At 44.6% G+C, this 72,089-nt stretch overlaps 1 protein-coding gene across 2 annotated transcripts; it reads right to left on the minus strand.

Annotated features, from left to right (window-relative positions):
• Positions 1-11,442: 11,442 nt before the first annotated feature.
• SLC38A1 (solute carrier family 38 member 1) lies at positions 11,443-53,478 on the minus strand. 2 transcript variants are annotated; one of them, XR_015706572.1, is made up of 17 exons: positions 53,286-53,478; positions 44,629-44,844; positions 36,828-36,903; positions 36,140-36,255; positions 31,049-31,122; positions 29,305-29,397; positions 28,907-28,988; positions 27,633-27,715; positions 26,671-26,729; positions 26,419-26,544; positions 24,177-24,256; positions 22,901-23,001; positions 19,634-19,752; positions 18,951-19,092; positions 18,745-18,842; positions 17,501-17,688; positions 11,443-14,311 (listed from the first exon to the last, which is right to left on the minus strand). XR_015706572.1 is itself a non-coding variant. In XM_087766424.1 (16 exons), exons 2-16 carry the CDS (start codon positions 44,745-44,747, stop codon positions 17,587-17,589), a joined length of 1,470 nt encoding a protein of 489 aa, XP_087622550.1. In that variant the 5' UTR covers positions 44,748-44,844; positions 53,286-53,478; the 3' UTR covers positions 11,443-17,586. The 2 variants fall into 2 exon arrangements, 1 of the variants encoding a protein (XP_087622550.1); XM_087766424.1 differs by having other exon boundaries at positions 11,443-17,688.
• Positions 53,479-72,089: the final 18,611 nt, after the last annotated feature.

Here is a 72,089-nt window from a genome sequence, read left to right on the forward strand (position 1 = left end):
GTCATTTAACAAAAATTAAAGGCACTTCGATCAAATCAGTGAAATTATTATTTGCATCAGTGTACTATCTGGTCCTGTATATTTAAAAATGCGTCTATACCTTTAAAGGTAGGATTGCTAAACAAATAATATTGTAGATTATATGAAGCAATAACGCTTTTTAAAATTCATTATTTGTAGGTATTTTGCTTGCTTATTTTATCACAGTGAACTAGTTTAGACAAAAAGTTATATTTGTCATTTTTATGTCAGTTTTACTTTCTGGAGCTCTTGCAGAAGCACAGAACTGGTGCACTGTATTTGTATCGAGCATTGCATTGGAACATTTAAGTTCTCCCATTAGGAGAAAGAGTTTGAACTATTATCACCCATAACAGCAAAATAATTATTAATGAAAGCAATTAGCAAAAAGCAATCTCTATTTTTTTAGCTGATTAGTCTATGCATTTGATAGCCGTCTGTGTATAAGTAGTCTCATGGTTTTATTGATATGGCCACTTACATCCAGATCTTCAGTGGCATTTCAGTTTGGAAACCTAGGGCAAGCCTGGTGCCCGTGTTTATTATTAGGAGCCTAAATAACTTTGTGGAGTCAGACATTAGTCTTGATAATGGAAACACAGTAATCTGTACCTAACTCTGTTACTGTGAACAGTCTGGTTGTCAAGCTGGAAAAGAAAAAACAAACAAACAAACAAAAATCCTTTCTTAACTTTTAAATAAGGAAAGCGGACAGAAAGCTTCCAGCAGTGGGGAAGATACCAGCTCAGTCCGTGGTGGGCAGCTCTTTGCAGAGCTCTTTGCAGAGCTCTTTGCCTCCCTGGTGGGCAACCTTTGCAGAGCGACCTGCCCGAGGTGCGGAAAAGGGCAGGACGGCCAGCACTGGGGACGGAGGCGGCGGGCAGCCCTCCTCGCCCTCTCAGCGAGAGAACCGTGCTGTAACCGCCTCACGAAGTGGCAAAACAGCAGCAATTCCAGGCAATGCCTCTTCCAGCTTTCGTAAGGCAAACAACTGGAGCATGCCAGAGGCCTGACATCTCTGAAGAAGAGATCTCTAGAACACTGCAAACCCCACCTGCCATCCCCGCAGTGGCTGCTGGAGAGCTTAGGGCTGGCCATGCTCGTCCCCGTGCTTGGTGGGCAAACCATCACCTTGCCCAAATCTGGACTTACTTAATCATCACTGAGTAGCCCAGGAGAAGACTTAAGAATTGGCTGGGACTGCATGTCTATATTATACTACTTTTCCTTCATCCTTGCATGAGAGAAACACATCAGCACATATTGCTGCATGTGGTACTGATGAAAATGCTGGATAACCGAAGCAAAAGATGCCGGCCAGCATCTAGCAGTGCGAACAGCCAAGCTGGAAAGGAGTAGAAGGGACAGTGCCTGAAAGCCACTTCTCAAATCATTGTACAGATCTCTGCAATTTTTCTCCTCAAGCTGAAGGGGAGAGGGCAGGGTTCAACACAACACTGGAATGAGTCTAAATTTCATTCGTGATTGATTTTGCTGTCTTGCTTACATAACCCACCTAATCCTGTCTCCCAGCTCAGTAAATCACCGCCCGCCGCCCTCTTCTTAGGCATCAACCTGAAGGATCGTGATGAAAAGCAAATCTCATTACCCATCAGCAGTGCAAGCGATAGAGAATGGAAAGTAAAGAGAATTATAACATTGCCGCCTAGATCGAATCAGTTTTATCTTCATTTTTATTCGGTATTAATTCTTAGACCCACAAAAACCGTCATGCTGGCGGGGTGGGGAATGAGGTAGGAATTGGACTACAGGATTTTCCATGACCAGAGGAGCCGGGATCTCATGCTGAAGGTGTGGGATTAGGGAGTCAGGGGCCATGTTTATTCCAGTGTCCCCAGTTAAGCCCACAAATGAGTAACTGGGATTTACAAAGAGATATTGAACTCCCCGGAAGAGCGCTCTCACTGATATATCCTGGCCAGTAATAGCAATGTGAGGCACTTCTTAAAAATCTGCTCTTATTTATTGACCTAAGCAGGAGCTGAGCTCTTCTGGCAATTTATCCCCAGCGGGGAGACTGAGCATCTGGGACATCTGGCCTTGCACACCCTCCCTTGGTATCAGGGAGGTGCAGTTTTGCCTTTGAATCTTTACGTGCAAAAATGAGGGCAGTGCTGAAAATACTCAGGAGGGGCAGAGGTGGCCCCTAATTCAGTCACTGCCACTTTGGAAAAGGTTAGGGTTTTACCTCAGTAATGTTGGTCTTGTTTCTTCTGACAGTTGTTTTTTTCTTAAGGTAAATTTGCTCTTCACTGAGATGAAAATAAGGTATGGTCAACAGGCACGCGGGGAGGAAGGGGAAGGGTGAGCAGAAGGAGGCACTAGTGTGGTGGTGGCTTGCAGGAGCCTTTACGCCTCAGAGTGTCTGAGGCAGTGGTGCTAGCTAGGTATCTGCTGTCCTCCAACCATTTGCTCCTGGAAAACTGCGCTCCTGGGGGAAGGGCCGAGCTAGGTGTTCAAACCAGCCTCTGCAGACTTCAAGGATGAAGTAAAGGAGGGTCTCCTGGTGAGACAGCACCATCTTTCCTAGGCCGTCCTTCACTGGGAGCTTAATCCAGGCCTGGGCGGAGCGGCAACACAGGGTCATTGCTCCAGCCTGCAAATGACCGATGGAGGCGATGCCGCCGGAGCGCGCACGGCCCCGTCTCTCTTCGACCAGCTGATTAGGAACCTTGTGTTTTGCAGCGGTAGCAGAACAAATGCAATCAGGAAGGCCACATGAAATCAATTTCTGTTTAATTATTCATTGCATATCTCTGTGCTGTACTGAGGAAATCATTCCAAACCCTGTAGTACCCAGCTACTTTCAGCTGCCTTCCTGAAGGTAAGCATGTGACTCTGGTTTCAGTTGCTACTGTAAATATACAATTATTTATAAACTACCTCACAGGGACCATATGGTCCCCTTTTGAATAAAAATGCACAGACGGAGCTGAAAAAAAATCTGTGAAAGAGAGGCATAGTAAATTGATACGTAGCGTACCATCTGCTTCCATGTGTGAGTGATGTTATAACAAACTGCAGGAGGCACAGCTAAGACAACTGTAGAGAGCCAACTCCTTCATGGTGTTTGCAGATCTTCTGCTGGTCTTCTGCCTAGTATCAATTTTGTGTTGTCATTTGCTGCGGCAATATACCAGGAAAGCCATATTGTTTAACTTCTACACACTTAGGACTAACGACCCTCTGTGGTTTCCCCTGCGTATGACTATCCAGTGAGCATCTCTTAATTTGATTTCAATTGCTTGGAGTTTTGCTAGCTTGATGAAACACATTGAGTATCACCAATCAACCAGGCTAAAGTTAAAATGCTTCTGACAAGGTTTATTCTGTAAAACAGCAAGAAAACTGATGTAGAAGTTCTCATTTATTGAAATATTTTCCATACAAGACCAAAACTTATTACAGACTTGCTTGGATGATGTTAGAGTAATGTTTGTGTTAGTTCTCAGTTATTACAAAGGAGCTGTGAAAGCTGCATAGAACTGTTTTTTTATTATTGTTATTGTAATATCAGGATGCCATAAGCACAGATGACAAGTGGAAGCATCGATGATGACACTCGGGTTATGGCGCAGCAGTGCGAACCCTTAAATGAGCTGCTGGCTCCGCAGGGAGAGGGGAGCTCAGTACCAGCAAAAGAGCAGCGTAGGCCGTTATGGGTGTGAGCACGTTGTCCCTGCGCTTCGCTCCGTTCAGCATTACAGGAGCCAGGCTGCTGGAGGTCCCTCGAAAACACAATGGCAATGACTGAAAAATGATGGGGTTATTATGGCAAGAAAAGAATGGGGTGGATGACGGGCAGGATGGCCAGCCCTAGCACCCACCCCGTGAGTCTGGGAACAGTTCGGCGAGCCTGTCTGGCACACGTGGCGAGTTGCTTTTTCTCTCATGTGGTTTGGGAACTCGGCTGGGGGCCCAGAAGCCAGCTCTGCCCTTCCTGCCCGGCCGCTAAGAGCAGGCAGGCAGAGAACGCGGGCCCCCGGGTCGCCCCGGTGCCTGGGGAAGGGGAGCCTCCGGTCTGAGCTGCCCCCGCGAAAATCCGGCTGCAGCTACACCACCTGGGCAAGGGGGAGAGGGGAGGCATGGGAAAATGCTCGAGGTATTTGTAAAAGCTCAAGAAAAAGATAATTTTCAATAAAAAGGCAGAGGGAATGCACATTTTAAGAACATAAACAATGCACATTCTCTGAATTATTATAATAATGTAACAATATTATGAATAATATTGTTACTAATATTATTAAAACGCATTCAAATTGCTCAGGTTTTGACACTGAAATTCCAACCACAGGGCGGCAGCTGAGTCAAACAGAAAAGGACAGAAGTGTTAAAAAGGGAGTAATAAATAGAGTTGCCTTGTTCTCCTCCCCTGTCCTCCTCAAGGCCCTCAAATGCAGGATGGCAGGCGAAGTGGCCTTCTGGCCAACGTCTCCTCACTTGGCCAGCTCTGAGGAGGTGTTGGGTCTCTTGTGGGCACTTTCTTCCTTTGCAGCTTGTTTTGTGCCTCTGCAGAATACATTGAACAGCGACTTCACCATCTTGACTGGCTGTGCATTGGGGGCAGTTTGAGACTCTCTCCTGAGAAACAGCAGTATAAAATGCTGAGATGAGAGTAGCACATTACTAAAAATGAAAGCATGGCTCATCAAGGGACCTATATTTTCACACAAAGCTTTCTGACCCTCTGTCAGTCTTTCTTTATTTCAACCAGTATTAAGGTTACATGTGCAACCTTTTCCTCTTTTCCCCTTCTAGGCTTCCCAGGTGACGTACAGCTTCCTGGAGCATCTCTTTACAGGGTCTACCAAACTCCTTTGGCTTTAAAGCAGCCGAGATGGAAGACAGTCCTTCTAAAAGCACCATCTGCTGACTTGAAACAGAAAAAGCAGCAGGCACCCAGTGTCTTGCAGGTTGGTTAAGGCCGTCACAAGAAATGTGAGCTGGGCTGCTAAATGACACATTCACATCAGTGTCGTGGTATGACTTTTTTTTCAGATGTTGAAGCAAAACAGGAGGTATCTGTCCTATCCCAGACCTAACCCTATGAAAAACGCCATGAGTACCAGGGAGGCTTGTGGTTGCCTCTCGTTTCCTTGCTGGAAGAGGTGGATTTGTTCCACAGGTCATTGGGAGCTTGTACACTGGAGTTAACACCTCAGTTTCTGCATGTTCAGATATAAAACAACAGTGCAGGAGGAAATACTTCTGGTGACCCAGTTTCACCAGAGTTGAGAGCAGATGTGTTTTCTGCTGCAAATCCTATTGCTTTAGTGCTAAACTGCTGGTGTCTGTGCTGATTTACCGCTTGATCTTGGATACAAATGATAAATTTGTGTCAGGGATTAGTCTGCATGTGTAGCCCACAAGGAGAAAATCATATAGCTAATGATATTTTTGCTCAACTGACTGTGGAGATGAGGAAAAAGAGCAGCAATAGATAAAGACACACTTAGAACTATGAGTGCATATGCAAAGTAATCTTGCCTCAAGAACAGAGAAGACTCAGGTGCCCAGTTGTGCAATTCGCAATAGCCATCACTAGCCACGTTGGCTACCTCATTGCAGCTTGGGCCTCATGCATTAAATGGGGTTTCACTGAGCTTTACAGCTGCACTGGCCTTTAATTTTTTTTTTTTTTTTTTTTTTTGCTTAGTTGAGATTTGCAATAATGTCACCCTAACAGACCAGGAGCTCCTACAACTCCATTGTGGTAGTTTTCATTCCTTAAAATATTTTCCTCAGCAGTGCAACGCTGGCATCCTTTGCTATTTATTTTCCTGTATTTTTGTTGATTCTCCACATCTTTTACGGAGTTGATTCAGATAATTTTTCATTTCTTACCAAGGTTGGAACGAATAAAATATGAATCCTATATCAGCAATAAAAGATACAAAGGCTTGAAGCCTACCTAGCATTTCCCTTGTCCCCTTCATCCCCCCAAAGCAATTCATGTATAACTTAGTATCTTAGTAAAGACCCATTAAGGCAGTTCTTCATTTTATCAGATTATGTAAATCTAAGGCTAATTCTATTGACCACAGTGCCTTCAACCATTCTGCAGCAGGCTGTGAACCTTGGAAAGTCTGTGGAAGTGATGCCTGGGAATAGCTCTGTGTATCTAATAGTAAATTATTCTGGTCCTTTTCAGTAGTATTCCTACCATTTAGTTGTGGCTGCTAGTGACCTTTCTGAAATAAGCTCTGTACCAACCCAAGATCTTTGTGGCTAAATTTCTTTGCTCATAAAACTCAGCACATCCTCGTTAGCAGTTAATTAGCTCTTAATTCTTCAAAAATGTACAGCATTTGTAGATGGGTGCTATATAGCTTATCTGGTCTATTGTAACTAGACTGTGGGTTTTCTGCCTTTGGCTCATCTGGATCTTCCTGGAAGGTCCCTGGGACCAAAAATTTGCTGGCAGACCTATGGCAAGGACACGTGAAATCTCTTTTGCAGCTTTTAGTCATAGGACATCCCAAAGTTAGTACTTCCCCAGCAAGGTAGCAGAGGTGTTACCAGTCATCTGCTGGTACAATCCTGCCTTTGGCAGAGCACTTACAGAGGTCCACTGAGACAGCACCTGTAAAGTAGTGGGGCTGGAAACACTGCATGTTCTTCTTGTGGGTAAATACCCTCATTATGTCTGTCCCCTTGTGAAAAGTACACCTCTCTGATGAATCCTGCTCTTTGTGGGTGTTGTTTTCGTTGCTCAGCTGTGCTAACCACAATGTTTTCTCAGAGGTAGGTGGGTAGGTAAAGAGTGTGTTGCAAGAGGTGTTTTCTAGCAATTAGTTTTGACCTATTTTGTTTACTGGCATTTGGACTGTTTGTAAATACCAAAATCAAAAAAATCTTTCCAATTTTAGACAACTGTACCAAGCCCTCAGAGTGGTGTTCAGATTCTCTCAGAGGAAGTATGGGTTATTTCTGCAGTAAACAGGACTAATGGTCTCTTGTGCTTGATAGAGGGTTGTAATGTCAATATAGACATGTTCTTACTTGAATGACCTGACTTATAATGGTCAACTCTTCTAGGATAGTGAGATTGTCCCCAGAGAAGTCAAGGTGTTGGTGATGTGTTTGCCTGGCGTGTTGTAGTGCCACCCCACCTGCTCAGTGCTTTAGTTGCCTGCCTGAGGTTTGCAAACTGCATGGGTTTCATCTTCTGCTTGGTGGGCTCATGCTCTGGTTGGCCACGAGGAGGAACTTCATCCTCACGACTGACCAGAGCATAAGTCCCACCAAGAGCTGAGTTCGGCCTGGTGTAATCTGGAGCAGGCAGGGACATGCCGGAGCACTGGATGGAGGAAGATAATTAGGTGGCACGCGTGTGTCTGAGCACGCTTCCCACTCCCTAGAGCGTACTCTGCATCTTGGTGGACACTGGCAGCCCCATACGAAAGGTTTCAGGCCATTCTTTGTTCCTTGGCCCAGAGCAGAGGTGAGAAGATCATCCCCATTCTGGCTTAGATTGGTCCTAAACAGTACAGTCTGTGATCACGTCTTACACTAGGAAATCAGCATCCCGTGTGAAGATGACACATCTGCTTTTGCAGTGATACTGAGTGTGTGTTGAAGCCATCAGCACAGCTAGGACTCAGTTATTCAGGCTTTTTTGTCAACTGAGTCTTATTGTTTTCACTACCAGAACTCTTTAAGAAAACAAACAATTTCTGCATCTCTTAGTACCCACAGTCCTGGGTTTTATTCCATTAACTGCGGAGACTGCGGATTCTGGTTAAAATAATCTGCCTCTGGAAAGCGGAGAAGTTGACCCTGTTTGTTCTGCCCGGAAAGATGCCAATTAGTGCTCTACTCGAGTCAAAATTTAACAAAGGCTTGAATGTTCCTGTGCCTGTTGCTCAACAAGATTGTTTATCAATTTACAGGGAGGCCACGCTGCCTTTTCAAAGTGCTGCTGGAGGCCTGCCAGCGGTAGTAACAGAGACTGCGCTCATTGTTTAAATGCCACTGGATGCAAGAATGGCAGACTGATGCCTGTTTTCCTTTCATTTTATGATGATCTAATTGCAAGAGATATATAATTCCTCGTTATTTCAGGGAAGTTGTTTCTCCAGCATCTGGTACTTCTCTGATTATCTACAAATGGTATCTGAAAATTAATAGGAGATCCAGCTCTCATGTAAGAAATACTAGTGGGAACCATTGCCTGCACAAAGCCCGAGGAGACTTCAGAGTCTGCAAGAACAGGCTTTGTCAGTGAACATATAATTTTCTTTTTTTTTTTCTTCTTTTTTAACATCCTAGTAAATTACAGGCTTTGGTTATGGTTTGAAGAAATGTGTTCTACAAATGTTGTAGCATCTGTATGCTGCTGTTTTTACTGCAGCTGTTGTACAGGTCATTAATCTGATCTCACATCGTAAAAATTTCTCCACCCTCTTCATGAGTTTCTTTGTTATCATAACACTTTCCAATACCTTGGCGCCTAACTCCACTATGCTCCCTTATAATTACCCAGGGTAGAACAACCGCTTTTTTATCCTCAACACGCTTGGCTCCTGTGGCGGCGTTGCCGAGCCCCACGCTCGCCGCATCCCTGTGGCAGACTGCACATCCAGGAACACTCAGGGAGCTCCGGAGGGCTGCTCCTGGTGGCTGGGGAGACATTTGGCCAACAGACCCTCTCCTCTCATCCTCATCGGCCGCTCACCAGCACGAGCTCATGGCACGAGCCCGGAGAAGGGAATTGGCAGCCACAGATACTCCTGCATCTGATACTTCATTTTCACCTCTCTAATCAGCATCAAACACCTCTAGAGGCACAAGGGTTGTTGCCAGTGCTGCGGAAGGGGAATGGTTGAGCAAAGCCCTCCTAAGCAAGGTGAGGGGAGCCGGCAGCTCTGCCTGGGCTGCGGGGCAGGTCTGTAACAGGCAGTAATGGGGATGGTCCAGCTGTTGCAAAGCTTACGTGAGGTGAGCACTGCTGGGAAAACAACTGTTTTTGGAAAGAGTCACTTTTGGGAACTTACCTGAGCATGGGTCCCCAAAGGCATCCAGGAAGGAAGAGCTCATGGGAGCATGGCATGGGCACGATCAGCACCTGGTACAAAGGGTGTAGTCTGAAGTAATGATCTCCACCAGAAACTAGGCAAATTTCACCAGCTTTTCATAACTGGGAAGAGGACAGTGCTTAAAGTTTGCTGACTACTGGGCAAATGGTCTCCCAAGGGGACGTAGCAGGCAGGAGGGGATCTGGTTACCTCTGGGGAAAGGAGCTGAGGCTTTAAGCCAGGTGGCATATTCCAAGGAGGGGATGTGGTTCTTGGCTCCGGGGAATGTTCTGGCTCCCGTTGATAATATGCTTCCCTCTGTTTTGCCAGGGCAGCAGCCTCCATGGGCCCATAGCACAGGGATCTCAAAGAGGGCAGCAGTCAGCCAGGCACCACCACCAGCCTCACAAGGCGGCTTTGCTCTGCAGATTGGCTCTCAGACAGGGCTGGGCTGTGCCACCCCAGCCCCTCAGTTTACTTTCCTAGCCCTATTGTCTAAGCCTTGGCCAAACTACACCTTTTTCTAAGAATCCCAATAACCTCATGTTTTTCAAGCAGTGAGCCATGGCAAGGTTGAGGCACGCTGAGCCAGCAGCACCGTCCCTTGCCAGCACCATGGCATTTAGCAGTGTAACACCAACAGCTTCAAAAGACTCCATTTTCTGTAACTGTAAGTTGAAAGAGAAATGCATGGCACTTAACATTCGCAAAATACAGATGCCGGGCTGCCTGAAAACTTCTGTCTAACTGCACTGGGGTCTGTGTTAAGAAGTCCGTATTTCAGCCAGATCACTAACACAGCTGACTGCAGAGCAAATGGTGCTGCTGTCCTGCGTGGGTCTGAGGAGAACACAGTGTAAGAAGTGAAGCCCATGTTCAGTTTCTCAGGGGTCTGTGATTAGAAAGGCTTAGAAATGGACTTACCACTCATCCCTGGTCCTACCATCTCTGCTTTCTCCACAGTTCTTAAAGTTGGCGTTGAGTACTTGCTACTCGCTCTAGGCACAGTGGGGAATGAGACATCTTAACAGTGGCCTGAATTTGGGCTTCAGCCTGATGCCTAACTGCAATTTCACAAAAACTTAAGTCAAACTAAGACCCCACTTGAACCAAATGGGGGGGCTCTTCCCTCAGGCAGAGCTTGCCCTAGGTAACTTTCCTTTTTTATCCACCCCCAAGTAGCGACTGGTCAGATGAACTCGGAGACCTGGCTGACCTTGGGGATACCTGAAGGCCAAGCCAAACCAAAGGTAGGAGTTCGTGGCTGGAAAGGAGGTTGACATTTCTTTCTTTGGCTGTGTGGTCTTAGGTGAGCTTCAGGTGAAGCTGTCAGACTGCCTTGCATAAGGCAAAAGATATTTGTTGTTGTCTCTGCAAGCAAGGAAGAAAAGAAATACAGCTTCTCCTCTTTTTCCTCTGCTCTGCAAGCCATGTTCCTATGTTTTAAGGTATGGCTCTGAGATAATTATTCTTGGCTGGGTAGAGAAGTGAGTATGCCCAAACAGGAGAGGCTATTAGACTAATTCAGTGAAGAAGCTTGTACCCCTGTGCTCCCAGGATTATGGCTTCAAGACATTTCCCTGGGCTTGGGGATCAGGCAAAGGCTTGCCAAAGAGCCTCTGATGCATAAATCCTCCCATCGCTTCTCCTGCAGAGGGGCCTGGGGAGCCGTGCCACAGAGATGTTGGCTGTACTCATCCTGTTCAGTCAAGTAAGCGATTCAGTCGTATGGTTAGGCCAAGAGGCCTTTTTGTAAGTGGTCACTACAACCTGAGCCCTAGTAAAATTAGTGGTCAAAAGCAAAAAGTTAGCATTTTCCAGGCCCTCTAAGGCTTTACCAGAGGCATTTTGGCAGACCTAGCCGGGAATGCTTACAACATTACTGTCCTTGGGTATCCTACTCATCCATCTGCTGACGGCTTCTGCTTCCCTAGCAGAGGGAAGGTCTGGCAGGGGTTTAGCCACTCCAAGCACCAGTCTGGCATCTGCACTCAAACCCAACTCTAACAGCAGCCCTTAAAGCTAAACCTGACTTGACTCTGAAACCGACTGGTGAGCACTCGGACAGCCTTCAGAGAACAGGCAGAAACACGCACCGGGCTTGAGAAATGCTGTCATCTGCAGCAACACCAGTCTGTGGTGACCATATGCCCTGGCTTCAGGTGTCTCTAAAACTGTATCAGAAACTTTACGTTAATGCTCCATAGCCATGTATTGATGTTTTACTCTATATTCTCCACGGAGTCTAATACAGTTGGCTTTGCAAGAGCTGCACACCCTGAGTTCAGTGAAAATACCTGCGTAAGAGCAGGGAGCACATGCTGGTTAAGGCATTATAATCATATATAGCCATCCCTTTGAAAGAATGAGTATGTCCTTGATATTAGTTTAGATCACAATTTTAATGTTTAAAAACTATAGAGGTAACAGAGAGATTATAGAACTCCATACATTTTTTTTATTTACACACACAAACTGAAAAACTGCATCGTTTATTTGGATATGGGCAGCACAAAGTATGGTGATGTTAGCAGGAGCAAAATATTACCAATGACTCACTTCAACAATCTATTAGGGACGAGGTCGTATCAAGCGTACATCATTCAAACAGTATTGTTTATACTGGATCTGGGTGAGCCTTAACATACCTTGGGACACTAAAAACAGGTTTCTATAAACAAGTTAAAGTTCAAGTCTTGTGGAAAAATACCTTTACAGTTTATATTTTGTTGGCTATAACACTGAGAACAAAACGTACACTTGTATTAATTTGAAAAGCTCTGTAGAAGTGACTGCATATAGGTTTTTTCCCTCAAATTTGTGCTCACGGTGAAAGCAAATGTTATTTCAAGTTTCATTTTCATCCAAGACCATAAAGTAAACATGGAAAAAAAATACAATTATTTTTAGATGCATTTCTCAACCTCTGTTTTTCAGCAATCCTGAAAAAACACATTTCTGTGCTTTACCACTGAGAAAGTCTACACAAGGCTCTTGACAGAGGCACTCTCAAGACATACACAACCCTCCCCTCCCATCATCCTCACCCCTGGACACACAGCTATCCCACGACCAAAATACCGGCCTCTGGCAGCTCATGGGGTGGGATGTGCAAGCAGTCCCTGGCTGGGGATGTTCTCGTCAGCCTCAGGTGCTAGTGTTTTGGTCGCATGATAGCAGCATGCCTGGGTCTGCGGCAGAGGTCTGCACCCCTGGCTTGTAGTACTTTTTTACTGAACTACAGGCATCTCTGGTAGCTGAAAATGGAAATGCAGAAGTCCTGCCCCGACTTCTGTTTGTACTAGTTGGGTAAATACATGCCTGGATACAACATGGCATAACGCTGGGTCAAACTGCTGGCTGCAGTTTGCTCTGGTTTCTGCATAAAGCCTTTTCAGCACTTTACTACCACCTGACCTCAGCTGAGGAGGTAAGAGGTACCTGGGTACCAAAGGGGCCCTTTGCAAGGGAGATACTTTACCCAGCAGGAAGACTGGCTAACTTGCTGTTGAGAAAACAGGGACTCATGCGCTGGAATTAATCCTAGCAATTTCGTTGGACCTTTTGTTTCTCTTTTTCTTGCTACATTAGCCATATAATTATAATTCCAAGTTTAGGATTTAACTTGTGAAGTCTTGGGAGAAAGGAAAGGATATACATTTTGCTAAGTCAGAAGCTAAAGTATTTGTATTTCTATTAAAATTATTCTTAATATGCAGAGCCTATCATCTCAACACTTCTATATCATAATGGATAAACAACTGCAAAAATATACAGCATCCTATTTATTTACAATATATATGTACATAAAAATGAGATTTCCTACAATACAACACAACTGCATAGATTTGTCTTCAGAAACATAGGCATGTGTACAATTTGTGATTTCTAGACCTCTCCAGCCCTGTATTTTTTATTAATTAATTATCTTTTTTTCACAGTTTGTTACAGAAATCCTTACATTAGATACAAATAAAACATTCTTTGCGTAAGTTATAGGAAACAAAAATTTTCCTGGCGCCAAGGGCTCTGGGGAATTGTTTAAGAAAGCAGCCTGGCGCCAGGCGATAAAGCCACCTCGTGGAGCTGCTGATGGAGCTGAGTACATTCTGCTGTGCCTTTCCGCTACAGGCACTGGGGTGGGACGGTAGGACTGGAGGTGGGACACCACCACATGGAAAGAGTTTTGTTTTGACCAAGATGCTCTTTAGCCTTAATGTAAGGTTCAAGCAAAGAAACGTATTCATTTAAAGATAAGCTAGATTAATTGTTACTGTTAATTTTTGCTGTTAATATTAGAGAGAGCTGTGGCGCTTATGCATTGTAAGGCAGATGTACAGACACAACCCATATATCATCCAATCTGCATTTGCACGTGTGAACTATTGCAAGTGGAGCACAAGCTATGGGTCAGTGTGTGGCTCAGCAAAGCAGCCCTCGGGAGCGGATGGGCATCCCCACCCCTGACCTCGTGGGGTGAGACCGGCCGTTCTGCCCTGGGCCTGCACACAAGCCGGGCACCACTCGGTCCGTGTCAGCCCTACAAAAGGTCTGTGCTGGTCCACGGATGTGTCATTGGCCCTTTGACCAGGAGCAAGCATCACCCAGGGAGGTTACTGCGCCCGAGATACTGTTCCCAAACAACAATTTACTGTGTTTTACTTACTAGCCATGTTTGCCATTGGACAGAGAAGGGCAGCTGTGTTCTGCAACCATAAGGGTGCTTTAAGCTCATGACTATTTTCTTTGCAATGTGCTGTGGACTAGGAGAGGCAGCAAGGCCATCTTTTAAGTATAGGATTAACTCCTACAATCTTATTAGGAGTCCCTGCTTCTAATTAGTCCTTCCTTGTCCCTCACCACTCAATTGTTGCTATTACGCAAACAATAATTTTAAATTATTTTGTTGTAGTTATTAGGAGCAATTTTGCATCCAGTCTATGACATTTGCAGTTCTTACAATAGTGATAAACTCTCTATGAAAAGAAAGCATGCTACCACCTACTAAGTAGATACGGTACTCTGGATCCTATTAATTTAACAATAGAGCAAACTCCTACAGCATTTCACTGTGCTCTTAAAATCCTAGCTAAAATGTGGGACTCGTACATTGTTGGCTACAGGTTCACTATTTCAAATGAACTGAATAACAGCAGTACATTTTACAGATAACCTTATACAAATATTGTCATCCATCACTGATGTTGACAGTTACAGCAGGGTCTATTGCATTCTGTTAAGAATGTATAAACCTGATGAAAAAACAAAAAGCACGTTATTTCACGTTCATTACCACAGACATCAATAAACACATGATTCCTTTCCATAAATATCTATAAATATGATGCCAGTAAATCAGTCTAAGCAAAATTCCTATTTTTTTTTTCAGAGACCCAGAAACAAAGTCTATTTAAAGACTCAATATTTTGGGTATCTATTTTTCAGTATCTAAGATATGCTTTGATGGTCCAGTACCTCGGGTAATTTCACTCCATGCACACACTCAGCTCATTCTTCTCCCTATTTATCCAGTAAAACTCCAGTATACAAACAAACTGGGAAAAAGAAGGCAGCAGAATAGCAAAGAGGAGACAGAGGGATAGTGATGGAGGAGATTTAGGAAGATGCGAAGAGCAGTCACCCAACAGTCCTTCAAGTCGAAGGAAGCTGGGTGCCAAAACTCAGCGGTTGGTATTTTAAACACGAGACTACAGACTATTTGCGGGGTGGTGGGAGGGAGATGTCACAGTTGTGACCTTGCTGGGACACTGTGCAGCAGATCAGACCTCTAGCTCCTACCTGGGTATTTAAAAGTCGCTCCCAGGATCACCTCTCTCACAACCCCCTGATGCAAAAAGCTGCACTGCTCATAAAGCAGTAGTAGAAGAAGGATAAAAGGGGGAGGAAAGCAGGAGAGCCCTGGAGCATTTTAAGCGTAACACTGCATTCTCAGGTCTGAGCTAGGTTTTTGGGATGAGATCCAGAGAGATTATAAGGCACCTCGAAACCTGAAATGCGACCCCAGCAAGCTGAGTCAGAAAACGGAGTGAGATGCTGGGCTCCTGCTGCAGTGACCAGGAAGGGTTGGGTGCCTGTGGATGGGGAGCCACAAACAAAACCCCAAGCTGGGAGGATGCCTGGAACAAGCTGCGAGGAGACAGGAACTGAGCATGGGTTCTTCTCTCCAGGGCTTGACTAACACCTGGGCTTGTAGGCTATGGTATGGACTTCTCTGTGAATCAGGGCAGGATCAGTCCCATAAGGAGATATTGCAGAGAAAACTAGTGACCTGCACCATCTCACGCAAGAGTCTGAGACCAGCTGCCAGAAAGCATGAGCTGCCTCAGCCCAGGGGTCCCAGGTAGCTCAGCGGTTCGTGTATTAAATGCTGGGCTGGGGGGTGCTTGGGAGGAAGGACGCTCCACCCGAGACCCTGCTGGGAGCCTGTGCCGCAAGGAGTGAAAGTCTGAAGGGCCAGGAGGTGGACAGGCTAAGGGAACCCTGCTCTGCAGTCTAGCAGGTCACTTTGTCTGGAGGAAGAGGCTTCCACTTTTGTTCTGGCTGCTGGGCTACTCCGAGGACTTGGGCAGCCTGCGGAGTCTACTCTGCCTTATTTCTGGATCACAGTGGAGTATCGGCAGAGCTGGGTACCTTACTGCCTAGGCTGAGGTACAGATCTAGAAGTCTGGGTTTAGTAGGCTTACTTTCTGCAGCACGAATGCTCTGCATCGCAATGCCCAATTTCCAAGGAAGGCCCCAAACTAACTTCTCTGGTTGTTACCCTCAGAAATCAGATTTCAAGGTCCTGAGAAGTGCTCTGTGATCTCAACTCTCGGTGACTTCTAGCCTTGTAGGACAAGGCAATGCCAACTGAGGCAATTCAATAGCTTATAGAAATCCCAAGATCCCAAATTCTCCATCCCTAACCTTAGAAAGAGCAAGCTGCAGTGACAGGTTCCCCACAGCTGATGACAGTCTCCTTCCACAGTTACAATGGGAGTCAGCAATGAACCAGCTACTGGGAACAAGAGGGTCACCGCATACTGACAGGTACGGCTCGAGCACACCGAGGGCATCACGCAGCCCTTGGGCGTGAAGCAGGGCTCCCCTTAGCCATCGATTCTTTCAGTGGCAGCTGGGTTCATATTTTGAGACCCTTTTTAGCTCACACGGTGAATGACACAAAGTGAACACGTTTATGCTGCTGGCAGTGCACTAATAAAAGATGTCTTCCCAGGGTGGTTAATGATCACCTGCTTAGCGTTTGAGTCTCTACAAGTAGTTCTCTACACCAGCTATAAGGCATTAGGCAAATGCTTATTTTGTGGACAACAGATGCAAGTTACAGTGTTTCTGCTAGTAGTAATTGAATGTCTTTTCTTTAATTGTTATGGAGAATTGATGATTTCCATTAGAAATCCAGTAGTTTGGCAGGGTGAGTCAAATCCTGCTCCCGCTGCTGTCAAAAACCCCGCTGACTTCAGTGGGAGGAGGGTAAGACACAAGAGAGGAGCCAGTCTTTACAAGGTATGTACAAATGAATCCCAGAACGGAAAAGGCATGAGGTATGATTAAATGCGTAGGTGTTGATAAAACTGGAGCTTGCCATTTTTTTTTTTGAGAGAAGTGGGGCACTAGTAAACAGTTTAATGCTGAAGAAAACGCAGACTTCCTGTGGAAATCTCCAACCGTCTGCTTCTCTTCAGGCTCAAGTACTCATGGCTTGGGGTCAAGTCTAGTTCTGGTCAGGCTCCAGCTGAAGTGTGCCCAGGGAATGGTGGCTGGTGGTGGTGGCGGCTGTCCTTCTCCTGCTCCCTGCGCCCCATCACAAAGCCACACAGGTCTGTTCCCCAAAGCCACAAAATGGCCAAGCCCTGGGGCTGGCTCCCCCACCAGAACATCAGAGAGAAGCAACAGATTTAGGACCTACACTTATACAACGCTCATTTACGCTCTCGGGGTGCCTTTTCTGCCCGTATCCAGAATGCTACGCTTAACCCAGCGAGGCAAATGGTGCACGAAACAGCAACAGAACAAACAAACAAACTGTATGCGTACAATTGGAGAGCAGAGTTTTGGCTAAAAGGTGGGGGGGGAAGGGTGTGAACTGACATCACTCCAGCTGGGACTGATAACAAGAGGTGCTGCTGCCCTAAAGGAGCAGAGCTTATGGTTCAAGGGCTAAGGATAATAACGGAACAATGCAATTCATGGGTGGAAGAGGTGAAACAAATTAATTATGATGAATTTCTATGAGCAACACTCTATATAGTCTCACAGACAATTAACACAGACTTTAGGCTGATCTGATAACTCAGTATCGGGGGACAGAGTGATATGCCTGTTGGAAAAATGGGTCTGTTTTCTGCAAGGAAATACACCCATAACAATATTTTCAGTACTCGATAATCATTATTTGGATTTGATTTGAGTAAACTCACAAAAGATGGAATAGATAACAGAACGGATGGTTGCGATTTTGGTGTGTAGCAAACAGGGGTGTCTTCTTTTCAGAAGGAGGTGAACTTCAGTGGCCTTCGGCACTGCCTCCTGATTGTACCCAGTCATAGATGACCAAGGGAATGCTCACTAGGGAAAACATTATCCCCAGTGCCAAGAAAAGAGAAGCCTGGAACAAAAAGAAGAGAAAATTAATGAATAAAAAGAAAAGACAATTAATTCAAGTGTGTTAACTTCTCCTCTTAAGGAGATTTACAAGGTGATGTATGAAAGTTATCAGCTAAAATGGGATAGCACTTCTAGTAAAGGCAAGACTCATAGATAATTAAACAGATTAGTGTCATTAATAATTACTCGCCAAACACCAAAACCAGTTTTTTAATTCTTTCCATTCACTTCTTAAACACCGATCATCCCTAAAGAGGATTAAGCGAGTCTGTTTTTAGGACCAATCGGCTCTGCTCTTTTCAAAGCCTCACGGAAATAAGTATTCTCTTCCCATCAGATACATGTCCATCGAAGTTCAGCCCTTTCGTCTTGGGGTCTGTGGATGGAGCCACAAGTGAAACGCAGGTTTCCTGCCTGTCTGCTCAGAGCAGGAAGGTCTGATCTTACGATACTTCCAGTGCACACCCCATTAGACTGGGAATACACAGGAGTGTTGAGTCTTTTCAGCCGCAGCTCTTTCTGGGGCTCACAGGAAATCTTTCCAAGGCCCATTCCCATCTGCTCATACGTGCCAAAGGGCTAACATTTCAGCTGGCTGCTTCTGGTGGAAGCACCCTAAGTCTGAATCGGGTCCATTAAAACCACAAGGAATACTGCAAACAGAGAGCGTTGCATGCTTTCTGGACCAACACACCGAAAAGGAGAAAACTTGCTGGGCTGAAAGGGCTGCCAAAGGGGGCTGGAGGGGTACCCGCACCCTGCCGACAGCTACGGCTGCTGCAGAGCTGCCGCTCACCAGCCAGGGGAAGAGCCCCTCGCCCCACAGAGAAGGCCCCCCCAGAATACAATGTGCCCTGCGTGGTACGGCCCCTCCACCAGGAGTCTCCCAGGGTAGGCAAAGGAGAAAGGCAAGCATGGCTGCCAGCTGACTGAAGCAAGGATGGAAAGCAACGTAAAGAAGCTCACATGTATGTTCAGATTAGGTACGCTTTGCATCTAGCACATTATAAGGAATGACAAGACAAAAGCGTTGCATTGACGGGAAAGGAATGCATACCCAAATCCTCTGAGTCAACTTTGATCCATCCTGCTGTGTAATTTTTAAATACAACGATGAAGGAAGAATGAAAATCAGCATATTGGCAGAGGTGACCCCTGCAAAATTCAAATAAATGAGTTTTCTTAGTTGTCAGTGACAGCTAATTATTGTGTTGCTGATTAGCAACAGTCTTTTATTAGTAGTACAAAACCAGGATACTGTACCTACAACTCCGAAAATATCCTTCATCGTCGGGATAAAAATAACTAACAGGTTGATGATAACCAAAAGAAGAAAAGTAACCAAAACGTGACGGCATAAGTCAAATTTTGTTTTCCTAGCCATTTCAAATAACGATGAACGCACCTGCAGAAAAAGAGAGAGTTCTCTGTCAGGAACAGTGTGTAAGCCAATTGAAAGCTTCCCATGTTTATTTTAACCAGTTCTTCAAGCGACAACAAGCGCTGCATAGATCTGTCAGAAACCTTGGGGTCTCTGATGTAATGCCTTTTGAAACAATCCTTAAAATTAATTTGATATTTCAAAACTGTAGGTATACATGCATCTGCAGTAGGATATTCCTCCCTTTCTGACATGCCTTTCTGGGTCCTTCTGCACTTAAAAATGAACTTCACCCCTGAGCCTGCTCCAGTGAAGTCATGTGAAGTAAGAGAGGGCCCTTGTGGATTCAATTTAAAACAGATTTAAGACCAAAAGTGATTATTTCCTGCAGGGATAACTTCTCCAGAAGTAAGTGGGAATCTGGTGTGGGAAAAGACTTATCCAAGCTCAAGCTCTTTTTGTAGTTGCAACATCACTGCCACGGCAACTGCTGGACTGTGGTTTGAAGAAACACGCCGTGTACAGCCATTACCGACTTCCAAACCTTGTGGAGCTTTTTACTTACAGTGAAAAACAGCACTGGCACCGTGAGTATCACGGCAACGATCACAGCCAAACGCACGGTCAGGATGAGGATGTCATCTTTGCTTTGGTACTTGTGAAGCAGATCTGACTGCACATCGTCTACGGAAAAGACAATAAGATAAGTGTTCTGGCAAACAGGCAATCCATTCACAAAAATCATTGCTTAACAACAGCCTTCTTGAACAACAAGTGATTTATCTGCAAACAAAAGAGTACGGAATGAAACATTCTTGAGTTAAAACAGCACTTTGAACCAAATCCTAATGATCCCATTATTCCAGATTAATCCTTTGGAGGCCTGATTTAGAAATGCATCCTAATGCAAGACAGCACATGCCTAAGTCTAAGGTAATTTTCACTGTAGGAAAGACAACAGTGAGACATACACGAAAGCTTACGTATATACATATATAAAAAAATAAGTGAAGTGAAATAAGCTATTTCTAATTGGTTCCGTGGGCTTTTTTTTTTTTTAAAGTTTCCAATAGATATAAAAAACCCACACGCACTGCAACGGCTGAACTTAATATAAACTACAAGGTTTTGAGCTAAATTAGTCTAAACAGCAAATAAACTTCCAGCAAAAAGCAGTGCCTCTGTTCTCAACCAAGAACAAAGCCTATCTTGGGTCAACTCCCAGTGGGACGCTCTGACATTTGCACTCAAATCCCTCGGCAGCTCCTCTGAGAGCTGCCCTGATGGTTTTTTCTCTTGAACATGTCCCCCCACCCCAGCAGTGCCTGCAGCTCGGCCCTGTGCCGGCTGGTGGCCCCAGCAGCCAAGACAAATCGTGGGGGGTGCCTAATGGGGAGGCGCTGGCGATATTTTAATAGAACCTCCTGCAAAAATGTTGCCTTGAAGCGGGGATGAATAGTGCAGAGTGGGTCTGCGTGTGCTAACCAACAGGAAAACCAAGTTGCTGAGGGACCTACGTGTTTTCTTTGTAACTTTTAAATATCTACGAGCAATAACCTAAGGGCGTGTTTTGTTTCTGCCTGCTAATCTTAGAAAGCTGGTGGTAAAACCTAACAGCTCTTAAACCAAAGTCCTTAAAGGGAACTCGGCAGCCACGTCTAGTTTAAAATCTTTGGCACTTGGTAAAACCTCATGTATTCCTGGAGGCAGAGGGATCTGTCCTGCGGCAAAATGCCTGCGCTCCCCCCAGGACGCCCTTCTGAGGGGAGACCACGGGTCAACACCACCTACGCAGTGCTTGAATCCCCACCAGGAGAAAGATAAACGCTCTCCCACCTCCCTGCAGATTAGGAGTGGGGTTTTCAAGCCGGGCACATGCACAGCTTCTGCAACACAGAGCTTACTCTGCTCCTGCAAGCACAGACTGCAACTTCTGTACCGCTCACGGACTGCAGCCAGGTAGGAAGTGAAGGGCAAGGCTTACAGTTGAAGGTCTGTTTTCCTTTCAGCTAGATACACCACAGAGCCCAACCACAGTGTGACCTTTTAGGGGAAGAAAAACACCTCTTTTCTGTAATTCTGCAATGTAAATATAGTCATCACTGCAACACTTTCGAGAATACAGCAAACAGACAAGTACTATTGGGGTAAAGAAGAAACGGCCACAATAAAAATGCTGTTCTTATCCAGGTAAGGGTAGAGAAGAGGGTTAGAAAACTGCAAGCGAACATATGAAAGGTAAGGCCTTGTCAGTCTCAAGGGGAAGAAGGATCAAAGTGGAGGAATTTTTATATTCCCTCGGTGTCTTTTTTGCTGCCTGTCATGGCACTGACCCTTGCAGAAGCCCCAGCAGAGCCGCACAGCTTCCACCCGCGGGCTCTCGGCGCTGGGGAGCAGGGATGCCTGACGTGGGGAGAGGCACACGAGACACCCCAGGGATTCCTCCGCCATTCCCCCTCGGGAGGGCCAGAAGGACGCAGCCCCTACCTCCTCCATGGACTCCAGACCCTCGTCCTTGAGGGGCGTGGGAGATTCCCAGAGAGGAGCGCCACGGATCTGCCTCCTCAGATCCCTGGGGCAATCACATCAGAATCTCCTCCCTGCCAAAGCGAAGGGGTCCGTGCTGATTTACACCCACTTGCTCCCTGGGGCTGCTAATTTGATGCATTTCTACAAAAATGTGTTAGACGGGAGCAGTTGGATGAGAACGGCTGTTGCTGATGTCACTTGCAGCATATTTGCGGTTTTATTGGGAAAATTAGAACAGATAACCTCAAGTTACTTCAATGCATGCAGACTCAAGGCCTCATAATCAGAGAGCCTGAGAAAACAAACATGAGATAGGTACACCTTTGAAAAAAAAAATGCCACATTTCATATTTACTTATTTTCTTTCTCTTGCAATACGTGGCTCACAAGGAATGGTACCACGAATGAGGAGATTGTAACAACAATGTCACTTGGAATAGGGTGGAGAAGACTGATGACCTTTTGGAGACTCTGAGGTAAAAGGCAAACGTCAGTTTTGTCATTTGTCTTTTTACCCCTTAAAGGTCCACGGAAAAAGACACTACTTTTCAACATTCCCATTATACTGAAACATGGGAGTAGCTTCCTGGGCAACATTCATATTTTATCCTACTTTACTTAATAATTGTGCCTTTAGGGCATACATGTTGTATCCTTTAGCAATACAACATCATTTGTTTGTTTCTTTAAGTGAATTGATGTGCATGAAAAGAGACAGGGTGCAAGTCTCAAACACTGAAATAACCATCCTTTGGCAGCTGAGCTGGGACAACACTCGAAGCTTCCCCACCTTCACTGCCAATTCGTTTAACCATGACCTGACGGGGTCAGCTCTAGGGACACAGGGAAAACATTTGGTCCTTTGCCTCTATGATGAAAGCGTCAAGAAGAAAATGAAAAAGCTGTGATGGCTGATTTGATACCCATTTCCTAGGACCTGCTCTCAAATCTGTCTCATTTTATACAGATGTGCACGCTTCAGTCATTACCAACGTACACAACATTCAGGTGAGAACCTTGGAACGAAAATCTTAGTGGGCCCCAGTTAACCCCCAATTCTGTTAAACAAATCTCTCCCTCATATTTTGAATACACCTTTCGTAAATACTACTTTCACTTGTGCTTTTCATCCACGGGGGAAAGGAGGAAAGGATGTGTACCTTCAATATGAAAATGTTAAGGAAAATGATTTGAAAAAGTATTCTAATATAAGTGGATGGGACTTTCCTTTCCAGCTGGGATACGCTATTGATTTCACATGTATTCCCTTTCCACTTTGATCAGTAAAGAACTGCATACTTACCATAGAAAGTCAAATAGCCAAATATGGCAGTCATAAAGTACATCACAAACATGGCAAAAAATGAGATATTTGAAACCAACTGCATTTTTTTCTGTGAACGGCTGGAGAAAGAAGAAAAGAACACATAAAAATGGTTGGGCTGGATTTTTCAATAGCTGTTTAAAAATATATTAAGTCTTTGCATAAACATAGTAATTCTGGGGAGAATCATAAATGTATTTTCATTTAAAACAGGAATTCATTGACAGCTGCACAAGGAAGAGGACTGGGGAAAAAGACCCTACTTGGGGCTTAAGTCAAGAAATGGTGGGACTGCCCTGTGGCTTTGCTCCCCGGCCATACGCCCCTAAACAGAGTGAAGGGTGAAGCCAAGTGGAGAGGGACAGCCCTTAAACACTTCAGTAATTAAATTAAAAGGCCAAAATAAAGGAAAAGTAAAATTATACACAGGAAAAAAAAATTCTGAAAGTTTGCAGGGAAACATTTGTGTCTCCATGGGTAGAAAATAATGAATGTATGCAGACCGCCGTAGACCTGTAATATAGGTTAAGTGTAAACATTTCATTTTTAGATATTTGTTCTGAAATATTCACACACTCTGGTACCTAAAGTTAGGTTTTTAAATCCACACAGGGATGCCCTATACAGGCACCTGGGAACCTGCTGGAGTCCCTTGATACGCAAAGCACCCAGCAAGTGATTGGGACCTGAGGGCACTCACGGGTCTGACTGACCCCGACCTCTCTCCTGGAGCTCCCCCCATGACCCAGGACCCCACTGCAGCCCCCCAGGGCTGCCAGCGACGCCGCAGCAGAGCTGGTCTCCAGCTCCCCACAGCCCTGCCCAGCCAGAGGTGTCAGCGAGACAGCCGCACCGGCAAAGGTCTTTTAGCACGGGCAAGGCTGAAAGTACTTTGTTTTCCTGGTACCAGAACAGATCTTCAGTTGCACTGGAACAAACAGTTAGCTGAACACACACCTCTCTCCTATGCCAAATAACGACCGGCACAACTTGGCTCTCCCCAGGCTGCCGTGTACTTCCAGAGAAAACGCCCAAAGTACTGCATTATCCTCAACCCCCCTCACGCCCGCCCCAGCAGCACTCCTGGGAGGCCAGATTTCCTAGCTGACAGCCACGCTCGTTGGCTTGTTGGGTGTTATTAAAGCACATCTCCTCCGAATGGCACGAATGACTCAAGAGCACTTCTGCGCTAACATTTTCCATGCAGAGCAGTTCAAAACAATTAACTGGGGGAAAAAAAAAGAGAAAGGCTTACTCTTTAAGTTCGCTGTAAATCGGGAGGACTGACGGGTGGCACACAAACGCAAAAGCAATGGTGGGCAAAGCGTACACGGTCTGTTCGGAGAGAATTTCAGAAACGAAGTTAAGAAGTATTTCCCCCAGTGGTGTGAAGAAATGATCTGTGTTCAACTACCTCAGCTCCCAACTCTCTGGACTCTTCAAGCAAATGTTGAGAGCCTTCAGAGAAGGCAGAAAACCTGTCAATTAGCACATATTTAATAAAATATGGAGAGCAGTGCTCTTTCAACGGGAGGACAAAGTCTTCTCGTTGGACATGCGAGCACGGTCCTGACTCTGCTCACAGAGCACAGTGCTGGATGCCACATGGCTGCTGGTTTTGCTCCCTGGGATGGGTTTTCCCTGCCCAGCTACTGCCAGCGTTACTAGCACACCGTCACGCGTAAAAGGGACGTATGGTGGGTCACCGCTACGCTACCCTGCCTTGGCATGGAGAGGGGTGCGCACCCGTGGTGCTAAGGCTGAAGTCCTGAAGAGGAAGCCCATATCCAGACTGTAAGAAAAGAGAAGAGGAATGCAGAACTTACAAATAAATGGATATTTCAAGGTACCAGACTGAGTCCCTTCATTTCCCAGGCCAACAAAAGGGCTAGGAGGGCTGTGGAGGGAGCATGCTTTTCCTTGGGGAAAGAGAGAGACCGTTACGTCACCAGGAAGCGCAGGAGGCCTCCGGGGGGGACCTCACCCCCTTCTCCACCAAAAAACTGAGCGGGTTTCAGTCCTCAGCGTACAGCCAAACTTCAGAAATTATCTCAGCGCCCAAGCGCTTCCATTCTCCCCAGGGAATGGGTACAAGCAGAGATCACATGAAAAACAGGTCCTCCTGTGAGGACAAAATGAGTCCATCCCTACATGCGGCTCTCCCCGGCCCTCTGAGATCTGCTTGCACTGGCCACAGGCATCTCCTTCCCACAGAAGCTGCCCTGGGGTACGCCTCAGGCCCGGCAGATTCAGTAAATACACTGGTTGCTCTCCAGCCGTCCTTCCTCACCCAGGCCTGTGCCGTCTCCTCTCCCTCACTCACAGCACACCGCTGTTGCGGAGTCTCCATCTGTGGAGATATCTGCTCCAGGTGGCTCTGCTTGAGCAGCGGGATTGGACCAGATGACCGCCAGAGGTCCCTTCCAACCTCAGCCATCCTCTAATTCTGTCTCTCCTCTCACATGCCAAAGTTGCTATATTGGCAAACTGCTGGCCCCAAGGACAAATCTCTAGAGTTCAGCTCCAGCGTGCTTAGTTCAGATGGACTGATCCTTCTGATGTGCCTCCATCGACTCTGGGGCAAACGCTGACACTTACTGCAGGAGAACAAGACTGCCCCTTAATGCTATCTACAATATACCTACACCTAAGCTGCTATTGCACACAAAGTTAATTAACTCTTGGTCAGCCACATCAGATCTGGGCTGATGGCTACCCCCAACTAAAGAAAAGTGCTTGGATTAGCTTCTTCAGCTGAAGCTGGTAGGATGAATTAAAAAAAAATTAATTTTTGCACGCTTATGCGCATTCCCTGTGAATGCGACTGTGATAGCCTGAGGACCCTGCCCTGCTGGACAAGGTGCTGTTTAATGAGCACTGTGCCCCAGCACAGCTGACAGGAGCAATCCTCCTGCTACAGCCAGTTGCTCTTTCGCATTCACTTGGCACAACTTTTCCTGCAGCTGTGTGGCGATGGAGGAAAGCATCCAGCTGAAAGGCAATCAAATTTTTGCTGGATTAGCTTTCAACTGTATCCTTTTCCCGATCCAGTTCATCATATGGCTACAGAAACACATATCCTGTCACAAAGAAGTGGTTTGTGTGCAGAAGGACAGAGGGACTACTTCTGGGCTTTGGATGCAGGAATGGTTTACTCAGCCTCTGCTGAACTACAGCCTAAAGGCACAGTTGCAGCACGGACAGTAAGAAGTAGTGGAAAAGAAAACTCTGCCAAAGAAAGCGTTTGTGGTCCGGTGGTAGCTCGGGCTCACAGCCTTAGCACATCTACTACCGGGGCAGAGCAAGACCGCAAGGAGGTACATTCAACACGGCATCTCCATAAGACTGGGCAAGGAGACCCATTCTGCGTTCACCATTGGAGTGCGAGTGGAAGCATGGAGAGTCAGGCCCTACGTGGTCCTGATCGGATTAAGAACACGGGGTGTAGGTGCATATAGTATGTGAATTAAAAATAAGTATTATAAAAAGAAACATACCTTGGAATTAAAGATAACATACTTTGGCTTACACATAAGTTCATGTGCTGAGCTATTTGGTAGGATAGATGATGTTGTATTTAGCTCCGATCCGCCACAGGAAATTTGAAACTTCTTGTAAATAACCTAGAATGAGAGCAGAAGACAGCTAACTGCTAAAAATAATAATAAAAAGCAAATTAAAACATCAGAGAAATTGTGAATATCCTACCAAGTGGACCTCATCCAACAAAGAAAGCAAGCTGAACTTACCACTATCAGGAAAAATACCATGCAGCTTAATGAAAATCCACTGGTATAGCCAAGATACCCTGAAAGAAATCAAAAGGAAATCTCATACAAAATAATTTTGTTAGCCATATCTTGGTTTTTACTTCTTTTTGCTGCTTCATGAAAGGTTTAAATGTATTACACATTTAATATGTATCGTGAGCTTCCAGGTAGGACAAAAGCCTGTCCTGTTGGTGTGGGAGTCTCCTATGTCACAAGCCTCCTGGCTTTCAGACAGACCTGAGCTTTGCTCTGACCGGTCTGACTTCCCAAGGGTCACCTTTACGGCAGTTTAACTAATTTGACTTTTGAAAGAGGCTGTAATAATTGAAACAAACCTGAAAATGTGCAATTGGAATCAGAACACGACCCAGATTCCCTGATATGAGCCATGTCAGCTGAGTATGGGTTATTTCTCAAAAGGAAGATCCCAGCAGGATTTCAGCGCCAAAACTTGTTACATGTTTTTAAAAAATACATTGTGTACCTATTGACATCTCTGTGGACTCAAACACATTTGAAAACGCAATCGTTACATCTTACTTCGAAGTCCAATACCTCCAATTAACCTCACCACTAAAAATCTCGATGCTGGTAGAATAAGTTATTTTTTGTAATCTCACAGTTTGTGAACTTAGTTTTACAGGCTACACACAAAATAGAATTGCCTTATGAAATGAAGACCCTTTTAACTATAATTTTTTAAATCAATTTCCACAATTGTGTGGATAAAGCTGGTTTACACTGAGTTCAACCACTGTGACAATTCAGGCCTACTTGTTCCAGGATGCTCAAAACACAGCTTATTCCTGGACCAGGGAGGCTGCTTAGATTACAGCGACAGCACTTTTTTTTTTTATTATAGTTGAGTTGCCAGCATGGCCGTCAGTGGCATGATGTCTGGGCTCCTTTATTTTAGTTCCACAATGACATTTGCATCTTACCTAAGTTCTTCAGGAGACATAAAGGAAGGATTATACCAAACGTCACTGTGACAACAAGAATCCGCCCATCCACGTACCATGCCCTGTATAAAACATTAAAAAAACCCCACCATGAGTACACCTTAAACCCTCTCTGGTTTTCCTCACACTCAGTCATCCTCTTCGATTGCTGCAGTTACAGAACTATGTTTGGTCTCCTTACCCTACAAGCTCCTACAAAAGGAGAGATAGGGGCCACATCTGAACTTTGTAGGCTCATTAAGCATCCAGCCCCTAAAACATGGCACTGCTCTGACTCAGATAGCGCAGATTTTCCTAGTCACTAGAAAAAATATCACTCTACTGCTGGGATCAGTGAGTAGGACTGAGAGGCAGAATAACACCCTCCGTAACCTGATAGAAGCCACCCTGCCAGGACGAGGAAAGATCATGCAAAGGGCCACACACAGAGCACAGTGGGGCAGGGTGGGCACCACGATTCATTTACTAAATCACCCGGGCACATGCCTGGAGCGGCAAACCAGGCTCCTGTGGGCTGGCATGCACTAGCCAGCCCAAGGCTGTATCTCCTTCTAGCAAAGTGCTTTGAATCCTGCTGGAAAGCCAGAAAGGGGAGAAGGGAGAGCGCTAGTGACGTTCTGTATGACCTATTTCCACTGCTCAGTCTGATTTAGTATGAAAGCCTGAGGAATGGGATCTCTACCTTCTTCTCGTGCACTACAGCACACCATATAACCCAGCGCAAAGGATATTTACCACTATAAAGAAATACCACCCCTCTATTAAAGAGGCTGGTAAATGTCAAGGAGTGATAAGTAGCAGAGATCTAAGTACAATGTTCTGCTATTGCCATATGCTAGTATCGAAGAATTTCATACCATAGACAGTGCTTCAGGGGCAAAATCCTGTAAGATGCTAAGAATGCTGGGAAATACATAGTATCTTAAACTTGCATTGTTCCCAATATTGAAGTGTTGCCTAACACTATAAAAGATTGGATCCTGTGATAAGAGGTTTGTATAAATCATGATTCTGCATGAAAATTCTGGTGTGTGAAGAGAGTAACTGCTGATGACTTAACCTTTCATTTCCTATCAGTCTTTTCCTTTCCAAAGTTATCTTGGCTTTTATTAAGGCCCTGAGATATTCCTGTGAAAATCTACTTTGACAAACCTAGAGTATCCAATACTTAAGAGCTTTTATAAACATATGCTTAAACATATCTACATAACGTTAAATTCTATAATCTAATCATCAAAATGAATTCAACTTACGAAAAAGATTCTTCTTTTCCCATTAGAAACTTTATGGCAGAAGGCAGCTCGTTTTTGACTATGAAAAGATAGCTCAACATTGCTGGAAGAAGAAGAAAGTCAGTTTAGAAAATGGATAATATATTTCATGGAATAAGTACAGAGAAGCATCCTGAACCTTTTCCCACATCAGCCTCCGATGATAGAAGACCCCAAACTCTAACTGGCTGTAAACTACTGATTATTCAGTAATACAGCATTTTTAAAGGGCTGCATGCAAAGTGTGAGCCACAGCTATATTGAGGAGCATGAAGATCCCAAGATCCCACTGAGAGAAGGAGGAACCTGACTGATTGGTAGCCCTAACATTACTGAGATGTTCCTGGGTTTAGTTTTTCAATACCCCTCATCTCCTTTACCTCCAACGTTCTGGAGAGATGTAGATCCAAAGACAATCATTTTCCCTGGGGTACCGAAGACCTGCTCACCCAGCTTTTCATACACCATGCAGCCTGTGTGGAAAAAAACGAGGAGAAAGGTAACAAATACACCAGCGAAAGCTGTTAAGTTGAAACACTTATGATTCCTTTTCAGCTAACCACCCATCGGTGCAGCCATATCTGCCCTTCGCAAGTAAATAGAGAGCTCTCTTGTAATTACTAGGGCTGAAACTTATGTAGGAATGTTTTCTTGACGTCTATAAATGTTATCGTTGGCTACCAGTCACTTTTGAAATTGAAGCTCTTAACGAGGCTGTTACACCCCCCTTAATGAGTCTGTCTATACCCCTAGTGACATGTTAAGTTCTGGTATCCCCATCCTGGCGTATTAGGTTTGTGCCTGCAATGAGAGTGACGTACAAAGCCTCCTCTCCACACACAACTCGGTACAGCAGGATCCACAAGTCAGCACTGGCAGCCTGGCCACAGCAGACACACTACTGCGATTCTGCAATTTTGCTTGCTTTGACCAAACGATCCAAATGAGGGCAGCCACTGTTTTACAGCATGATTTACAATTTCTAATGACGAAGCCTTAACTTGTGAATTCTCAGTGTGTTATGGTTTTGGTAAAAGCAGGGAAAGGTGTAAATTATAACTAAAACTTCTTTTTAAATATCTGTCAAGCTTGAGAAACTCCTCTATTAATTGGTTTGTGTTTCTGTTAAGTGTTTTTTTCCTTGGCTGTGGTTTAGCCTGAGAAAAAGACTGGACATTGTGAAGATGGTGAGATACATGAGAATAGAAAGAGAAATATTGCATATGTTACACTGTACAGATAATTTTTAAAATGCATCCCATTGTTTGGTTTTCTCTCTATTTCCTTGTAGCTGTCATTTCTGCTTTGAAGCTTGTATAAACAATAAGTTTGAGCTTAAATGTTAACAGCAACATAGAAACGAGGGCTTAGATTTTGGGAACTAACAGGGCACAAATGTGTCCACAATTAAACATACATACGTAATTTAAATAGGCAGTTGCTCCCATTATACATGCTATAATAGTAACTCATGTGTGTCCAAATACATATTGAAATATTACAGTGTTCTTGTGCACAGATAATTTTTAAAATCTGGCTTCAGAGATTGTTACCCAAGTAAAGAGTCTCTTGGACTTCAGACCACAGTGACATTGAACACTGTAGATAACTTCTAATTTCTGTGTTTAGAATATATTTTGCTTACAGATACACTTCTCTCTGTGGAGGAACTGTTCCCTTTTATTTTCTTATAGGAAAGCTACTACTACACCACAAAGGCTATCAGTAATTTCACACTAACCATTAAGGACAAACTGTATTTCCAGGTAAGCTTTACCATAGGCAAAGATTCATTATATCTCATTTGCGATTGGGTTTGTAATGCAAAGAAACTATGTGAGCTGTTCCTTCTAGCTCACTGAAGACAACATTTCACGGTAGCAGAATTCACCCTTTGTTGTAAGTTTTTCTCTTTATAGTGATGGTCAGATGCTGTTCTCCATTGCCATGACATTAATTCTTGTTAATTCTGGGCTTCTGACCCAAAATGTGTTAGGCCTTTCTATTGTGTCAGCAAAGTGATAGAAACTCCCTCTCACACAAAGCACCTGGCCTTATTTGAGCACTTTTCACCTCTTGTTCTTTACAATTCTAGTGAAATGGTATAATAACATCTTAAATTACCTGTCTCCTTTGAACACACCAACAGGAGATATATTGAATAAATAGACAGCAGCGTCACTGAAACCAAAAGCAGCCTACAAAAGAATGGAAAATAAAGCTTACTGTAAGAGCTGAGCTCTACCATTGCAGTATTTCACATCAGGTCGTATTTCCATTGACTCTGAGATAATTTTTATACTCTTCTGGCACTGCAAAAAGCCCTAGAAATACATGTGATTCACATGCTTTTTGCAGTGCTACCACACCACCGTGGAGGTAGAAAGCCCTGCATGCAGAGGGATTCAACCAAGTAAAACCTAGCAGAGCTGCAGAGTGCAGCCTGTTAGTGAGTTACAGCCCCCCAAATTGAAAGAAGCAGGAATAAAGATGTCTTTTCAGGTAGGAATTAATATTTAATCAGAGCAGGGATGAGCCAGGCATGTCCCTCACCACCCACTCTAAAGCTTTTTTTCTGGAAGCAGAGTAAAAATGTCAAAGAGAAGTCCTCTATTTAAAGACTTCCATACCAAATGGAAGCATCTTAGCATCTTTTCCCAGGACATGTTTCATGTGCTACCAAAGGGGTGCCCAAATGGCTTTTTATGTGCCTCCCAGTGCCCAAGGAGGGGGAAGCGGAGAGAAGTTAATGCTCGACTGGCTTCTCTTGGGAATAAAGGCAGAACCCAAATGCTTATACTTTGTCCAGGTGGGGACTGGTGTTCCCTCACTGATGTAAGTCCTCGTCTGCCATGATCCATAATTTGACTTCACGTAGAAGAATTGCAGGAAGTAATGACCAAACTGTTTGTGTAGGGAACTTGCTGGCACAAATGATAATTAGTCAGTGCTGGGGGCTAAGTGCATAAAAACACATTTGCTCATTGCTCTGTGTCTTTAAGCCAAGCACCATGTGTGCCTTCCCCTCCAACACCCTGACACACAAAGACCTGATGATGTTTTCATGATGTGTGTGAAGAGCATTCAGACACTCTGTTGGCAATTCCTCCCTTTATTATGACAACCACCCTCAGGACACTGAGGAAAACAAGCCTAAAATTTAACAGAAAACAAGCTGCTGCCATAGATAGGCAGCAACACATCTTTTTCATAGGAATACATAGAAAGAACAGGCTGAGAAGCTTCCTCCCCTCACTTTTTTATTATTTGAGACTAGAAATACTTTAGTGCCAAATAATGACCCACAAGTTTCTTGGGGCGAGAGAAGCAGGGAGAAACATAAAGAGGCGATAGGAGGAACTGCTCTTTTGCCGACAAAGTATGATGTCTGACAAAAACAACACACTCCTTGTACAGCCCAAAGGGTGTTCCTCCTCGAGGAGGTGGAGAAGGGAAGGGAGATTGTACTGGCTGAGCTCACTCTGCTCCATTTTTTACAGATTTGCTAAGCCCTGCTCCTGCCCTCGTTCCCTGCAGAGACGCTACGCCCCTGTCTGCCTGGAGGCATGGTGCTCACAGCCCCCTGCGCTCTGCTGCTGGGCTGACTCACTCCCAGCCCCAAATGGCTCCTGCTCCACATGCCAGCATCAAGTCTATTTTAATATTAAAAGCTCCCGTTTTTCAGGCACTGAGCTCATGGAGTCTTTGCAGCGGTAAAAATAACACTCCCAAGCAGCCAGGTATTTATCTGATCTGTTGTCCTTAGCTCCCCATAGGGTTTTCTTACAGAGACACTTGGCATTTTCATTAGCGCTGTATGAAAAACTTGTTTGTGTTAGGACTGTGGTATGGACAGGGATATTCACGCCAGAACCACCCCTTGGAAAGGAATGAAAATGTCCATGCCACTCGCTCTGCACAAATTCAAAACAGAAGCAGGGGAGCTTGCACTGCAGTCCCAAAAGCACTCCCCTACTTTTTATTTTGCCTGCTTTTAAAGAAGTGCTGGCAGCTATGTGAGCAACCGGCACATGCAAAAGTCACCTCCCCCCAACAAATCCAGAATAAACAGTGTAGGGCAGGGGACTGATACAGTGCTTGGAAGAACAAGCTGTTTCTGCAATGCCGCTGCTGTTTGGTCCCAGCTGCCACACTACCAGGTCAGCTGAAACATGTGCTGTCCCCAGCCCTCTGTGGAGTCCTGGGCTTTGGGGGCAGAAGACGTGTGAGGCTCATGCAGTCACCTGCCTTATTGCACAGAACAGCTCTGAACCCTCACAAGGTATCAGGTGCAGAACAGCACGGCAGGGCATGGGGTTCGCCACCGTACGGCCTCCCAGAGGGCCGGTCTGCCAGCCTGCCCTAAACCTCCGGAGGAGTTAGGCTGCAGCTTCGTGACTGCTTCCAGTTTACCCTAGCAGTGTGGCTGCAGAAAGCAGCGTGAAACTTCAGTTGTAGTCTCATACTATACCTCATCTAACAAGCCCTGTGCATCAGCAGGGTTTTTCAGATCACATGCAGTGCCGGGCTAAATGCGGCTGAAGGCACCTTGCACTTGGCTGGCTCCTGTGTCTCTGCAACACAACCCATCACTCTGGTGCTGGGTGTCCAGGATGAAACCACAAGAAGGGTGAGCTAGCAATGAGTGCTCCTGCCTTCCCTAGGTGGCCTGGCCCATCTCTTACTTCCCAAACCTTTTGTGCCATCTTTCTGTAGCAAGGTTTTCTGCCCTTTTGCATGCAGGAAAGGATGCTCTTCTTTGGTCTAGGCTGTGGTTATCAACAATACTGGGATTAAGTTCCTCTGAGTTCCTTCCTCAGTTGTTTTGCCTAAAAAGCATGACACTTTGCTACGGCACTAAGTTATGCAAATAGGCTGTAAGAGTATATACTCATTGCCATGTTTATTTTGCATGCCTTATGCCAAGAATATAGGATCTGAACTGATCCAGGTGTGCATGGCAGTGCACACTTCACACTGCAGGAGCATAAAAGGTGTGAGAGTGGAAATCAGGCTGGGTCTGCTTTGTTAGCTTGTTTGATAATTTTTCCACCTCTGCTTTCTACTTTTCAGAGATGGTGCATGCCAATACAACCTAGAAACTTTCCAGAACTGTGCTACTCAAAAGCAATGAATTTAAGTGCTTTCTCATGTGCAAAAAGCAACGCAAGTATTGCTAGGACTCTATCTTTAATCACTTGTAAAGCAGAAATGGTTCTAAGATCTACCTGTGATAGCGACAGCAGAACTAAACATTTATGGGAAAAATGCACTGAATGAGAGTGTAAGAAAAAAATCTAACACTAATGGACTAGGTTTAACTCTGAGATTACTGCATGATAAAAGAACATGTAAAGCAGTTCAACTTTCAGGCATAACTACAGACACCACATTCGGATCCTATACCTCCAGGCTTCAAATGTGAAAGCTCTGCTAACCTGGCCAGGTAGATCCTGCTGGCTTCCTTACCTCTGATCTCAGTGGGCTGGTCTATCTCCAGGCCAACAGATCTAAAGGCATTATAAAGCCAGCAAAAACAATCATCCATTTTTAAATACACACAGTTAATTCTGTAGAGAATAATGCTGTTATTTACTGTATAAAATCTCTGCCTTCAGGGTTGGCAGTTTTTCATACAACACGGTGCTACAGATCTACACGCTCACTACTCGGGCCAAGATGAGCCCAGTCACCATCACACGTTGTTAAAAGTTTCTCTGATGGTCACTGGTCTGATCTACTTCACTTAAAAGAAACTGCCTTCTTATATCCTTTAGAGCAAACACATTTTACATTTCACTTAGCTCTCATGAAAAACTGCTGAAATAATGAGAAGAGGATGAGATTATAGAAAACTAAAGCAGTAAAGAGAAATTGAGGGTGCTCCTTGGCTGAGACACTATTATCACAGAAGAGGTGTAGGGTGAAGAGAGGTAACTTTTTTTTTTCTGGTTACAGCAGTGTTTGCCACCACCAGTCTGTGCCCTCAGCGGTGTGCTTGTCAGAGGACGGGTGGAGTATCACATACAGGTTAAACTGCTGGCTAAAAAAAGCAGCAAAAATGAAATAAACTCAGTTCCTCTGCATGAAAAAGACCTAGATTAGAGTCCAGCTACTTTGTATCCTAGCTTAGTGACAACACAGTTACGAGACTTTGTACATTCTTAATGTAAATGGATTAACTCCTTGGATTATTCCTAGATTTTACCCAATCACAGCAAATTGTAAGTTAGCAGCATCGATGTAGTTATCCTGGCACAAAACCTCAGAGCAGATGGCTATACATACCATTTTGGCCATCTACTCTGCAATACACAGGGCTCATATTATATATTTCCCCAAAACCTAAGAAATAACAAAAGTTCTAGATTTTTAGATTTGACATTCAAGAAATGACACCTCTTTACAGTAATCTGTAGACTCAATAATAGTGTTGAACAGTTCTCAAAGATTGTAAATTATTGTATTTCTTCCCTCAATGAACATTTATCACCGAAATCTGCACATAATTCCCAACTGATTTCTTAACAATCACTTTTCACAATGAAATGTCTCATACTGCGATCCAGAATAACACAGAATAACACTGTGTCTTACTCATTCACTGGCACTGTTTCATTTTTAAACTATAAAATTCTCCTTTACAAAATGCCTCTTTTTTGCTGGAGTTAAGTACTCTACCTCAACTCTTTTTTCATACTAAAATCTTGGCTATATTTATGTTGGCTCTCAAGGACTCTCACATAAGAAACTGAAGAAACTGTGGGAGTGAGATGAAAATATTATATGTAACATATAAAGGAATATAAATATTCTTTTTCTTGGTTAAAAAAAAAAAGTAGTTATTGCACCATGCTTTGATGAAAGCTCTGGAGATCCTGTGACACAAGTAAGAACTAGGTACTATCCCACTGCAGCTATTACTACTGAATATTTCTGATGTATGTGGAGCTTGTGGACCATAGGAAAAATCTCTGGCTAGGCTCAGGTCAGTAGTAAATAACATGGACTTAATTTGCTCTAGCATAGTGGCTTTTCCCCCAGAAAAATTTGACTGAAAAAAAATGTCTGAAACTTGTAGCTAACATTTTCAGGCTTGAATGCTGTACTTGATTACAGATGGACTATAAATCCCTCCGCTTGCTGGCAGTGCACCCATTCTCTAAACACAGTGAAACTGCATGGGGATCAGCTACTCACCACGCGAATACTTACAGAAAAAGGAGAATTCCCGTGTTGGCCAAGGCAAAAGCGAGACCCAGAATCCCACTGCCCATAATCGCATTGCTGAGGTTGAAGACGGACATCCCCAGCGAAGTAGTTCCTGGGATCTGGAGAAGTGAAGACAGACGTGTTAGCAACAGGTTGGAACGGAGCAGGGAAATGCATCTTTGCTTCAAACTCCACATTTTGCAATACATCAGATATAAGTAACTACTGCTATGGAAATGACTTAATAAAAATCGGTTTGAAAGAGGAAAAAGCATCGCTGAACCCCATCACAGCTCCACTCTGATCACTGTCCTATAGATTTTCTAAACTGACGTAAATGGTACAGGCAACACACAACTCATACTACACTTTCAATTTTAAACCCCATCTTTCACTACGCCTGTGAAACATCTTAGGTGCATGGTTTATATATTGTAAGGCCATAAGGAACCGCCAGGACTTCCTGCCTCACACAGGCCAGAGGGATTCCCTTGCCTCAACTCGACCAAAATGCTTGGGTTTTTTGTTTTTTCATTTTTTTAAGTGCTGAGCACAGGCAGCTCCTACCGGAACCTGAATTTCAGTTGTAATTGTGTGTGCCCAGCACTTTTGAAGACCATGTCTAAAGGCCCTTCATATGCACAACATATAGTTCATTTTGACAGGGAAAAGAACAGCAAGAGAGACTTACATATTCATCGCATTTCTTCTTCTCCAGGTGGCTGTTTGTGAGACTTCTTCTGCTTTCTCGATCCGAAATAAACTTGCTGAAAGAAGTCAGAGGATTTATTTCCAGTGTTTAGAAAATGCGAACACATTAATTCCATGAGCAGCATGTGATTACAAAATAGTGAATGTATGAAAACTGTACGTGAAAAGAGGTCAAACTCATAACTATTTAATGAGCCAGATTATGCTTCACTGATACCAGCGTACACTGGGCATCTATAAAGGTAACACTAGCACAAGATCAGAATAAATGTGTATATACAGAATGGTCTTTTAGCAGATTTAGTAAAGAAGCAGCACCAATTTTGTGGACAGGCAAGTAATTTGTTTGCACAGACACTAAGAGGAGATATTTCTCCGGGTGTCCTGCAGAGGTGTGTGTGACTGGTACCCCCTGTTGCCGACCCCTGCTAATGTGGCTAGCATAACGAACGCCATTTTATGAGGGAAGCAGCCATTCTCTGTGACTGAGCGGGTCACGTATTCATTCTCTTTCCCTCATTATCAGGCCCTGAAGGTCCTGTGAACCACGTAGACAAACCAAACAGATTTTTTCTTCCCCTCCCTGTCGGCCTCAAGACTCCTGGGCACCAGGCTGATTACTCCCTTCCTTGCCAGCCTTGAAAAGTCCCAGGGACGCGGCCGACCAGGCGGTAGTGATGACCCCACCACAGCGCAGGGAAGCCTAACAGCACCCAGAGCACTGTCCATAAAATCAAGCAGTTACAAGTCCTAAGCGGGGAACTTGGACTGAAGCTGCTGCTGGACAGTGAGACCCAGGACCCCCGGTGGCCAGGGACACCCCCACCGTCCTCTGCTTCCTCCAAGGACTGAGGGAGTGACTCGTCTTCTTTTATATGATTTTCAAGTCTTAGATTATGGTTGTTATATTGATACAGCAAACCATGTATTAAGATTTGACCCGATCTGCAGAGGGTCCAGATGATTAGAAATTATAAGTTAAGTTGTATTATAAATTCTGTATTATGCTACTTACAGATCATACTACATTGATTCTGCCTGTAGAAATCCTGTGCCATTCTGATCATAAATTCTGTGCTATACTAATCATAATATCCTGTTAAGAAAATAAAGCTTTAATTGTAACTACAATATAGTGCCATCATCGTTCTGTCAAGCATCCCTAAAAGACCCTGTCTGTCCCCTCAATGTCCGGTGACAGCGTGGCACCCTGTGAAACCCTTAATTGTCACCGTAGGGTCGGTCTGGCTGGAGTTAAGAGGAAGAAGAGGTGCTGCATGCAGCCAGCACTGCGTGGACCATCCTGAACCAGGCAACCTGCTCTGCTGGTGCACCATTCTGGGCTACCAGATTTTCATTTAAGTGTCTTTCGAAACTCAATACTGAAATCACCATACTGCAAAATTAAACAGTCCTGTGCAGGGAAACATGGAATAAACAGCTTTTCTTTCTCTGCCTCTTTTACTTATTTTGTGTCCTTGATATATCCACATTTAGGAACTTAACCGTCACCAGAACAAGATTTGCCTCCTGCGGCTGTGTCGGTATCCTTGGGATTTGGATGAGCTGTTATTTCCTCCCAGACCTTCTCTTCAGCAAACATTTTAGTTTGTGTAGAGCATTCTTTCAGCTTTTCATCTTTTGAAGGTTTGTGCACAATTAAGTCCCTGGCATCTTCATTAATCCACAGATGGATTCTTAGGCTGCACTGGCTAATGCATCAGCCATCCTACATGTTATGCACCTAACCAGGGGCTGTCACCAAGTGTCAGAGACCCTTTTTGCCGTAGGTAAATTAAGGTGGCTCTTCTTAAATGTAAACAGACAAAAAACGTGCTGAACACAAAGAGCAGCACCGCTGGTCCTTTCCCACAGCTGGGAACGTCTACTGGCTGGGGATGTATAGTTCAAACTGTGATTCAAGACTGTGCATCATTTGAGTACATCCAAAGGTATTCAGGCTGGTAATAAAACCATGAACGCATAAAGACAGAGCTCTATCAAAGTTCCATGCTTCCGTGGCTGTGGCCTAATTACTAGCAATATATGCTAGCACAGCTTCTAAGTGTATGGCAAAATCACGTAGTCGTAATGCTGCTGACTTGGCTTCCACAGCTGACACACTGGGCCCTGGGTCTTTAACATTTTGTGTACCACATACACATTTTGAGTTTGTCCCTTAAATCCAGGCATAGCTGGCAAAATGTATGTGGTATTTTTGCTGGTTTTGTTGCAACTTTGACTCCTACCCATTGGTCTGCTTTGACTTCCTTTATATTGATAAAAACCAACTATAGGCTTCTCCTATATTTTTTAAACTAACTTCAGCAACTAATTTGCTGCAAAATACAGACACCGAGCCAGGTTTAACAGCCCTAACACAGTTGGAATAGATGGCTGAACCTCCCCCACTGTTTTAAGAAGTGAAAAGCAACCACTTCTAAGATAGACTGATCCAAAATTAACTTTCCTAAGCTCACCGTGTAGGTATTTCATCCTCATGGTATAAAATCTCAACCTGATTCAGAGCGTGTGCTTTTTTTTTTCATGTCTGTTTAAAGCCCATCTCTTGAACGCAGGCAGCAGAGTGTGAACAGTTTGAAAAAGACATTCCAGCTCTCTCGTGAAACACCCCGCAGGCAATTTGTACAGGCAGGAGCACAGAGAAGAGTTTTGTCTCTTTTGGGTTTGTAAGTGCTGCTGGGAACATCTGTGGACTTTGCCTTCTTCTGTCATTTATGGAGATCATGTGTCATTTTAGATTTTGTCAGAGTTATGACAGAAGTAACTAGTCTGCTCCCCTCTCATCCCTCTGCAGCCAGTCCCCCCTTAATAATTACAAAAATAACAAATTTGTAGATACTATTATTATTGCCACCTGGTATTAAAGTTTGATGAAAATTATTGTTAAAGAACTAACACATGATAAAGACAACACTTGAGTAATATTGCTTGAATATAAAGCGACTGTGGGACTTTCCACTGGAATACTTTTGACAGAGTAAACAGCTTCTGCAGAACTGGTATCTTCTGCGGCCAGCAAACACATTTCCTTCTGGATAGCACTTTAAGATAACTAGTCTGATTTGATAAATAGATCCGAAGTACTCTCTTTTGAGTTAGTCCTACATTAGAATGGACTGGGCTTGTTGTCCAGTGTCTCATCTCCTATTATAAGCTGGGATCCTCATCCACCCCACGTTTACCATGTCACACCGCACATTTTTCTCCATTTATGCTGTGTGATGTGTACGGGAGGGCAAAATCAGATGTGGGAATGTGGGCACCGGGCTCCCAGATCACACCTTCTTGAGGTACCTCACTACCTTGAGGTACATACCATTGTGCCCAGCTTTTTTACGGGGGGCTTCCCAGCACCCGCCTCCCAGCCCCAGGACGGCTTGCCCAGAAAGCTCAGCAGCGATGCAGTGGTGGGGATGTGGGGTCCGCCTGATCCCAAGGCTGTGCTGCATTTGCTATTGCAGGCAACTTAACCTGCAAGCCCAGACAAGAATGTTGCCTCGGGACCACGCTCGGTAGGTGGTACAGACGTACCATATGACAGCCTAAGCTTTCCATAAATGGAATGTATTACTGAACTTAAAAAAAAAAAAAAAAAAAAAAGGCAGGGGGAAGGTAAATCCAACGGGTTCAACAGAAACAAATCTTCCCAAGATTTTGCTTTTTATAAACATTTTTTCATTTCAGGGTGATTTTTTCCCCTACAGCATATGAAAGGGAACAAATCTTGGGAATACTGGAATTTCTAGTTAAACCATGACATGCATCTGCTCTGCTTAATAGATGTGCTTAGAGAATGAGCTATTCATTGTCACAGAATGTTGTGTATTTGACCCTTACAGATATGACACGAATGAAGTGAAACGACTGTTTACTCCAGCCTCTCCCAGCCCTCCCCAGGACCAGAGGCCACTGTGGCAGGTGCTGTGGAAATGCGCAGTAGGACCGTCTGTGCCATCAAAGCCTTGTGACTCCCTGACAAGCATGAAATCCATTTGCGCTGTTTGTTGTCTTCATTTCAAGCGCTTTACTCGTAATTAAAAGACATAGCCTGTTCTTATATGTTTCTGCTTTCCTGTTGTGCTTCCTACATCACAGATGATTATGAGCAGCTTATACAAAACTTTTCAGACACATTAATAAAATATCCTGGTCAAAAAATAATCAGCTGATCCTTGCAATGCATGAAGCCTCCTGGTTGACTTGGAAAGAATTTCTTCATCTAATTCTTTTTCTGGTTTGATTTAGTGCAAAGTAGAAACTTAGTCTTATTGATAAAGTGGTTTTAAAAGGACTATGTTTAACTATGGTTTCCAAATTTAATTTATTAAAGGACTTAAATGAGAAATGTTTGATTAAGGTGATATCCCCAAGCTAATCATTTTGGCTAAGCAGAGTTAGCCAAAAAACATTTAGCCATCTCAGATATGTTTAAATGTAATTAAATTAAAGAGATATTTGACAATGCCTTAAACATTTGTTAGGGAAAGCTAGTTTTGCCAAGATGACAGAACTTTATCCTTAGGCAGCTTCTTAAACTGAGCTCTAGCTTGAGCAACGGCAAAGATTTCCAGGGCAGGCAGGAACAAGAAATGCAGAAGAAACCTTGGTCTGGCTTACACTATGAAATTTGGACCAGATCTGGGTATACCTACTAACAACCTTGTTAACTGAACAAGGGGTGCTGATAACTTACTAGTAGCTGTAAACCATGACAGACATTCAGCCAGCAGCTTCCCAAGAGCATCGTCGTAGTTACAGATAAGCAGTAGGTCACCTAAATACTGGTTTACAGTCATGCGCAGAGATGGCACAGTTTTATAGCCAGGATGCATGGTTAAAAGACACCAAATCCATGTCTGGATTTGATGCAAGTCTCTTTATCGACATTCCCAGAAGAAATTCAACATCTGCATACAAAGAAAAACCCCTCCTAATACAGCCCCTTCCAAGCAATGTCCCCTCCCTACATACAACTCCCTACATACAGCCCAGAAAAGGCTGGAAATCCAAAGGAAACTAGAGAATTTTCCGAGATTAAGAAATATTTGGAGTTTACAACCAGACCTGGAATCAGCTTCTCCCTGGTGTACCTTCTCCAAAAGACCCTTAAAAACTCTGCTCTACATTGAGCTTGAAAAATTATGCATTGGGAGAAAAAAAAAGTTTGAAATGAAATACAGAGTGCAAAACCACCAGGTTGAAACAACAAAAAAAAAGTTAGTTGAAAATTACAGATCTAATCTAAAGCTCAAGTGAAATCAACAGAAAAAGTCCCACTGTTTCTGATGGATTTTGGAGTTTCACAAGGCCTTGCACCATGTGCCAGGCAGCACAGAATTACTTCTTCCGCACGCCTGTTAACCTCTTACTCCACAGAGACAGGGCGTTTGCCGAAATAGTCATAGAATGGGAATAACCACATCCTTTCAGGATGCGTTTGGCATGGGATACAGAGCAGGGTCTGCTCGCTGTCTCGTCACCCGTGTCAGCGTGGAGGTGCTTGCACAGGGCAGTGGCCACAGGTGGCTCAGCCACAGCCCCAAGGGACAGCAACGCGGCTGTGCCAGTGCCAACGTGCTGCTGCGCTGGAAGCTGTGGTCAGTGCGAGCTGCCTTGAAACTCTTGTTTTAGACATGGAGGGAAGCATGAACACAGCAGGATATACAGGGAAAAATACTCATGTATGGGATGCATGAGTAAGTAGCTATCCTGCGAGCACCCCAGCAGAGGGATAAGATAACCATAATGGGCTACATCCTACACACAAATGATGCTCTGCAGAGGAAAAGAGTTATCCAGAAGGGAATGGAAAATTGTAGAATATGTTCATCTGCCCTAAGAGCCAGAACAGTAATCAGGAATTCTGTCTCTGAGTTTCTGACGCTCTTTCCTCACCCCACTTTTCTTCTTCCCTTTGCAGGCAGTCTGGATCCGACCCAGAGCTTGCCACACCTACTACGCCCTAACTCCACAAAGCACATCGTGGCCGCTGAGGACCAGGCACATACGGCACACGCTCCTTCCCCACCCTCCATAAACATTCACTAAAAGATGAAGTGCTAACAGGGTTCTTCCCTGTAACAGTTACTGGTGGCACCAGCCAAAGCGCTGGGGAGGTGCAGCCAGCCCAGTACAGCCCTTCCCCTCTCAAGGATATAACTCCTCGGCAGGCTCCAGGGAGTGAATTTACCACTGTCAGCCCCTGAGCTCCTCGCCTTACGAAGTGAGCCAGCAGGAAAGCAAGCAGGTTCACGCTGGAACTGTTTTGTTTTGGCAAAGTTGGAGGGGTTTTTTTCTTGCTCTTGCCTTTTTTTTTTCTTCTTCTTTTTTTTTTTTTTTTCCACAGAAGTGGTTTGCATTTCGTTTTGGCACTTTCCATCAAAGCAGTTGCATCAGAAAATTCCTGGCCAGCTCTAATCTTCATCAGCGCAGCTGCGCTGTGGTCACACCGCTACAGGGCGCATCTGGCGACCGCCCCAGGACTTCCCCCAGGCAGGCGGCGGGGGGTCAGGCTGGCACCCTCCTGCCGGGGGGGGCTCGCCCATGTCGCCAGCCAGGGCCCCTGCTTGGTCCTGGGGTACGGCCGGCTGGTTTTGCTACGTGCATGGTATGGCCAACGCCGGGTGCTTTTTCCCGCACCCGCCGCCAAGCTCCTTGCCCACCCACGTGGCCACGAGAGCCACACGACTCTACCCTCACTTGGGAAAAAACAGCTTTTAATTTTGTTTTTATGCTAGAAAGTGAGTTTCTCTGGGTAGCCAGAGAAGCTGCTGCCAAAAGGAAGAAAGGGCAAGAGAAGAGGTTTTTAAAGACCTGCAGCCCAGCCGTAGAGGAGCAGGATGGTGTGCCGGCAGAGGCTTCCCAGCAGCACCAGTGCCAGGCGGGGCTGGATCCCCGCGCAGGCACCAGCCAGCCGGCATGCTCCACCTCGCAATATTTGAACTGGAAGTTTGATCGAAAACCAGCTCCTTGTTTTACAGCTCACAAAACCCAAAAAGGGTCCGTCAGCAGGTCTTTGCTGTAAACAGGATGGCTCAGCACCTGTCAGAGGCTGGCAGGAAGGCCTGAAGAACCGCTCTCAGGTGGAACAGGCTGCTCTTTGAAATGACTGTACAGCTTATAGGAAACATCTACAGACTAATTTAAACAAATGTAATGATTTTCACCAATATTGATAAATAGATGCATTTTTTAAACTTGACATGAGTTAGGTATACGTCTCTGTTTCGCCAGCTTCTTGCCATCCTTGCTTCAGGGAGCAACAGCCGCTGCCCAGTTTACCTTGCCGAATCGCGAACATGGACAGGGACTACATTTGCTGCCAACAGCACCAGCTGCAAATCCCCAGGAGCTTGGGTGCATGGAGGTGGCCAGGCAGGTTAAAACCATCAGAGATCAAAGGTCAACAAAGCGATTTGCCCCAAATTATGCCATTGATCTAATTGTATTAATTATTATTACTTCTTTGCTGTGTGCAAGCAGACATTTCAAGACGTTGGCTTTTTGCTACATTATATGTTGGTGCATTTTATTAGACTAATTTGAAAGATTCAAAACGATGAATATATTGCCACTCTGTTTGCTTTATCTGCTGTTGCAGCCTATGCCCAACAGATGTCACATATGAAATTCAAATTACATCTTCAAATGGAGCATGACTTGGTAATGAATAATTCAAGACATATACTGAAAATTAGAATGCTGTTTTTAAACAGTGTGTTTCTCAGCACAGGCGGCGTCAGTGGAAAAATACTCACCTATTTATCTGGCCATTTTCCACCTCTGTGAAATCGTTTGAATCATTGCTGATGTTATCATCTTCAGGGACAGTCATATTCTGCAATTCAGTCAGTTCTAATCCAGCTTTGAAAGGCATCCTGGGTGAGGAACTGTACGTATCCAAGTGTTTCTCCAAATATTAGTGTTTGGTTGGTATCTCGTAAGTGAACCACAGCCACAGTAGTGTGAGCAACCTAAATAAAACACAAGAAAAAAAACCAACAAAATGTATACCACCAACAGCAGGCAATATCACCAGAAGAAACCAGTGAAACCTGCACAAGAGGGACCATCCTTACCAACCGATTTTGTATTGTTAGAAGGACCTCAGGTTATAACCCAAATGCATTGCAGAACAGTAGTAACCTTATATGCCTTAATGAGATCACTAACCTTACAAATTTACTTGGTCCCACAACCAACTGCTGAAGACAGTGCTTGTATTTATAAACTAGCGAGCAAACCAATCCTATTTGTTTCAGGAAAAGAGATTAACCGCCTACAAACTAAGGAATAAAAATGAGTTGCTTGTCCAAGTCCCATTTCGATATTTGGTGTTCAACTTCTGTATGTTCTCCATGCTGCCTCTTACTTAAAAATATAAAATACCTTGTGTTCGTGCTGTTACTAAGTGGATGGAACAGAAGGACAGAATTATCCCAGTACTCTGTTCTACTAATATCTGTATTCCAGGTATTTGAATACGTTAAGGTTTTTTGGTAAAGAGGATGCTTTGTGTACGGTTAAACTTATTCTGAACAAGGACAGAAACAGACAAAAACAATCCCTAAGCTCATGTATCATAGGAAGAAAGAGTAATGTATATCTTGTGTCAAGCAATTATTATCTAGAGATCAGGTGATCTCTCCTCTGATAGATGAGTTGCCTAAAAGCACCAAGAATAACACCAAAGGCAGATCAGACAAGTCTGCCACAGTGACATACTTCCTCATCAGCAATGCAAATCAACTGAAAGACCAATATTTTCCGGAGTCCAACCACTTTCGGCTGAGCTACAACTCCAGCGTAGTGCTGAAGCAACAAGATGTTATTCACAAACAAGCTCCTGCACCACAACTCTCTCAATTCCCATTTTGTGAATGAATTTTCTGCAGTATTGCCAAACAACGATTCACCCTCGGGTACGTGGTGAATGCTCAGATGCCAGATTAATTTGGGGATATTTTAAAATTCTCAGGGCTACCTCAAAACCATCAAACTGCTCTCATGCAACCAAAGAAGCAGGAACATCCCCGGCTCTTGCAGGGCGCTCTTGCAGGGCGCAGGAGGACATAGTTCACTTGTTCAGTTATGACATTTGCCTGTTTCAAATTAAGTTTACAGGACCCAATACTTCTGGTTTATACCACATCCCCACCATGCAGAAAAAAGCTTTGCAAATGAGCATTTTTTCCCCTGTAAATACTTTCTCAGAAATGTAATTTTATCTTGAAGTTTACGTGTGTTCTTAACATTTCCTCAAGAGCCCAAACTGTCCAAATTTCAGGTGCAAAGTTTAAAGGCGAGCCTCGAGGCTTACAGCAGGGCAGGATCTGCTCTTTTCTACTGAAGGAGCAAGTAAACACGTGGTTATGGTGGCAGACGGGGCCTGGTACAGCCTGGTGTGAGAATGAGAGCAGGATGTGAGCTGCGTCCTTTTCAGCTCCTCTACAGAGGAGATTTTCACTACAGATACCAGGAGAGCGACTGCTCGGGTATTAAAATGTTGGCACAATAAAAAGAAAGAAATGGATTTCAGCTGCTGATAAATAAATGCACACTGGCAAGCAGAGGGTGGTTTTAGCAGTGACATTCTGGAACAGTCTTCCTGGAGGCTGTGGGGATAAAATAGTCTACCTATTTTGGAAGAGAAGCATGATCTTTTTATAAAAGGATAAAACCACAGGAGATGGCGACTGCTGAGGTGGCAAGGACTGAGCCCACTGAATCCTGAAGCTTCCTGTGACCATGAGTTCCTAAAATAAACAATTCCTTAGAAGATGTGACAACCTCTGTATCGAGATGTGTATCCCCTGGCATTTAAAAACCTGCGTAAATGTTCGTCTGAGATTCAAGCAGAGCAGCTTTCCCTTTAGGCGCCGTTTTGCATCATGGTGCCCCAAGAGGATTTTCAGAACTGCCTTGACATTGCCTGTGCTTAATAAATTCTCCATTAAGTGTTTCAAAAGCAGGTGCTGAAATTAGCACTCCTGCGAGGTAAACAGTGTGCTGGAGAGCAGACTTCACAGCTCACTGACGTGCAGCTCCTGCTTTGCCGTTCTGCTCCTCTGTAGCTGAAACGCTGCAAGGCCGGACTGGCAGGAAAACGGCTCACTGGTTTATTCGCAAGGAATCTTTGCAGTGCAAACAGCCTTTTTTTGGTTTTAACCAAAATTCTGATTCTACAAAAAATTGATTGGATGAAGATGCAGCAAAACCTTAGTGCAAGCAGTGCCAGCCGAAGCACCAGCAATCATTTCAGCAGATTCCAGATTTCAGGCAGGCGAGTTGCCTCTGAAGCAGCATCGCAGCAGGCACACCTTTGAATCTGCCTCGGGTTCTTGCTAGGTTAAGTGATTTACTAAAAAAACACCAAAACAAACCCCTGAAACCAAAAAACTGTGGAGTGAAATAACGCATTGCACTTCCAAATATGAGAAAACCTGATCTCAGCGCCAAAACACAAGGAGGGTGAAGAGAGAGCAGTGGGGCTGGGGACTGAAACTTTCCCTGTCATAGCATGAACTCATAGCAAACCTTTGGCAAAGGATAACCACCTCATCCTTAGCACCTCCATCTGTAAAATTAAGATGATGACAGCGACAATAACACTCAGTTCGTGAAGCGCTTGCAGATTCAGAGGGAAAGGATGATAGAAGTGTGATACCTGGAAAAAAAACCTATGCAAATCTCAAATTATTTGCAAAGATAACTTTACCTTAGATACATACAGAGCAAACCTTTTGTCATTGCTAATCACTCTATGCACCCTCCACAGTCAGTGGAGTACAGGTGGTCACATGAATTTCACCCCCAAATTGCCTATTTTAAATTTCAAGTTCACAGATGTGACAACTTGCAGAGCCTAAATAAAATCTACAGTCCCTAAGGGTAGGCTTCACATCAACCAGCTTTATTCCCTATAAGTCGAGTGTCCGCTCCAGGCTCGTCACTTGGCCTCTACAGTGGAGCCTGGTGCTGCCAGAGGAGGATCCATCCCGGCCCACGGGAGGGGTCTGTAGCCACGCTGAGCTGCTCTCTGCAAATGCTGTCGCTTTGCTCCCAAAGGGAGCTTTGAGACTGGGATAGCCAAGCTAAGCAAGTTGCCACCTCAGGTATAGGTGCCACTAATGCTGTGGGGGGAAAAAAAAAAAAAGTAATTGCTTCGACTAATAAAAATTCACCATATGTTGATGCTGAGCTACTGGAAGCACCATTTTTACTTCTAAGGCCTTTTCATTCAAGAAATGTCATGAAATAAATGCAAATAAAAATGCTACATTGGCAAAAGTTCCTAGACTGAGCTTTATCTTAATTCACATTGAAAGGCAGTAAATAGTCATCTGAAGAGTGACTGTAGCAATCCCAATCACTTCCAGTCACTGTGCCTACTACTCTGCCCAGCCTTAAACCTCCCAAAAAGAAAACTTCCGGAGACCTGCCATCAAACCTCTCTCTCCAGACACACACATCGTAAATCAACAAGAAGAAACAAGAATTTTGCTCTTACTTCAAACTTTTCTACTCGGATGGGCAAACATTCCTCCCTGAAGCAGGAATCACCCCAAGAAAAAAAACAGGAAAGAGCTAATGACCTTTCTAAAGGAACCTCAAAGGTCTGTGTTTGGTAGCGGATCCAGCTCCTCTGTTCAGTAGAAAAAGCACTGGTCTGGCCTAGGAGCTTGGCTTTTTCTTTAAACATCCCATGACATGTCTTGTAAAACCCATTATGGATAATTTATTCATCGTGTGCTCCTTGCAGAATATGGGAAAGATTACAACTGGTCACAGACTTCAGAAGGAGGACTGTGAGATGACACAAGAAGATAAAATGAGTTTATTTTTCTCAAGGACACTGAGACCTTCACAAGCCATTAAAACACATTCCAAGAACTGGGGTCATTTTCTCTGTTGCCTTCTGAAACATTTAAAAAAAGAAAAAAAAAAAATCCCTGCAACTCCAGTTTTCTGGACTGTTCAAATTCTACAATAGCAGTAATGGGCTCAAAACGTTTGTATTTGAAAAAATACGCTAATACAGACAATCTAACTTGATTTCTTATGCTGGCTCAAGCATGAACCCTTTCTGGGCAGTACCTGGAAGAGGTGTAATCTCAGAAAACACTTTGCTAGAAGTTGTGTTTTTAACAGTAACATCATCACTCCTGGTGGTAATGGTGATGGCTTAATTCACAGGCCATTTTTTTCATATCCTGTAAGTGACATAATTCAAAAAGTGCCATCTTAAGACACATGGCTGCCCAAAAGCTGACCCAGTATGCGAGAGGCGTTTGGGTAAGCGGTCGGGTTGGACAACATCCAGCCTGTCTCTGGGTATGGTTTTTGTCATGTGCACTCTCACCGGCCACTTCATTCACTGAACGCTACCCGCAGTCAAACGGTCTTGGGGATGGCAAATATCTAAGACACGCTAAGCAATTTTAAGTATGGAATTCAAGATAATTTGCTTAAAAGATGAAATATGACTCAAAGGGAATTTTGCCAAGAACTCCTCTTGGTCGGTTATGAGGCATCAGAATCCAGTGCTTGAGTTTCACACAAGCTGGTTTTATTCCTACAAAGCCCGAGATGTGATACGTCTTTCTTTGCTCATACTTCTAAAAGTTCTTTCAAAGAAGAGCAATATGACCAGTAAGACTCCATGGTTATAACTAATGAAACACTGAGCCTGAAACTCTGTGTACTCTGTGTACGGACTATTCACTTAAATGACAAAAAGCAATAATAGCCTTTATACGTTACAGTATCACGTTGGGAGGCAGGGAAGTGACTACCTCCTTTTTGTTCAGCATCAGTGACACCTGACATGTGGAACATAAAGCTCCCGATTTACTCCTCATCCACAGGAAGGACAAAATGGAGAGATTAGAGAAGAGCCACGGAGACAACAAAGAGCTTGGAAATTCAAGACTGACTCACATCCACGGAGCAAACATCTGCAGTGCTTGAAATGTCATTGCCTCCAGCTCCCTCGGTACTGCCCCTCTGCAGCAGGCTGCAGCTGCCGGAGCGGCGGAAGGAAGCAGCTTCACCCTGGCCCCACTGGCGGCCCAGCCCCGGTGGCCCGGAGGGCCCCATGGAGAGCCACTGAGGTGCTGACACGCGCCCGTTCTGCCCACCGGCAACGCCGCCAGGCCGTGGGCAGTGCGGCGGCCAGAAGGCCTTCCAGCTGCTCCAGCTGTTTGCTTGGTGGCTGCAGGCCATCACCTTTCATTTCCAGGCTCCTTCTCTCTCACGCTGCCCCCACGGCACAAGGGATGGAAACAGTTAAAAGATTAGGTGGTGGTGGCAGGGGAAATAAACAAGTGACAGAAGACTTGAGAAGGAAGCTGGTAAAAGGGTGCTATAAAAAAGAAGCGCTGAGCACAAATGTGGATTCTCAACCTTTCTCTTGGTACTGCGTGACCTTGTGCTGCAACAGGAAAATGTTCCTGCTCTGCCCCATCGCTCTCCACGCTGCCCTTCCATGCTGCCACAAAGAAAGGGAAGACAGTCCCAAATTAAGTCTCGACAGGCTACTCAGCTGATCAAAGGCAGGCAAATAAGAAATCATAAAATCCCAGTCTGATTCACCCAGTGATATATTACTTTAGGCAAAACACTTAAAGATGAGCCATAAAGGAAAATGGTTTCAACTACATTTTTGTTTTGAGCCCTTCCCAGTCAATTTAGGGAAGGCATTTGGCAGAGGAATATAGTCACATTTTTTCGTAATTATATTTCTCTGTGAAATCCTCTCAACAGTCTTGGTTTTGCTGAAGAGATCCCAGAACGCACCGCCACAAATAAAGGAACTCTTGTCTTCCACAAAAAGTGGAAGCGCTGTACGAGTAGGGCTTTATGGTTACAGCAATGAAACAGACTATCCAGATGTATTCGTGAGGGCTAAACAGCAGCTCTGAAATCCTTATTTAAAATAAATTTCGTACTGCAGAAGGAAGAACTCTTTGCATAAGTTCATATGCAACTCACTTTTCCTTCCCCCCCAGTTTACAAGTAATTTCTTTGCTTCAGTTTTCTTGACTGTAAGAGATATTTACCTGATAAGCTTACACAAATATTATGAGAGCTAACTGGAAAAGGACCGTGAAACACTTTCAACATGAAAAAGCTGCCATTTTTCCCAAGAGTGGCCCCTCAGACTTCTTGGACTGGATTAAGGTCACAGCAATACATACCTATCAAAAGGAAACTGAATTTAGGCTTAGAATATTTAAATATTCCCACAAAATCTAATTCACCTTCACAATACCAACTTTTAAAGCGTGGCTACTGTCACACTATGTGCTAAGCGTGTTTCTACAGAAATGAGCAATTTGAGAAAAAGAGAGGGGAGAGCACGGGAGGAAGGAAAGTCCCATTTCTGCTCAGTCACCTCTCTTCCCCTGGTAAAGAGCAAACCCCAAAACCAGATGTAGGACAGAGACCCAGGATGAGGAGCCCGCCAGCAGTCTGGCTGAGAGAGCCCTGCCTCCCCTTCCATCCTTTAAAACCCTTGTAAAAAGCAGGATTTGGACATGGAGGACAATTGCTCCTCCATGTTCTACGGCAATCTGCAGAAAGCCTCAAATAATTTGGAGGATAATCCTCTGCACAGGGGTATGTGGAGCACGGCGCTCGCTGCCAACGCATCTCCTGTCCTCACCCGGGCTGGAGAGCCCCGTTGGTCCAACTACAGCATAAATAGTCTCAAGTGACAAGCCAGAGGATGCCGCAGTGTGCTTCAGTGAAGTGCTCTCTCTATGGTGCCTCTTAAAAAGAAAAAAAAAAAAAAAAACACCAACAAAAACCTTCCAAAAAGGCAAAGTCAAATAGGAGTCATTCAGTACGACAGTGAGGCAGATCCCATTTTAGTCAGTGAATTTCCACCGAGCCACAGCAGAAGGCCTCTGCTCACTGAGAATATGGCAATTCCTAGATTTCAGGCAGGTTTTGCCAGTCGATTTCAGCACAATTTTGGCATGGGCTTCTAGCCTGAAAAGGGCAGGTACTGATGCTCTTTATCCTTCAGCAACAGATGGAATTCCCTTTTAGAGGCTTTTTAAACAAAGTTAGTACTTTGGTGGCAAATGAAGTAAAAATTAGATGGAAGGATGCTCTTTCTTTCTCCCCCTGTAGCTGTTTTGACTTCTGATCTAAGATGGTTAGACTCAGAATGTCTTTTTTTTCCTTCTAGAATGTATTTTATCAATTAAAAAGGATTTTTCTAATACTTTACTTTTAGAACAATGGCTGGTACACATTATTTTGCCTTTCAAGCACGAGTCAATCCCAAACAAACCTAAACGAAGCACCACCAAGCACGGGTTACTATCCTTTGGAACAGAGGTTAGTGGAAGTGCCCCAAAGCAGTCCGTGAGACACGGAACAGCCCACGGCTGTGCGGTGGGTTCAGCTGGTGGCACAAGCAGACCACACCTTCGCCCTCCGTAAAACCAACTGCCGAACACGGGGTTTATGTCGGTCCTCCTAATGTCACATAAACAAAGCCCGGCTTTACACACCTCCTGGTCTCCTCTGCCGCAAGGAGAGACATCCTAGCTACAGGTTGCATTACAAACTCTGCAAAACAGCGGAACAAACCCTCTGCCATAAGAGCGAGCTGGACGTATATACACGTGAGCAAACGCACACCCGGGCATGCAAACCTGCCCGTTTTTGTTCTCGCCTTCGGCTCATTAAAAGCCAGCAGCTTAGCTGTTACTATGTATTTACGGGCAGGCGCACACGCACAGCCACACGCGTGCGCGCCGTGGGCCCAGCCTGCGTTTTCTGAACACCGTAAAACTTCCCCTGCCCCTCCGGCGGGGCTGGGTCCAAGCGGGGCCGGAACGCTGCCCGGCACGGCCGCACTGACCGCGGCCGCGCATCCTGCGGAGGCTGCGGCGCCGGCGGCCCCGCCGCGCAGCCCCAGCCATCGCGCTGCCCAGGGCCAAACTCATTGACTGTTATTTTTTTTTGGCGCTGCCAGCGAAAGCTCGTGGCTGCTGTCTGCCGGTTTGGGTGGGTTTTTTTTTTTTTTGGTTTGGTTTCTTTTTGTTTTTTTAAAGGCACGCCGCAGCGGCTGGGTACGGCAGCATCGCGGCGGCCGGCCCCCCCGCCGCCCCAGCCGCGGGGAGATGCCGCATGGCCGGCCCCGTCCCCCGCCGCAGCGATGCCTCTGGGCTCCCCCATCCCCTCCCCGACTCGCTGCGCGCATTTTTAGGGCTTGAAACCCGCCGCGGCCGGGGGCGAGCCGGCACCTTTGGCGGGGCGAGGGGCGGCTGCGCAGGCGGCGGAGACAAAGCGCGGCCGGCGGCGGGCTCCGGCCCGCGCTGCGCGGCCGCGGCGCGGAGACAAAGGCTGCGCGGGGAGCCGCGTCCCCGTCCCCCCGATTGCATCAGCTGCTGCCTACCTTCCCGAGGAGCCGCGGGGATCCCCCGAGGTATAATCCACCGTCTCCGGCGAGAGCCGGCCCGAGCACCCCGGCAAATGATGACAGTGGTAATAATAAAATAAAATAAAATAAATTAAGAAAAAGGGGCGAGGACAGGGGGGGATTGAATTGGCGAAACGAAGACGGCGAGGAAGATGCCGCTCCTCCTCTCGCCGCGGGTGTGTGCATGTGGTGGGCGGGCGGGCGGGCAAGGCGGGAGCGCGCCTGGGCCGGGGCGGGGGCCGGGGCCGCGCCGCCAGGTGCCGCGGGACGCGGAGACCCGCGGAGCCCCGCGGCCGCGCCGCCTCCCCTCGGGGCCGCCCGCCCGCCCGTGCCCCGGGCGGGGACCCGCGGGGCTCCCCGGCACCCCCGCCCCCGGCCGCCGGTAGGTTCAGCCTCGTGCATTTTTTAGAAACAATTTTTTTACTCTTTTTACAACAACAACAAATCGTTTTTCGCTCTCCTTTTACGCCACGGCTTGCCGACAGGAGAACCCCTCCTGGCAGGCAGGCCGCGTTTTGGTGGCGTTTTCCTTGAAATGGCCACGGAAGATCTGGCTTCATCATGTTACTCAATTTCCTGTTTCGTCATGCAAAATGTATATGCTGAAAATGCTGCCATTTGTGTGAGAGGGCAGAGCATTTCCAACTGGGGCAAGACATGCTTTCCAGATACAAAGGGGGATCTGATGCGCAGATGATTTGCTGTAGCTTGTTATTTCCATACTTGTCTCTAGAAAGCATTGTATGAGCTTTTTGGCTTGGAAAAAAAAACTTTTTAAGAACAAACTTGAAGCAAGACGGCATTGCAGCTGACGATTTGAGACCCCAGTCCTTGGTTTCAGCCCATGCAACGCGTGACTTGCACAGGATGTCACAAGGCAAAACATGAAAGGATGCTGGAGCGTGCGGGTTTGGGGGCAGTTTGCCTGGCCATCCGTGGAGGGGGGATGGGTGCTGGGAAGCTCTCGTCGTAGCTCTGCCGGCACCTTCTTGAGATGTTTGCTCTGGAAGTTCCCCTACCGGGTCTCCTAAATGTCAGGCCAAAAAGGCAGATGACACACGAAGAACTGTGGTTTTCAAATTACCATCTTTGCATGTACAAGTTGGATTCCTGTTTTAGTGCTTGCGCTGCATTTTTTTTCACTAGGGTAGTTCTTTGAATGTGAACCGCTGTGCAGACAGTAATGTAATTAACACCCATCGCACCCCGCTAGGGCGAGAGCCGTACCATCCCAGTAATGAGAGCGAAGCCAGAAGAAGAGCTGGCTGCCCAAGGTCGTTAAGCCAAGGGCTGCTCTTTCAACACTCCCTGGCGTGAATAAACCTCTTGGGGGCTCAGGCCAGCACCCTGCGCAGCCCCAGAGAAATTTCAGATTGACAAAGGATGTGGGGTCGGATTCCAAGTCAGGGGCTTCACCCCCCCATCCAGCCCTATTGTGCAAGGCACCATGCCCCAAAGCAGAGAAGAAAGAGTTTGCAATTCACTCTCACTCAATCAGATTTATTTCTCTTAAACTGACAATCAACCTCCCCCCCCAAATTACTAAATAAAAATATATATTACATAATGGATGTGGTCAGGTGATCTTGTTGTAGGGAATAAGAAGAAACTCTACTTTGTTTCTGTAAAACAAAACGTGTCAGGCTGACTGTCAGGTGAATGGTTGTTGATTTGATCCGTTCTGTTGCCACTGTTCATTTTATACCTGTAGAGGTAGACGTTTTCTACCTTACAGATAATTTGATTCTTACCTTGTCGTACATAGTGTTAGAACCAAGGTAATAATTTTTCATAGAATTTGGAAAAAATCTTCTTAGCATATCTTAACACAGCTCTACAAAAATAATAGCACTTCTCAGAAATTATAACTATTTTACTTTGCACTTTTAGTATTTCATATTTGTCCAGTCTCAATATCTTTCTGATTTTTTGGCACTGTTAGTTCTATTTGCCTTGATATTCTGTGAAACCTTGATGCTTGTGAGCAGCATCTTCTAGTTCCAGCTTTTATGATTTCTTGTAAGCTTTTTTCCAATAGGTTTTTATGCCATTCACTCCTTATTGACCTTATTCACTCCTCCTGGGCCTTTCTCTTTATCCTTTTCACTTGTAATCTCGTTCCTATATCTGGCTTCAGATATACTGAAGATTCAGGAATTTGCTTTTATATTTCAAGCCCATCCTTTTTCTTCCTCTTGTCCGTCTAGAACTGGCAGTTCTCTTCTTGGATGCCTTTCAATGCACTTTTATCTAGTCAAAATGGATCCTCTCCTCTTTCCTCTGAAATAGCCCTAAGCCTTTCTCTCTCTGCGATAACACCACTCCCATCCTTCTTTTGTTCAGACCTGCAACTTCCAAATGTTATTTAGATTATATTTCCCCTGCCTAAAATGCATCCACAGCCATGTTCATTTTCAGAACTACACTCTGAAGTGCAATGTTCTTCCAGAGTCTGGAAAATTCCCTTCTGCACTGTCCTTCAAAAATTTATGCTTATCGACTAACTTAAACTGTCTAATGGAAACTGCAGGTATGCAACAAGAAATATACCTATATAATAAAAGTGAACTTAAATCAAAAGACACCAAATACTTCTTTAGTTGACTAAATTGTCACACTTTGTGAGCATTTGGCAAGCTTCTCCATGCACAGTTTCTGAATGCTGTTTGATTTGGGGTGCACTGTATTGAAAGTGGGGCTTGGTTGGCTTCTTTGTTGCCTTTTGCTTCCAAATTGCAGTGAAGCCTATGAGTGATTCCAAGCCCAATTCTTGCACCTGGCACAAAGCTGATGACAGAGGGTCATTAAATTTGGATGATTACCCGTTCAAATATTTTACCCGTGGGCAAATATATGGCTACGGCCCAGGGGAAAGGAGTTCTTGGAGTCGGAGGTAGCTGTGCCTAGGGCAGGGGGATTCGGGGCTGACGTGACCAGCCTGACAGGAGGAGCTGGAGGTGCTTACAGAGTTCTCTTCACCTCTATTTTAGTACATCCGTCATTGGCATGTTTGAACTTACGTGTTAGCGCTTGTGTGAAAGAGAGGGGAATAAAAGAGAACAGATCAGAAGCGGAAAGCCAGCTGAAGGAGAAAAATCCTGTGTTTTGCAGAGAAGCTGCTTGCTGCCGGAAAGTGACCTTCAACATCTTTGAAGTCTCTGACTGGCCTTCAAGAACGGCCAAGAGTGATGAGGAAGCACAGGGTGTAGGCAATGGCTATTTTTGCACCTCAGTGCTACATCTACATCTTGTGCTACTAGAAATAAAAAGCACATAGACTTTGGGGGCTTTTTTTGTCTGGTTTTGTTTTTTTGGAATGAAGACTTTGTGTCCACTTGCTGCAGAGAGCCCACGAGCTTAGGTCTGATAAGGCAGCATCTAAGCTGCAGGGCTGCTCACAGGAGGGGGCAGTACCGGTCCTCTTTTAGGAAGCAGTTAGAGAGTGAGATCCCCATCCCACCAAGGCTTCACAGAGACCATGAGCCCAAAAAGCGTTGCAGATGTTCCTGAAGGAGGAACAAAGTGCTGGTATCTACTTGGGCTGAGAGTGGCTCAAGCCCAAACGTACCATGGGGACCGCTGAGGTGGGCGAACTCTTCCAGGGCGGTACAGTGAGCTATTGCGCTGCCCGGTGCAACTTTCTTCTTGGAAGTAAAGTAAAATTTTCCACAAATATGATTTCTCTAGTCTGCGGTGCCAGGATTTGCTATCAGGCAAAAATAAAGGTTTCTTGGAAATCTACTGCCATGTTAAAAGCCTGTTGGTGCTAGCAGGGTCCCGACGTTCATTCTGTGACATTAGGTGAGAAGGATATTTTGCCTAGCAGCTGAGCAAGTAAAAACATCATTGACTACAATGCGTAATGTACAATCTGTACATGACTGGTCTTGCATGATACTCTGAAAAGAACTGCCCACACTTGTCACAGATTTTGTGAACACTGATAGCATCAACTGTGTTTAAACATGTGTTCAGCCGCCTCCAACTCTGCATGTTGAGACAATCAGTTTTCAAGGGCTGCAAAATCTTGCGTGCATATCTGTGACTCTGCGATCATGAGATGGTAGAATTTGTTAGTTTCCTGGCCAAAGTGTGGCATATAACTACAATTACTAATCCTGGTTTAATAGGAGAATTTGTCCTCTGCTCTTCCTCTTTAGATTCAGGAATTCATGCAACGAACCAGGTAGTTGTGCTTTTTCTCCTTACCTTCTGATGATCTGCTCTAACTCTTTTCTTTGGTCAGAACAAGTGTTTTACTGGAATACAAAGGTTTCAAACTAATTGCATGAGGCTAAAGAAATAGCAGTGACTAAAACAGAGATTTGCAAGTATGATAGATGCCTGTAGTGATAGTAAAAGCTTCATTTAAACACACTTTAAAAGTATGTGTAACAAAATGCTCTTCTGTTTAATTGCTTTTAAAGTGCTGCTTCTTACTGTCAATTTTTAGTGCTATAGACCAATTTATATGGTCTGAGTAGACCATTAATCGTTGATCTTTCTGAAACGACTTAAATTCAGACTTCATCGTAACCATGATGCCAAGTTGTGTTACAACACAAAGAGGAGATCCTCTCTGCTTTTGCCCAGAAAAGGATATTTTTTGCCATTCCATTTGTATAGAGTAACTTCAAAGGCTTGCTTAGGGTTTTGAGGGATAGTACCTGTTATGTCAGGTTGCCAGAAATGGTCCTGGCAACTCGCAACTCCTAGTCCCAGCATAAGGCATAGCTATGGAAGATGGGATGTGTCTAGAAACATGAAGTAATTGATAACTGTTGTGAATTAAATTATAGTAAAGATAATTTATTTAATCTGAGACTGGCCTGCGAGTGCACAGCCCAGTAATTGAATTCTCCTCTGTTAAAAAAGATAGATTAAAAGATACATATATAAAAGAAAAGAATATGAAAGTTTAATTCAGAGTGCCAAATATTATATATCTAAATGCATATCATTAATTAGAAGCATTCAAAATTGCTGAGCATTTCTCACTGCTGCTTAAATCCATGGGAGCTGAGGGAACTCAGTATCTCTAGAAATCAGAGTGCTCATTTACCTGACTCTATATGAAATTAGATGCTAACCTGTAAGTATCCGGGTTGCACGTACTGACCTTATTGTAATCCAATAATAATGTATTCTGGAGAATTTATGGGATTATGAAACCTCATGAAATGAGTGAATGTGAAAAAAAGGGGTGAATTCTTATTTTTGACAATTGCCATCTAATAAGATGACATAAGCTTTATAAGCTTTTCAGGATGGCGGTAAAATGACGAACTCTTTAAATCACCACAGTAAACAACCAACCCATAAAGATTAGCTTTACCCACAAGAAATTCATACTCAAGGAGTAGAGGACGAGGTTAAAATGAAGTCCTTTAAGAACATCTTGATGGCTGATATTTTTTAAAAGAATAAACTAAAATAAAGCTATTGACATGCCCAAGGGCATGTCAGGAAGTCTGGCTGAAATACAGCAGAAATAGTAAGCTTATTTAAAAGCTGAGGTTGTTAACACATCTGTAAGACCAAGCAGGTGCCTTATGTGGTACCCAGTACCCATCCCATTGTTCCTCTGGTATTTACATTAGCTTTTGCAATTCTTTAAAATGCAAACAAATTCCATTTTCATTAAACCTAAATGAAATCAGTGAAAGCAAAATTTAATCCATAATTTACAAGGCTTTGGGTATCATGTATTCCATGAAAGTCCTTCCCTAGAGACTGTGACAGTGCTGTAGGCCAAAGCAATGCTCTGTGCGTGCGTGTTCAGTGGTTATTAAATGTGCATGCATTTAATAATCTGTTTATGGAGGAGTCAAGTTCTGTAGAAAAAACATTAAACTGATAAAATTAAGCTAACTGGAACTTCATGTTGTAAGTAGAGCAAAACTTCCTGATCTGCTCGAGACAGGGAAGTCTCCAGCACTGCTGGTGTGGCTGCTTCCCCCCCAGCCTCCCTTGCAGCACGGAGCTGGGCAGTGCCAGTCCCACCTCCCTGGCATGCTACTGAGCTCAAGCTGCAAATAAGGAAAAAAGGCAAATAGCAGACGCAAATATCAAAGTATACAGCTCTACTAGCAGTCGTGCTTAAAAACATTCTGAGGTACCTGTGCGGTAACCTATTTCTCTCTCTGGTTTTGGGCTTCATAGAGCAGCTGTCATTACAGTAATGAAGTGATTAGATCTGCTCTGTTGCCTAATTATAGGACTAGAAATGGCATGCATTCCTGCAATCTAGTTAAGTACTCCATCTCTGAATCCTCTGATTTCAGGGATAGTCTTTGGGAAATTATCTTCAGAGGACATAATTTTTTTTTTTTAAAGTGCACTTGATTGAAATGAGGAGTCTATCATATTGTAGAATTATTGATTATGATAAGTACTTTGAACTTACGCAGGGTTTTTCATCTCAGAATCTCCTAGTATTTTGCTACAAGGGGCAAGTATTATTAGTCCCGCTGCAGATTGAAAACTTGGAGGAAAAATGAGAGAATACATTATTTATTTAGGATTCCTGTCATATGATGGAGCAAGACTAGCTAGTTCAAGACTAGCTACCCTTTCCTTTAATGTCCTTGAAGGGATCCTACAAGCAAAATACCTTTGGTTGCATTTCTTTAGGATGGAAGAGTCTTCCATGCAGGTCTTGGTTCTATAGATTTTGGGTACAAAACGAGACTGCTCACAGCCTCCAGTTAATGACAGGAGCACAGTATTACAAAAGAAAAGACATCTTAAAAGACTTTATGTATCTGCCTTAATTATCAGTATATGTCTCTACAGAGGTAGGTCTGCCTTCATGCCATCTCCTGACATCTTTGGAGATGGAAAGGTGAACCTGCTCCCTATCAGCATCTGTTTTATTGTCTGCCAGCAGCAGTATATTTGCCCACCTAACGTGTTGCAGAGTTGTGGGCTTACATCCCTCTCCTATCTGGGCTTACATCCCTATAGTGTCCTGTCTGGGATGCTCGGTGTGACCAGAAGTTGAACGTACGAGTGAACCAACACCTGCCTTTGTCCTGCAGCCTCTTCTGGTAAATGGGGGTTAGTGGAAGATGCTGTTCACTTAGCAATGCATACAACTCATTGTGTATATTCTTACAGCAAACAAGATAGTGATTACCAGTGGAACACACACAACTCAAACATTGGTAAAGGCTCTTCACACCAGAAAAGGGATTCAGTAGTTTTGATTCCCATGGCTTTATCTCATCTACAAGTCCCTCCTGTTTTTCCATCTGTCTCGCATCGCTTAGTCAGAAGATGAACAAAACAGGTAACATTTTAACAAAACTATGTCAGAGGAAAAGTAAAATAAAATTTCTAAGACCCATGTAAAAGTCTAAAAGTTGGTTTAAAAGAAATTATCCTGAGGTCAGGGATAGCAGAAAAAACTCTTGCACGATCAGAGTGCAACACATGCTTTACCAGTAGACCTGGTGTATAAAGCTCTGGGTAACCAGAAGGCAGAAGATATATTACAATGTGTAGTATATATAAATTGATATATATTACTATCTTATAGCTAAAATTTACAGAGATACATATATTGCATATATTATATGTTAGCAGATGTCTACTATATCTCTTACAACAAATAAATTTGAAAAAACCCTGCAAATGGGTTTAGAACTTGTATTTGATGCATGAACTTGACTGTAGTTTGTTAGAGTGTTCTTAAAACGGCCATTAGAAAATGCTGTCTTCCTAAAGCCTTGCCTTGGCAGCAAATCATAGCCTGGTCCTGTAAATTTTGTGCACTCAAGTAATGAAGTCAGATTGGAAATGTTGTCATGGACTAGCGTATGCGAAGGTGCCTGACCCAATATGTTTTTACTATTACCATCATGGCCTAATGCAGTTGTAAAAGGAAGGAGTAAATGCATTGTGTAAATATGTTCTGAAATATTCATGCTCATCGCAAATGCTACCTGGTTCAGGTTGTGGATGCTTTTCTAAAAGACTGTAATCTAAAAACGCTCTTTTCCTAAGGAGTCATGTTGCTGGTTTCGCAGAGTCCATCGCCCTGCTTCACTCCTGGAGTGCGGGGGGCTGTGGGAAGTCACATCTTCGGCAATCTCGGGCACCATTAGGCTGGAAGCTAATTGAAATCAATGAAGACAGACAGGTACATAAAACATAGCCCGTGCGGAAGCACTTTCCCAAATTCGGTCCATAATGGGGAGTCCAGGACATAATGATGTAAATAATTGCTGAGAAGTTACAAGGGTCCAGGGGGAAGGAGCAGCCGGGGGAGGAGCATGCCTCCCTCGTAGGCTGTGGTTGCACAGACATCTCTTTTGCTTTGAGCCAGGCTGGGGCACCCATCCAGGTTAAGAGCAACACCCTCCCAAGCCCTGAGCTCGGATCAGTTCACAGGAGGGCCAGTGCAGAGGCAGAAACAGGCAAGCGGCACACGGGCGGCTTTGCTTCCCTGAAGCCTGAGCTAGCGTTTTTAACCCACGTGAGCTGTCTACAAGAACTTGTCTGGGACCTGACTTCCCACCGCTGGATAAGAGATTTTGTCTCCCGCCCCTTCATGTCCCCTTCCCAGACTGGGTGCTCAAGAGTCCCCACTGCGCTGCTGTTTCCCTTCACCAGAGCAGGTCCCTTTCTGGGACCCAGGCAGCCTCAGTGGGGACACGCCAACACGAGGTGGCAGGGGCAGGAGCGGGGTGATTGGGACCAGAGCAGGATCACAGCGTTGTCAGACCTGGTGAGGGCTGCCTGAAAATACAGGGGAAGGGGCTGGCGATGCAAACCTCTGGTAAGACTGAGAGAGGATGCCCTATATGCCAGCCCAGAGGGAGCACTGGAGATGGTTCCAGCTCCCCGCAGCAGGGAACACAGCCTTACAGGAGCTGCATGGCTCTCTGGGTTATAAAACTGCATTTATTCCTGCATCCCAGGTAAATGGAAGAGCTCTGCAATTTTCCTTGGGTTTTACACTTTTTGGTTTTTGCACTAAAGTCTGTGGTTTGATGTAAAGGTGAGAGGTGTGGAAAACCTGGGTGTTGAGTGGCAGATCCGCTGGCGGCGACAGCCAAAAAGTAGCCGAGCTCAGCCACAGACTTCCCTCCTCTCTTCTTGGCTGAGACAGGACAAATCCAGCCCCACAACTCCTCCCAAATCACTTAATGCTTGGAGCACGCCTGGCATAGGAAATGTCAAGATTTTGGTTGTGGTTTTAAGAAACCCAAATCAGGACCTTAAATGAGAGAGCAATAAGACTTTGGGGCATGCCCACTGCCTGCAGTGAGAAAAATCCAAACAAAACCAGCAGGCTGTGCTACAGGGAACTAGGAAACTAAAAATACGGTATATCGGAACTTGTTTTACTTGCATAATTCTGTTTGAAAATGTTCTGGGTTCAACCAGGGGAGCGACTGATAGCGAATTACTGGGAACCTCACCCCACTCAGAGTAAATATTCAGCAAGCAGAGAGGCAGCGTCCATAAACGATCAAGAAGCTCTCGAAGCTTACAGCACTATGCAATTATTACAATCTGAGCATTTTTTAAGCAGAGCAAATATTTGCTTTCAATTTCATGGCTAGCTGTTGCCGGCAATGTATGCAGCCTCTATGGGCATAAGCATTCACTTGCTCCTTGTTTGCCTTTTGGTTTTCACGCAGGAGGGTTCAGTGCCAGTGTGTAGTATTACATGTATAAAGCTATTTGCTTTTCTCTAACGTTCGGCTAGTTTGAAATGGCTACTCATGCTTTTAATTTAATTTCTCATGTGGATTAAACAAACATGTGCCACTCACAACAAACACTGCTGCTCATGACTCATTAAGTTGTGTTTCCTAACCAGGTAATCAATTGCCTGAAAATGCTGCGACAACAGCGTTGATGAGGTGTGTAATGCGAAGAGGACGGTAACGCAACCAAAGGCTGCCTTCTTCAGGCCTTTTGCACGCAACAGTGCTGCATTGGGACTTCTAAAAATTGAGGGATTTTTCCTCATCATTTTTATCTCATGTTTGGAAAATTTCCGAATTAAAATCCATGTTTTTTCCCCTGCCTTTTTCCTTACCTTTTTTCCCTTTATTAAGGCTAGGTTGTATCATAGATAACGTTATATCATGTTACATCATGGAAAGGGTGGAGTGCCAATGTCATTAGTTAAGGACAGACAAAACTTTCTCTTTCCACTAGCTTCAGGGCGTAACACTTTGCTAATTAAAATACCCCACTGCCAGCTCACCTGCCTTGCCCAGTGCACTGGGGCTGCAGAGCTGATCCAGACCTCGCCCCGGTATGCCCGATGGGACGCGGGGACAGCAAGCACACGCTGCGCCCTTCCTCGTCTTGGTGATGATACGCAAAACCGAGGTGGTCCATTCGGGGCTGTTTGACTGGATATTTATTTGCGTGCTCTCTTGGAGTTTTGGAGTCCACGCTGCACGTTTGGAGAGTGAAATAAAACTTTTAAAAATAACTTTTCAATCTAATCTAGTGTTGAACTTGGAAAATATTTGGCTACTAACAAAAATGACCGCCCTCCCCTGCATTTATCCAGTCTAAAAATACTGTGTCATGCAGAATTCACTCATATTTCATTCGCAAACCTATCATTTTCCCTAAGACATTTTTTCTTACTGTCAAAGTGTTTATTTTCTCCTATGCCAGTGACACAAGGCTATTAGCGTCATTACATTAATGCTTGAACCGTTCATATTGTTGTCATGCTGCTGCAGTAAAACTGGCCTTCTGGTTTCTAGTCCTTTGGATTATTCTGTGTTAGCACATCACGCAGGATGGCAATGACCCGGGACACAGCTCATGCAGATGGGGGGCACTAACAGAGGCTGGCAAGCCGAGGTTTGTGTGCTGAGTAAAGCAAACTTTTGAGCACGCATAGCCTTCTTCAGGTAAGATGTAGAAGCAAACTTCAAAGCTCCGCAGAAGTGGAGGGAAGCTGCTCTAAGCCAAATTAGGTGCGTGTAAGTTAGGCCACCTGACAGAAAAGGTAGCTGGTACTTGCACAGCAAAGTGGAGACGTTTGACAAATTTTATCCTCTGAAGCGTGGGGAGGGGTAATGCATCACCGGCCTGACACGAGGGTGGGAAAGGAGCAGACTGTGATGTGCAATGAAACTGAGTTTCATAGCAAACTTATGTTTGCTGCTTCTGTTTCAGGCCTGCAAAAGCGCTTGTGCTCCTGCAAGCTTTTTTAATTTTTTTTTTTTAATTAAACCAGTTCATCTAATAAAAGATATAATCTCAACCTACAAAACTTGTCTTGTTTATGTTCTTATGCCTTTTTGGCTACAATAATGCTATGTCTTTTGATACAAATATACATTGAATACAACTTACTTTGATATATATGATAGCATATTCGCATTTTTCATTTTACAGCATGTGAAGGAGATAGATAACACATTCTTGTGATAAAGTTCACAGAGGGAAGTAATAAAATTAAATCACGATTCTTATGGGATACTCCGGGTTTTATAGTGGACTTTTCTGAGAATATGCGTTCCTCTGCTACACTGCAGTTTTTCCGCAGTCCTGTTTAAGATGTATAGAAAGATTTCAATGTTAGTTCTTTGATGTCCAAATTGAAAATTCTTCAGTTTATTTCCATTTTCCACATCAGTTTTGGTATGTATTTGGTTTGGGGTATATAGTTTTGTCTCCTTTCGGTTTTGCTGCTCTGGGAGATAGGTGTACACCTTTCAGACAAGTGGGAAGTGCTTTATCTTTAATAGAAATGTGTAATGACATATAATGCTCTTATTGATCTGTCGTGGTGTTGTCCTCAGATATGCTTTCCTTGCAGAGCTTTTTTCAGAGCCCAGAGTTAAAGAAATGAGCAGCTGAAGTTCTGATAATCCCAAGCTAAATCTAAATCACGCTCGTAAGTCTAAATATAAAACTAATAGCATGATGTGATCAGGGTTTGCATATGTCAGCTTCATTTGCAAAATCAAATTCTGACAGGAAATGGAAAACAAGAAAATCATCCTCAAGAGGATCTTAATAACTCCGAAATTTGAATATTTTTATCTTTTTTCGTTTGATCCTCTTTAAGGATTAATACAGTGCGTCAGGACAGTGCTTCCTACGCAGGAAACTTAACAGACAGAAAATAATGTTAAAAGGTCTTATATCACAGCAGAATGAAAAAATGTTTGTAACAAGAGGAGAACGAAAAGTGAATTTAAAGGAAATAGTTGCTTTTTCATAACTCAACTCCTTAACAGTGTCAGGCAGGAATTGTCATAATTTTCTCTGTAATTAGGCCTGTAATTAGTCAGCAGGAAGGAAACCCAGCAATATTGTTCTGTGTGCCGTCATATAACCTCACCCAATGGGTAACGGTGGCTTTGCCAGCCCGCGCGAGGGGCTCCGGGAAGCCCCGGTGTGTGCAGCGTGGCTGCTGCCCTCCCGCTCAGCGGCCATCTTGTGTGCAGGCGCCTGCACAGCGTGGCGGCGGCTGCGGGGTGACACCGGCGTTTAAATAAGATATTCACACAGCAGCCATGCTGAGGCGGTTCTCTTCATCTGCCTAATTCCCCTGCTGAGAAGTCTCCTTCCAAAAGTGGCCATATCTTCCCTGAAATACCTTCAGGTCCGTTATCTGAGAAGTTCCTTGAAACATTTACCATGAAAGGGCATCCATGAGAAATTCTTTGACTGGTACAGCTGGAGCAATGTCTGGGAATATTTGTAACAGCCCATAAAACTGAAAAGACAGTTTGTTCAAAGGCCAAATACCTGGTAAATGCGTCCCAGAAGCACAGCTTGTTTTACCACCATTGGCCTGCCTGGCCACGCCGACACGGTGCCCTCTCTTCCAGGTGCCATGCCCAATGCTGTGGAACACGGGCAGGCGTTTCGGCCTTGAAATGGAATATTGTGAGAACAGTTTTGGTAATGATCCAAGCACAATTTGTAATAGGATTAGGTATCGGCAGCAGGCCCAGGCGTTGGGGTAGCTCTTGTCATGCCGCAGGGCTTTTCCCCGTCACCTTCCTCAGCATGTGCCCGAGTTACTTGCTTGTTTCAGTGCAAAGTTTGAGCTCCATGTTCTTTTTTTGGTTTCCAAATTAATTCCGTATAGGAGGACTTGAGTACGAAAATAACTTATTTTAGGCTCAAGTCCAAAACTACTTTAAAATAAGCATTAAATTTAGTGGGACCATGCCAGCTGCTTAAAGCATATAATTAATTTGGATCCCCAGAGCCCCCAGCACAGTGCAGTTAATGCAAACTTTGCCTTTAAGTTCTGGTCCTCTTTCGAGTGCTGTTGGTCCTCTCCAGCACCATCATTGCGTTTGGAGTACAAATGCTTATGCTCCAGCAAAAAAAAGCAACCCTGGAACTGTAATAATGGTGCTGTCAGGTTTGAAGATGGTTTTTACAAGCCCCGGCCACTCTTCTGCATAGAAAAGTTGATTAGAAGATGAGCAAGCACCTTCATTGGGTTTTGGAGGGGATTTGCAGCTCTGTTTCTGTTATTGCCTCAATTAATCCCTGTCAACTTTGTGGTAGGTTTAAAAAAAGTGAGCTGGCATAAATATGTGACAGCTAGTACCAACATCGTGTGAGACCGCCAATGTTAAGACTGAAATCTCTTCAGAGCAAAGAATTTATCCATTTTGGGGTCTTTGAGGTAAGCAAACAGCTTGACAACAGCAACATAACCCAAGTTAATCATTCAAAATCTAAACATCTTTCAATTTCTGCATTGCTATGCTCTTTAAAATAATTCACCACTGTCATCTGCCTTTGGTGCAGCCAGCTATAAAGAAAAATGAAAACGCCCTCGCATTCAATTAAAATACTTCTTCACCTTGTTATTCTTTTCAACAGGCAAAATTATCCTTTCTTGAAACAGAGGCATAGTTCAGGCCATCTATTTTGTTCCACAAGGCTGTTTTTAAATCCCTGAGAACAAAGATATTTCCTATGAGTCAAGGCAAATTCTTCCCTTCAAATGTGAGTATCGCCATCAATCTCTTGGCCAAAAGAAAATAATTACCCTCTTTTCCTTCCTATCTGGTTCCTGGAAAATTGCATCAAACCTACCGTTTTCTGTTGATTTATTTTCAGGAAGTGAAGTTACTAACTCAAGGTCAGAACCTTGTTTGTCACTTTGCAATTTTTACATGATCCTTGTGTTTCAGAATATTTTAATTGACTGTGAGTAGAAAAGCATACAGCATCGCTGGTATGTTCTGGTGTAGAGTGACAATCCTGGGGTCCCTCAAGGCCAGGGACCAGGCTGACCATTTCTCTCGGGAATGAGTAAGTTTTACATCCTCTATTTGTAGCACCAAAACTCATCACTGCAAAAGCTTTCCATAAGAAGAGAGAACATTTTTCTGGAGAGGGGCACACACATGCCTGTGTATTTGATCTGTGGCTGTTTAGAAGAAGGAGGAATGATCTGCCTGCCATTTGCCTGTAAAGGCTGTTGCGGGGCTGCTCTGGCTGTTGCATGGGCCATGGCTGCTGCCCCAGCTGTTGCTGCCCACCACTTCTTGGCTGCCCTGAGACTCTTTGCCGTGCCAGGACCCAGCGCTCCTTTTTTTTCCAGGATGAGTTTGCTCATTGTCAGCTTGAAAACCAGGACAGGAAAAGGTTTATGTATCTTTGGCTAAGAGTCAGAAACAAGTCTGAAAAAATCTTACTATCCCTTCTTGGCTTATTGGTAATGGTTATCCACTCAAAATCCATATTCCGATGGTGATCTGGCCCTCCATGCTAGCTGGATGAGCTATCTCCTTGATTTCACTGAGCATATAAATGCTAGTAACTGCTCACAGTCAGTAGGAAAGGGTTCTGGCTTATAGTGATTTATTTTATTACTTATGTTAATGTGCCGGTGGGATAGAAGATAGCCTTGTGGGCACTAAGTAACAAGAGTTAAGTAATGACTCACGTTTCCCTTGGAGACTGTCAACACATACGGTTTTCTCCAACCTTTTTTCACATGATTTCAAAATAATTTCAAATGATTATAAATATTTATCAGTTGAGCTTCTTTACGGGCTGGGCTGGCTGATGTTCAGTTCTTCGTACATTCTGTGTATGTACCTCATCCAGGATTATTTCCACAAAGTCCTTTCTTCCTTCATGTTCAGGGAAAGCAAGGAGGCAAACAAATAACCATGAAATCACTTTGGGATTTCTGATGTTTTGCACAGACGTTCTTCTCATCTCGCTTCTTGTTTATCAGTGGGTCTACTTTCTCTCTTCTTCACAATCATGAAATTATTCTCTTTTTCTGTTCCTCTCCAGGCCTCTTTTTCCTCCTGTGTTTCTTCTGGCTTGCTTTCCTCCCTCATGGCTTGCAGCTTCAGTGAGCCCCATTGCCAACTCCAAAAATGCAGTCATTGCCTACATCTCCACTCCTGCTTGCAGGAGCCCTCGGTGACACTGACCTGCTTGGGAGCACGCTGGGGAGGGTGAGAAGAAGACCTGAGGGGCCAGCAGCCCCCATCGCGATGGGCACTTGGCTGACGGTGGTGCCTCCTTGCGCTGCGCAGGATAACCAGCTGCCAGCAACTCTCTCTCCCACCCTTCGGGCACCCGGGGAAGGCTTGGGGGGGCCGTCAAGGCAGGGACCTTTGGCCATGCCTTCAGCTAACCATCCCTTTCGTTAGCATGCACTCGAGTTTTTGTCTCGGACGCCCTTCTCTTTTGGGCAGTGCAGCCAGCTCGGCGGCCTGCCCCCTCTTTGCTCCTGCAGCATCTTTCTGCATCCGCCAGCTCCCCGGGAGGCTGCAGGGTGAGTGGACTCGTGGACATAATGCTGGCTAATGGAAAAAAAGCACAAACCCTGAAGATCTGCAAGACAGATCAGTGTGCGGGGTAGCAGGTAAGCATGGCCAAGCTGCAGCAGGAGGATGCAGAGAAAACCTCGTGCAGTTACGTTTTCACTTACACTCTCCAGTGTCGAAGGTGAACCATAGTTTAGTTACATTAATGCATCGGTTGGCTGTCATACTCACTGCTATGATATTGCAATATTTCTCACTGCTTCTTTATCACTGAGTCTTTAAAAAATTCCCCCTCTTTTATACGTTTATAAAGTCCCACTGTAAGCCTATATGGTAGTCTATTTGCTAGACTGGGTGAAAAGGACCTATGTACTTCCTCTTTGAAATCGAGTTCATCTTTACAGTCTATGAGGAGATCATATGGGAAACTCTACAAAGCAACTGAAAAGCAAAGACATTTCTTTGTGGAAAAAAGAAGTGCTAAGAAGTTTGCAAAACCTTGTGAGAGAAAAGTGAATGGTTTTGGGTGTTTGTGGTGGAGGGGAAAAGGGAAAGCTACAATGCATTAGTCTGAAGAAGTAATGAAAGCAGGAAGGATTTTGCAGAGGAACTTCTGTAGTTTTATCTCTGTGTTATTGGACTATGTGTAATAACTCACTGTGCACAGACAGGGAAAGCACCATGTCTAGTCACTTCAGCCAGCGAAAAGTCTGAATCAAATGGGCAGCTCGACTCAGATAACAGCAGAACTGACAGAAACAAAATAATCTGTAAAAGTACTTTAGGTTCCATGTGTTTAAATTTTCTCAGTATTTATAAAAATAAGAAGGCAATCAAAGTAGTTACTCCAAGTAGTTGTTGATGCCTTTTTCAGAAGGATTTCATGGTTCTCCAGAGTTTCTGGATGACAAAGGTAGGATCTGATTCTTTCCCACACTTAATCCATACACAAGTGAGAAGGGAAAAACTTCAGAGGTTTAGTTTTGGTCAAGTTGCTGCTAGAAAATGCAGAAGAGAAGTTGACTGCTGTTCCCTGCCAAACTAAAATTTGCAGGGGAGGACAGATGGATATTCTAGCAGTTAGCCATGCTCAGACATAATAACCATCATAGGACTTCTCCTCTGGGACTTGGAGATAAGCAATGTGTTGATCCAAGATACGAATTGTTTAAATGGGTTGAGAAATTTAACCACAGATGGAAACTGGCTCTGTTAAGTGCAGGAGTAGTGAAGTGCTGCATTTGACCTACCACGGTGGCTGGAAATCTGTGGCAGCAAAAATCCAAACCCATTTGTTTTACGTTAAACTACTGACTCAGTTTTGAAACACAGCTGGTGTCACCCAGCTGGTGACATGTCCTGAATTTTCTCTGGTAGTTTGGAGGAGCTCACTGCAGAGCTTAGGGCTGGGTTCTGGGAAAGGAAAGGCTGCTGCATTTACGCCTTATAATCGATTTGGGGTTGAAGTCAACTGTTTAAGATCTGAAGGAGCCACGTATGTGAAATATGGCATGTCTGAAATGAATGCTCTTGCAGAAGAAACAGAAATTAAAGGCCAGCTTGCTGCAGCTACCAGAGTGAGTACAGGCTTCAAAAAATACAATGTGCAAGAGGAATTTGGAGAATCCTGGACCTTTCTGGGACTGAGAAAAACAATGTAAGTGTGGGAATCAATATTGGTTCTTGTCTAGTTTACTAGTAGGCTTCATTTCCCTGTTTGACTTTTTATTGTCTTTCCAAGTAAGTCCAAGCAGATTAGAAGAGCCCTTGTACCCTCTGTTCCCAGTGTGTACACACAGACACACACACAGAGTCACCCCAAACCATGATCGTTGCATCAAGCATGACTCATTTACTTCAAAATGTTTCTTGGGACACCCATGGTTTTAATAGTCTGATTAGAAGAACGAAAGTCTTATTTGTGCTCAGAAACATCATCTTTGCAGTAAGGCGAGAGACCCGTCTGACCTTTGGGAAGGAGGGGATACCTGTAACTAGCGCCAGCCTCGGGTAACTCTTCGGCATCTTCTTGTGACAGCTCAGTTTCCTGTGGCTGGTGTTCTTGGGAACTTCCCCACTTGTTCCCCAGAAAAACACATCCCTCGTTTGCCATTTTCATTTGGAGTCCAGTAATCCTCGCAGAGCAACAGTTTCACAGCTGATGCCTCCCCCATTGTGTCAAAAGAGCAACGCAAATATTTTAGTGGCAGCTGTTTCCAAACCTGTCTTCTGACGGTCTCTCTTCTGGATGCTGCTGTTTGCTGATGGACACCGGGTGAAACTCTGTTCATGCTCTCTGTGGCTGCTCTCCATGTTTCCACAAAGTTGCGGCTCTGCTGCGGCTTTTTTTGACCGCCATCTTGTTTGTTTTCCTCAGCCATGGCGCTGGGGCGTGCTCCCCGTGTCCCGTCCACGGTGGAAGCGCCTGCCGGTTTTATTCATCACCCAAGCCCTTGGTGGGCGTTCGAGCGTGGCCTCCAGGTGACAGTGCCGCAGGCAGGGTGAGGTGCCTGGGGGGCACCTTCCAGCCCACCCCGCCTCTCATGAGACCTGTCTGTCTGTCTGTCTGTCTGTTCTGTGTAGTGACCTGGGCTCCAGCACTGAGATACGCTCTACCGGTGCATTAAATCATTTTACTGAAGTGGGCAGGAAGGAGCAATATTGGCTGTTCATGAACTGGTATTTATTTTAACAAAAAGTAGATGCGTGGGTTGACCACGTTAGCCCCGGCCCAATAACTCCTGAGCATTTGGGAATACCCGCAGCACCTCACTTGGCTCCGTTTAATTTTGCTGCAATCTGGGCTGTTTGGAGATGATGTAAAGAAGATTTTTAAAGATCACCAAAAAGCTACTTACATAAGCTACACTTCCTTTCCAAGACCCATACTAAATTTCTACATTATTGTTAGTACCTATCCAACATATATTACCTATCAATTTACATTCTGCAATTGGAAAACCTTTTTTTCCCCCCTTTTAAATATATGTAAATAATAACGAAAATAAAAAAATAGCACTTATTT

The sequence above is a fragment of the Nipponia nippon genome, unplaced genomic scaffold (genome assembly GCF_047370975.1).
Source record: "Nipponia nippon isolate SJK-2023a ecotype South Korea unplaced genomic scaffold, ASM4737097v1 scaffold_3, whole genome shotgun sequence".
Lineage (NCBI taxonomy): Eukaryota > Metazoa > Chordata > Aves > Pelecaniformes > Threskiornithidae > Nipponia > Nipponia nippon.

Bases quoted from the DNA above. Each gene is read 5' to 3' on its own strand.
- SLC38A1 (XM_087766424.1), bottom strand. From the start codon at position 44,747: ATGCCTTTCAAAGCTGGATTAGAACTGACTGAATTGCAGAATATGACT. The intron at 36,904-44,628 runs GTGAGTATTTTT...GACTTCTTTCAG, and splicing joins GAAAATGGCCAGATAAATAG to CAAGTTTATTTCGGATCGAG. The intron at 27,716-28,906 runs GTAAGTTGAATT...TGTTTTATACAG, and splicing joins GGAAAAGAAGAATCTTTTTC to GGCATGGTACGTGGATGGGC.